Here is a 63431-nt window from a genome sequence, read left to right as displayed (position 1 = left end):
TTGTCGAAGTAAAAAATCTCACTAGTCTCTATTAACATGGCAAAGAAATTATCAAAACAAAAATCAGAACAATTGCTAATCCAGAAAGATATTATTTTTTCTTTGATGACTTAGGGAGAGAGAGAAGAGAGAGAAATGTGTGCTAAAGAAAAGAGAGAATAGTGAGAAATTGAGTTTTCATAATAAATGACTTGTTGACTTATGGAAAGAGAGAATGGAGAGAGAAATGGACTAGGAAAAAAGAAGACGTATGAAGAATGAAAAGACAAAATGGAGGGAAAAGAAAAAAAATTGGAGGGATGAAGAATGATGTATTCGATGGATTAATACATGGAGGGAAGAAAGAAAAAAACAAATGTTAATAATTATTTGTATTGAATTTTATAATTATCAAAATCTGAGGGTAAAAGGTTAGATTTTGATTGCTATATTTAACACATAAAAATAGGTTCAAATTCAGTTAAAATCTTTCACTTAAAATCAGTTGTAAGAATCTTTAATAACATAAGATTTTAATTGACTTATTCAACTCTTTAATTGAATAACAATGGATTTCAAAGTCTATTAATGAAGAGATTGTAAATACATGAACCAATAACATTGGATTTTGAAGGAGAAATTAAAATCAATTATTGAATAACAATGGATTATAGATGGATTTAAACTCTATTAAAAACCATGATTGAATAACACCCCCTAAGAGATATAGTTAATATTTTTAAAATCATGATTTATGAATTAAATTATAAAGAATTTTTATCCCAATTACACTAGATTATAACGTAATCATAAAATCATTAAAATGCAAACTTTTTGAATAATAATAGATTTTGATTAGATTATTAAAATCATCAAATCAATAAAAATAGATTTTTAAAATTTGTAAATAAATAACAGTAGAATCTATTAAGAATGTAAAAATCTATAAACCAATAACCATATAATCTTAAACTCTACAAATATTCATAGATCAACCTCCCAATAACAGTGTAGATTTTTTTTTTTTTTTGAGGTGTGTAGATTTATAGGTTAAGTATGTAATTCAGCCATATTTTCCCAAAACGATATAGACTTGGCTAAAACTATATAGACAATTACTGTTGTTGAGGTGGCTGTCACGTTCAGAAAAAAAATTGAAAATAATACTAAGAAAATATCGTTTTATATAAACTATAAAGACCAAAATTTGAAAATAATTGAAGAATGATCATGAAAAGGGTTATTTAGAGCTTAAAATTAATAAACATAAAGCTAAAATCAAACGAATATAGATTTATATAAATCTTTTTTTTTTGTAATGCAAACATTTATTATGCAACAAACAACAAGTAATTTGGCTGAAAAATGAAGAAATAATAATTAATACTCTTTGTTTCACAAAAATGTCATTATAAAATATTTCACTTTTTTATAATTTATTAATACACGAAACAAAATTTTGTTTTGTCTAATTAATATATTTAAATAATATGATTAAAACTAGATTTTCAGTGAAAGTTCTGTGTTGAAAATACAGTATAAAGTGATATTCTTTTGTGAAATAAAATCCAAAAATTAAAATAACATTTTGTAAAACAGAGAAAATATATACTAATTTTCTTTGTATCGAATGAAAAATCTTGTTGCAAGACATAATCTAAATAAACCAATAAAAAAACGTTCATGATGCTGATCTGTCGATCCTACTCTACATTACTGATTGAAAAAATATCTTCTGCTATCAATAAAGCACGTGTCTATTTGTATGTTGACATTTGTTTGTATTCCAAATTCTGTTGTTGTTGTTTTTTTTTTTTTTTTTAATATCAAAACCTTGAAAATTTTGGTTTTGAGACGATATAATCTTGTCTTTATAATTCAATCTTATATATAAAAGACAATCAACTCTCTCCAGCTGAGTGACACATCAGCATTAGAGAAAGTGACATCTATCAATTTAAAATATTAATAAATAAATAATTAATTAATTTTAAAGCAAATACATTAAAAAAATATATAAATAAACATTAATATATATATATATATATTACAATAAATTCAAATTAATTTTCAATATACAAAATTTATAAATATTATATAATACATAACTTTTTAAATGCACCATTCTATTTTCTTTTTTAAATGATTTAAACTTCATTTTCAAATTAAAAATATAATTGAAAATTTAATGCAAGTAAAACAATAATAAAATTTAATAAATTTAAAATTTAAAATAATCTTTTATAAAACTCCAACTAATAAAATTATAAAACACAAAGAATATTAAATAAATGATTAAAAAGTTATTAAAAATTATAGTAAAAAAAAGGGTGTCAACATAAAAATATTATACATGTTGTGAAAACTTCTTAGAAACTTTATTAATCACTGGAATGTATATATAGAGTACATAGGGAATCTAGGTTAAGTACAATGCCCTGATGGGCCTAATGAGCCGGTATAAGAGTCCATATATGATATGTGTTACAACACTCCCCCTTGGACGAGTGAACCGGGCCAGCTACTCAATCGGGATCTCGATAATGCGCTGGGGAATGTTGCCTCATTAAAACCTTACCAGGAAAAACCCAGTGGGACAAAACCATGGTGAAAGAAAAAGAGTACAACACGCATTACTCCCCCTGATTGTAGCATCACTGCAGATCTCTAAGTCTATACATTCCTATCTGTTTGACGAGCTTCCGGTGTGTTGAAGTAGGCAATGATTTGGTGAAGAGGTCAGCTGAATTCTCACTGGATCGGACCTGCTGAACGCTGAGAGTGCCGTCCTTCTGCCAGTCTGAGGTTGAGAAGAACTTCGGTAGAATGTGCTTCGTCCGATCTCCTTTGATATATCCTTCCTTGAGCTGAGCTATGCATGCCGCGTTGTCTTCATACATCACCGTGGGCTGTGTGTCTTCGTCCATACCACAATCTCTGCGGATGTGCTGAGTCATGGAGCGCAGCCAGACGCATTCCCTACTAGCCTCATGAATGGCTAGGATTTCAGCATGGTTTGATGAAGTGGCAGTGAGTGTCTGCTTCATTGATCTCCAAGAGATGGCTGTTCCTCCATGCGTAAAAACGTAGCCAGTTTGAGACTTGGCAGTGTGCGGATCTGATAGATATCCTGCATCGGCGAAGCCGACTAACCCATCTTTATTTTGGTTAGTATAGAAGAGTCCTAAGTCTTGAGTACCTCGAAGGTATCTTAGGAGATATTTTATACCGTTCCAGTGCCTCTGAGTTGGGGATGAACTATATCGAGCGAGGAGGTTCACGGCGAAACATATGTCTGGTCTAGTGTGACTAGCCAGGTACATTAACGCTCCTACAGCACTGAGGTATGGCTTTTCAGGACCAAGGATTTCTTCATCATCCTTTTGGGACCAAGAGGGTCATCACTTAAGCTTCTAACTACCATTGGGCTGGTCAATGGGTGAGCTTGGTCCATATTAAATCGCTTGAGTACCTTTTCGATATAAGCTGATTGATGCACAAGGATTCCTCCTTTGATGTACTCAAGTTGTAATCCCAAACAGTACTTTGTTTTGCCTAGGTCTTTCATTTCGAATTCTGCTTTTAAGCAGTCGACTGTTTGGGAGATCTCACCAGATGTTCCGAGGATGTTTAGATCATCCACGTATACTGCTATGATTACAAATCCTTTGTTTGAGTACTTCTTGATGAAGATGCATGGACTGATGGGGTCATTTTTGTAGCCTTCTTTGATGAGGTAATCGCTGAGGCGGTTGTACCACATACGCCCACTTTGTTTCAGTCCATACAAGGATTTGTTCAGCCTGATGCAGTATTGATCTCGAGATGCATTTTTGTCTTTTAGTTCAATGCCATCTGGGAGTCTCATATATATTTCGTTGTCCAGGGGCCCATAGAGATATGCGGTTACAACATCCATTAACCGCAGATCAAGATTTTCTCTTATGGCCAGACTTATGAGGAATCGGAATGTTGTTGCATCCACCACTGGAGAATAAGTCTCCTCATAATCGATTCCGGGTCTCTGTGAGAATCCTTGTGCTACAAGCCGTGCTTTGTATCGAACGACTTCACCGAGTTCGTTCCTTTTGCGCACAAAGACCCATTTGTGGCCCACTGGCTTGATGTGTGATGGGGTCCGGATGATCGGACCGAACACGTTTCTGAGTTTGAGACTCTTTAACTCCACGTTTATGGCTTCTTTCCATTTTAGCCAATCTGTTCGATGTGTACACTGTGTTATTGACGTGGGTTCTAGATCCTCTTGCGTGAGCGCAACATCAAGTGCTACTTTGTATGCAAAGAGTGCATTTAAGTCGACTTCTTTTCGATTCCATTGTATTCCGGACATATTGTAATTGATGGAGATCTCATTGTTATCTTCTGAACCTGGAGATTCGGCGTCCCGAACTTCCATTGAGGGTTCATTAGATTGAGTCTCAGCCGCGGCTATGTCTGATATTGCAGGAATCCCGGTTTCGGTTATTGCACCTTTCTTTGATTTCCGAGGATTCTTATCTTTGGAACCGAGAGGTCTGCCCCGTTTGAGACGTGGTGCAGACTCTGTAGCAACTTGGGTCTGTCCCGTTGGGACAGCTATTCGTACTGGTGCATTACAAGCTGGGATGTACGATTTGGTTACTTTGGTCGGGTCAGCAAAGGAATCTGGCAATTGATTAGCTAGCTTTTGGTAATGAATAATCTTTTGGATCTCTGAATCACATTCTAGAGTCCGAGGATCTTGCCAATTTAATGATGTTTGATTCCATGAAAGATCTTTGACCAGCTTGTTTGTCTCACCACCTAAAGAGGGATATACCGATTCATCGAATTGGCAATCCGCATATCTGGCCTTGAAGAGATCTCCAGTGGTTGGCTCGAGATATCTTATGATGGTGGGAGAGTCAAAACCAACATATATTCCCATCCTTCTTTGAGGTCCCATTTTGGTTCGATGTGGTGGAGCAATGGGTACATATACTGAACACCCAAATGTTTTGAGATGGGAGATGTCTGGCTCATGACCCAAGAGTAGTTGGGATGGGGAATATTTGTGTTCACTAGATGGCCAGATGCGTATGAGTTCAGCAGCATGTAATACTGCATGTCCCCATGCTGAGGCCGGGAGCTTTGATCTCATGAGTAATGGTCGGGCTATCCATTGAATGCGTTTAATGAATGATTCAGCCAATCCATTTTGAGTATGGACATGTGCTACAGGATGTTCCACGGTTACCCCCATGGCCATACAGTAGTCATTAAACGCTTGTGAGGTAAATTCACCAGCATTGTCAAGGCGGATAGTCTTTAGTGGGAAGTCAGGGAAATGGGCCCGCAATTTGATGATTTGGGCCAAGAACCTAGCGAAGGCTTGGTTCCGAGAGGACAAGAGACAAACATATGACCAACGGGTCGATGCGTCTATAAGGACCATGAAGTACCGGAATGGTCCGGAAGATGGATGTATAGGTCCACAGATATCGCCCTGGATTCTTTCTAGGAAATGAAGTGTTTGTTTAAAGATTTTAACTGGTGAAGGCCGAGTGATCAATTTGCCTTGAGAACAAGCTGTGCACATGAGGTGTTGAGGATAAGCTCGGTTTTCTTTGAGGGTATGCCCTTGAGAGTTTTGAATTAGTTTACGCATCATATTTGCACCGGGATGACCGAGCCGGTCGTGCCAAATAGTATAATCAGTAAACCGGGCTTTGAGAGTGGTATTAGCTTCAATCATACTGACTTTAGCATGGTAAAGTCCAGTAGAGAGCGCGGGTATGGTTTCGAGGATTTGTTTATGGCCGTCTACGGTTTTAGTGACTAGGAGGGATTCTTTGTTCCCTTGACCTTGGGTTTCTATGTGGAAACCATTCTGTCTTATATCTTTGAAGCTCAGAAGATTTCTCTTCGAACTAGGAGAATATAGAGCATCTGGTATTTCAAGTTGTGTGCTATTTGATAGCAACACATAGGCATGGCCATATCCTTCGATAAGGTTTGAGGAACCCGCGATGGTGCTAATATTTGCGGTTTGATAGGTTAGGTTTATGAAGTAACTTTTGTTTCTTAAGATAGTGTGGCTGGATCCACTATCTACGACTATGGTTTCCATTTGCTGGTGTGCTTTTCCACCTTTGGATTTCTGACAGGCTAATGAAACTGGGAGCTAATAGACCTCAGTTAGCCGCTACAAATTCCAAGGATTGATCACCAAAACTGGAGAAGCTGCTGGTTGAAGAAGGAAAAACTCGGATCTGGTTTTTTTTTTTTTTTTTTTTTCGGTTGATCGTCGTGTACTGTAAGTGTGCGTGAGGGCGCGTCCGACGTTGGATCGACAAACGGTTTTCACCAGTAGATTCGTCTCGTCGAGGGCTTCGATTTGATATGTAGATCGTCTTCTGGTTCCTCACGGTTTGGAAGATATGCGTCTTTTAAGTTTCGACTTGCTTTTAGGGTTTTGGTGGTGGCCGGATTTATTAAGGTTTTTCGTTCAGAGAGTCTTATCGTGCTGATAAGAGTCCATATATGATATGTGTTACAACAATACATACTTTTTTAAATTAAAAAAAATTAGAATCAATAATATATATAACCAAAAAATTCAAAATATAAAATTAAGAAAGTTAACAAATATTATATTAATAAGATTTACAAGAATAAAAAATATGAGAATCGAATAACAAATAAATATTTATCTCTGATATTCAACGTATATTTTTAAGTGAACGATTACGTTTTTTATACAAAAATTAAAATAGTAGTTTTTTAATTATTTTTTATTAATCATATATATTATTATTTGAATATTTCATTATTTTTTAGTAATATTTTTAACATCAATTATTTGCAAGTGATTGAAATATTTGACATCAATTATTATAACTGTTACAAATACTAACATTAATTATATCAATTGATGCAAAATTTGACATCATTTTTTATAACTGGCATAAATTAACATCAATTACTTTTAAAACTAATGTAAATTATTTGCATCACCACTTTCAGAGTCATTTTTTTAAATGATGCAAATGTGTTTAGCATCATTTATAAGTAATACAAATAAATAAAATAAATGATGTATAACAAGCTTTTTTTTTGTTGTGTGGGATAGACACAACCAGGTCGATCACTGAGATCTCCACATGCGTACAATACTCTGAGCCATTGATGCAGTTAATGGCCTCATTACCAAGTGATGAGAAAGTTGTGCTTGTTGGTCATAGCTTTGGTGGCTTGAGCTTAGCCATAGTCATGGATAAGTTTCCTGAAACGATCTCGGTCTCCGTCTTTTTGAGTGCTTTCATGCCCGATACAAAACACTCACCATCCTTTGTCTTGGACAAGGTATCTCGTTTTTTTGCTTTTTTTTTTTTATAAATTTTTGATGATGTATGTATCAAGAAAAAGGCTCCTGATCATGAACGTGTCTTTCTTTAGCGACCAATAGTTAATTTATTTTTTAAAAATCCAAAATACCCGAAATCCAAAAGAAAATTAGTCAAAAATACTTTATTTATTTAAAATAGGTTTTGTTGAGCTGAACTGTTAAAGTTTAAACTGTTAAAACATGTAGTGTCCAATATTAGTCCGAGGATATATCTAAAAACGAACCTAAAACAATAAGGAAGATTGCTTATAATATATCTAATTATTATTTTTTTGTCAGCAACATTCATTATAGTTCGTTTGAATTTGGGTGATAGCATAACAACGACACTAATACAGTAATACTAACCACTAATTAAGCTATATAAATCCTCGTATATCTAGAACATATTTGGAAAGTTATGTTTGAAACCTTTTGGATTATATACAGTGGCAGAAAAAAAATTAGTTGGGGTATAATTTAATAATAATAAAAAAATTTAGTTGGGGGTAATTTTATATTTTTACCACTAAATTTCAAATATATTAATTAAATTTATCTAAATTATTTAAAAAAAATTAAAAAACAGTAGGGGACAAGTGATCCCATCAGACATTAACCACATCCACCCTTAATTATATATACAGTATATCTTAATTTCTCTATAGAACGACCTAGTTCTATAGAGACATGTTATTTATAGAATGACCTAGTTTTATGACGTATAATATTTAGATTTATATGCTAATTCAAAGCCAATATATTTTTCTAACCGATCATAGTTCTCTAAAAGATTTTGGATTGGATAGTGGCAACCCAAAAAATTTGTTACTGCATATCTAAAAAATTCACGAAGATATTGAGAAAATGATATAAGAATTTCCTTTTTGGAGTCTTTCGGTTAATTTTAACATCGTTTTCTTATTTTGGAATCTATCTACTATCATAATTTTTGTGGTCTGTATATAACCATGCATAGTTCATGTATTGCCAATCTAACTTCTACGTGGGGTCCAAAGAAATTGTTTTTTTCCTTTTTATCGTCTCAACACAAACGTCCAATAATATTTCTATGTCTAAGCAAAATCAAATCTTAGTCGTATTGTCAGAGTTTTCCCACCGTAGGATTTGATAAATTTTCTATGTTTAATTGTATAAAATACGAAAGATAAAACTGAATTTTAATGTTTTTTTTTTAATTACGTAAAAGTTTGGAAGCAACATGGCACCAGAGGCATGGATGGGCACCGAATTCGAACCATACGGCTCAGACAGTTCTGGGCTTAGTATGTTCTTTAGCCATGAGTTCATGAAGCTAGGTCTCTATCAGCTTTCTGCAGTTGAGGTAATTTCATTTATCATTATACATTTTAAAACTTATCGTATACTTATATTTTAATTTTTCTACGTTAAAAATCCGAAACAATATTGCTTTTAAGGTCATTGTAGTGATTATCTTTAAACATATCTTTCTTGACTTTTCGTAGTTTTGTAATTATTGAGCCAGAAGAATTCAAAAATATATTGTCTTCAATTCAAAATGATATACACACAGTGGTGGATCTAGAAAAAAGTTTAGTTAGAGACATAAATTATTAGTAGGAGGCACTTTTTTTTACCACTATATTAAATTTATTTTTAATTAAATTTGCCTAAATATTAAAAAAAAAGAATGGGAGCACTGGACCTCACTCCTACTTCACTTGCTCCACCCCTGTATACACACATATATATATATATATGAGTTTTAATTTTTTTATTAAAATTGTTGATATAGATTTTATCATAGATTATAAGATTTTTTTCCATATTTTAAAACAGTTTACATTAACTGATATAAAAGTATATTTAATAGAAAACGTAATGGATTATACCAAACATAAAAAACACATGTAAACCGGATCCGGAGTTTCCTCTTTATTTTTTAATTCTTATTTATTTATTGATTTAGGATCTGGAACTGGGATTGCTTTTAAAGAGACCTGGATCCTTATTTATGAACGACTTATCAAAGATGAAGAACTTCTCAGATGAAGGGTATGGATGTGTTCCTCGAGCTTACATAGTGTGCAAAGAGGATAGAGCCATTCCAGAAGAATTTCAAAAATGGATGATCAATAATTATCCGGCGAATTTATTGAAAGAGATGGAACAGACTGATCATATGCCAATGTTATGCAAGCCTCAGCAACTCTGTGATCACTTCATCGAAATCGCCTACAAATTCGATTAAACAATCTTGATAAAAATGTACTGGATTGGATACAAATAAGAGTTTGTTGCAAATGGATTATAATGTATCTTGTTAATTTTTCAGTTACTTTTTATGTTATAAACACTACAAAAAATAGGATCGAGAAGAAAAAAGCTTTTTTATGATTCTTAATCACGAAATTACATCAGATAAACTAATATTTTTAATCAGAGTATCATTAGAAGATTCTAATCTTCAAAATCTTTGTATCCATGGCCACTTCTAATAGTTAAGAGACCTAAATCATTTTTTATGGAAAACTGTTTCGAGTTCACCGGGAGTTACCTCAAGGTTAATTCATAGAGGATTCAATAGGGATAGTACCTGAATGAGGTGTGGTGCTGAGGAGGAAAGGATTAGCCACGTATCTTTTTTAAATGTCTACCCTCACTTCAAACATGAGCTTTAGTACCGATCTTGTTCATACAAGATAGTTTTCCAACATTTCAATATATAAAAATCTATGGACCACCTTTTTTGGAGAATCCTAAATAGGAAAATTTTTAATAGTTACATAGGTGATCCCTAAATGTTGTGGGTTATTTGGAAAGTTAGGAATCAAATGGCATTCCAAAAGGCTCAGTATGAACCCTCAAATGTTATAAATTATGCAATCAGTGAATACATGACATGAAATGATTCACAAGAAACTCTTGTACGATAAAAGTAAACGATAAGTACTCTCAAATGTCAGATTGATTATTCGTGGAAAGATTCACAAGGTTAGATTTGTTTACACGCAAATGATACGATAATGCTTGAGGAGTTAATTTTCAAAAACCGATGGTAACATGATATGGGCCAATGAAAAATACTTTCACCCAAAAAATAGTTTGTCAAGCCGTCAAGATAGATTGTGTGAAGTAGTGTCAATCATCCAATTTTCGCGGAAGATTAGTTTGCTTTGAGATAGTTTCTTTAAGGTTTTGATTGGTAACTTTGCGGAATGGCGGAATTGCGGAAAAAATATTGTGGAATAGATTAAGCGACTTATAAGTCGCTTTTCTGCGGAATGATTTTTTCTTTGTATTTTTGTTAAGCAAAAACGCAGTCTGCGTTTTTGTGTGTATTTTTTCATTACGCAGATTTTTGTTGATTGGCAAAAAATCTGCGGAATTGTGTTTAAAAACGCAATTCCGCCATTCCGCAGGTTACCAATCAGAGCCTAAAATTTAAAAAATTCTCTATGTAATTCTTGTTTTTCAGACTGACATAATATTTAGTTTGTTCTTCCTTAATATTTTGGATGTTCTTTTGTAAATACGTTTTCATTTAATCGGACCACTAATCAAGCAGTTAAAATTCAATAACATTGAGAACGAAAAATTTAAAGACTAACGAGGTTGAAAAAAACAAATTAATAATGTCACTGAAGAAAAAAAAAAAGAACAAGACAAAGACTCCTAAGGAAGAAGGGAGTTGCAGGCACGGAAGATATTGTGCCTATGCTAGTTGAATTAACAGAAGGAAATTTGTGGTATTTGAATTATTGATTTGAATTAACTAATTGACGACTGTGGCTATTATGCTAGGGACGGATCTGTTTTTTTTCTTTCTGAAAATCATTATATATTTCGAAAGATATTTCTCTGTCACATATGTAAATAACTAATCATAATAAATTTAATTACATTATCAATTTTTTTGATGACTAGACTGGGTTTTTTTATTTTTATTTTTTATAGATGTAAGATTGTTTACTTAAAATTTTCAAAATATGTTGCACAAAAACTTTATATTCCATCAAAACTTTAATCTCGGTTAGGTCATCTCTATTGTTTCACAATATCACAAAACTCAGTAACAAAAAATCTGTAGTCCTAGTTAAACGTAAGAATTTTTTTTATAATTTTTTTCCGCGCATATAGAAATATACTTGTATTATGTCACTGTCAGACTACAACTCGTGAGCAAGTGCTAGCATTATCAGTTTTATTTTGGGTTTAGCATTATCAACTCGTGAGCAAGTATACTTTTTTTTTTTTGGGTTTTACGAAAAGGACATTTTATATTACAATTTAAAACGTGTCTTATGCACATAAGGTATTATTCTTTTTTTTTGTTAAACATCACATAAGGTACTGTTCTTTTTCTTCGAAATGTACTGTTTCTAGCAAAACAAAGTCCAGAAATTACAATTTGAAAGTACTGCTGGACAGAGGAAAGCGACATTTTCGAATTAATTTGTTTTTTAATACAAATTTTCTCTATTTATACGATGTGTGTTCGGTGTGAAGAGTAGGAAAATATAAAAAATCAAAAAGTTAGAGAAAAAAAAATGAGTGAAGAGAATAAGAAGCAGCACTTTGTTCTAGTACATGGTGCATGCCATGGTGCGTGGTGCTGGTACAAGGTTAAACCGCTGCTGGAGGCTTCAGGCCACCTGGTAACCGCCTTAGACCTAGCTGCTTCGGGTATAGACACAACCAGGTCGATCACTGAGATCTCCTCATGCGAACAATACTCTGAGCCATTGATGCAGCTAATGGCCTCATTACCAGTTGATGAAAAGGTTGTGCTCGTTGGTCACAGCTTTGGAGGATTGAATTTAGCCATGGCCATGGATAAGTTCCCTGACAAAATCTCTGTCTCAGTCTTCGTGACTGCTTTCATGCCCGATACCAAACACTCGCCTTCGTTCGTCATGGATAAGGTATCTCATTTTTAAGGAGCAATATATTTTTTTTGGATTTTCGTGAATTGAAGCTTATACTAAAATAATTATAGTATAGCATGCTCTAGACCAAGAAATCGATATCTATATATGAAAGTAATTAATTCTCCAGAGGACTGACTTTTAGAACTAATGGGCTCTTCTACTTTTTTAGATTTATATAACAAGATAGGCCATTAGCTTCTTCTTTATGTTAGATTTATCTTGTCTTCATCTCAGAAATAAAACTATAAGATAGACAACTATAAAATGGGAAGATCGTTCAGCGGATCAATCTAGGCATCTAGCTCTTATATTATTTTTAGAAATATGGGTTTTCAACGTAGATCGGATTTTGTTATATATTGTATGTTAGATTTATCTTTATTTTGATGCGAGACATTCTAACACTTAAAAGTTACAAATTTATTACTTTTGTTCTTTGGAACAATTACTTTATGTCAAGGGCAAATTCAGAAGATTTTTTGATGGGTACACTAATATTAAATAGAATATTTTAAAAATATAATGTCATATCAATTAGGAGTTTTAACCAAAAGAGTTTGATTAACATAAATGGGCTTAAAAGTTTAGGTTACTTTTATTTTCTTAAATGAGCGAAGTTGTTTTCATCTTGTTAAATAGATTTATCTATTTTTTCTTTTGGTTTTTAACTAATTTTATAATGGGTGCAAGTTCTTCTAAATTATTATAGGTGCACACAAAAAATTAATTAAAATAATACATGAGTTTAAAAAGAAAATGATGGGTGCATGTGCACGGTGCACCCCCCTTAATCCATCTAGCTTCTCCCCTGTTTACCGCTGTGAAAGCTATAAATTCTTTTTCTTTCTAAAATAAAGACACATTACACAAGCCAAAAATCAACATGCTAAATTCTCTTTATTTTTATTATTATTTTCTTAACATGATAAATTCTACGGCCATTATTTAATACCTATAACTCTAAAATTCATAGTCTTAAATTCTTAATCAGTCATCTAAGATGGCTCATAAAAATCTTGAGTTTATAGACGGGGAAAAAAACTTCTTTTAAACAAACGATATACATAGATTTCCACTTATAGACTCTTTATTATTTGTGGTTTAAACTCCAATTTTTGGATTCTCAATAATTTTGTGGTGTATATGCTATAACCATAGATCATGCTTTGACAACATCTAACGTCTATGTTGGTAGAATGAGTTCAGTTTTACCTGCGGGTCCTGCCTCAACGGGAGACGAGCTAAGCGACCGCTTAGGACCACCAACTTTTTAAGTTTTTAATGGCCACATATTGTATTTTCGATTAAATAGTTTATAGGTTTCAAAATGTAAATATTATGTTTAATTTTAAGAAATTGTTTTCCATTATAAAAAAAATTGTTTGCATCACTTAATATCTATCCAAGAACTGCAAAATAAAGTTTTTATCATGAAAACTTTAGTTTACAAAAGATCACTTTTTTTTTGTTTTTGACTCGGACCACCATATTTGTTAGACGGGGCTGTTTACATGTTTTATTAAAAGTCAAAGTAGCGTACTTCCGTAGTTGTATTTAACTCGAAAATTTAACTCTTAACCACGTAGGAGTTTGGAGGGGACAAGCCACTAGAAATATGGTTAGGCACCGAGTTCGAACCATACGGCTCAGACAGATCAGGTGTGTCAATGTTCTTCAGCAATGAGTTCATGAAGCAAGCTCTCTACCAACTTTCTCCTATTGAGGTAATTTCATTTATCATCATCATCCATCATCATGATGAATTGAGAATAGTTAATTACTCATGGATATGGTAATCTTGATTAAGGATCTTGAGCTTGGATTGCTTCTAAAGAGGCCCGGATCATTGTTCATCAACGAATTATCAAGGGTAAAAAACTTTTCAGACAAAGGGTATGGATCTGTTCCTCGTGCTTACATTGTGTGCAAAAGGGACAAAATCATTAAAGAAGAACATCAACGATGGATGATCGATAATTTTCCGGCTGATTTAGTGAAAGAGATGGACGAGACAGATCATATGCCAATGTTCTGCAAGCCTCAACTACTGAGTGATCATCTCTTGGAAATCGCAGACAAATTCGCTTAAATTTATCTTTTAATGAAAAATGTATTTGAATACAAATAAGTGTTTTTTTTTTTTTGCAAATGGTTCTTTCTTAACTTTCAAACTTTTGCTTTTCTATGGTTGAAATAAGAAAAATAACAGTCAAAGTAGTGTTGGTTTCGCATTCTCTTGATCTTATAGAACGACTAAAAACTAACAGTCAATGTACAAAGAGTATATGTTGATCATCTATATAAGTGTTGAATCAAGATGCTAAAAGTAAAGAAGGCAATGGAGAAGAACCAGAAGCGGTTTGTGCTTGTCCATGGGCTCTGCCACGGAGCTTGGACTTGGTACAAAGTGAAAACGCAGCTCGAGGCTGCAGGGCACTGTGTGATCGCAGTGGATCTAGCTGCGTCGGATATAAACATGACCAGATTGGAAGAGATTCAGACTTTGAAGGATTACTCCAAACCGTTGCTTGAGTTTCTGAGCTCGCTTTGCTCAGACGACGAAAAGGTGATCCTTGTTGCCTATAGCATGGGAGGAATACCCGCTGCTCTTGCTGCCGAAATATTCCCATGGAAAATCTCTGCTATTGTCTTCTTGGCAGTTTTCATGCCTGACAATCTAATCTCTTTGTCTTCTTGACAATCCAACCTCTGCTTCAATCTTCTGTTGATTGTTGTTGTGGCGTTTTAGGATCTTGTATTGGCGAAAATGTTGGTGAGGTTAAACCCCTTATTTACAAACAGTCTAGCAGGGATGATAAGCTTCAGTAAGGAAGGATAGAGATCCATCACGCGTATATATATAATCTGCAGAGAGGATCTTGTGACACCTGAAGATGACCAGCGTTGGATGATCAGGAACTTTGCAACAAAAGTAATTGAGATTAAAGATGCAGATCATATGGCAATGTTATCCAAGCCTCCAGAACTTTGTGTTCTTCTCTTAAAAATTGCGGATAAATATGCCTAGCTAAACCTGAGCTCGTCACCACAAGGTCCACAATAATAAGTCATAGTATTTATATAAGAATTGGTTATATAAATAATATCTTCTGAGAGAATTGTATTGCATTTATAGCGGTTTAGTGTTTGTCCATGGCATCATTTATGCCAACATGTTCCTACCAAAGTAATACACAGAGATTACATCATTAAAACTAATTGGAGAGTATTTTCTATATGCAACAAACCTGAACATTGAATAAAAGAGAAAACAGAATGATTCATTACACATACTAACATTGATTTTATCATGTAAAGAGTCTAAGTTACAGTCTAAAATTGATCTCTTTCTCAGAAATTTAAAGTCATTCTTACACGTGTCTTTTACCTTACTTGAGAAAGATATAAAGGGAAAGCACACAAACATAGTCGTAATGGAATCTCTTTCTCCAGAATTGACAGTCTTTTAGCCGTGTGGATCTCTACTTCCTCTTTCTCTCTCACACTATTAAGCAGAAAAGTCTCTTGAGTGTTAAAAAAATCAAAAGAAGAAGATGACAATATTAGCATCTAGAGCTTTGTCAGTTTATAAACAAGAAGAACTAATTTAAAGTGAATGCAAAAGAAGGATTTTTGATTTAAATGGAAACTAACCAGCTATATAAGTTTTTGTACCAAGATGCAGAAAGTAAAGAAGGTAATGGAGAAAAAGAACCAGAAGCAGTTCGTGCTCATACATGGGCTCTGCCACGGCGCATGGACTTGGTACAAAGTGAAAACGCAGCTAGAGGCTGAGGGTCACCGTGTGACAGCAGTGGATTTGGTTGCATCAGGTATAAACATGACCAAACTGGAAGAGATTCAGACATTGATTGAATACACCAAACCGTTGCTTGATGTTCTGAGCTCGCACGGCTCGGATGACGAAAAGGTGATTCTTGTGGCTCATAGCATGGGAGGAATACCCGCTGCTCTTGCTTCTGACATCTTCCCTCGTAAGATCGCTGCTATTGTCTTCGTGACATCTTTCATGCCCGACACAAAAAACCCACCTGCTTACGTTTACGAAAAGGTACATAATAACAACAGTTGCACAGTATGATCCCTTCTGAATCAAAGATGTAAATTGCTAAAACTTAGAATTATAAGAACTGCTTTTCTTATTGATTTGGAAACTCTCTCAAAACCAAACTTCTTATCTAAGTCTTATGGAACAACTCTCCAAAGCACTTCTTTATATAGAACTTAGCTACTCCTAATTCTATAAGATATAGGATTTATAAACCTTATCTAGACATTAAATAATATTTAAAACTTATTAAATAAATCCATCATTATCTTTTAAGCAACTCCTTAAGAGATAACTTGATCCTCAAGTTTGAATTATCCAACATTCTTCCCCTTAATTCCAACTTGAATTTCGGGTAGAATGATGTCTTCAACTCCAAGCAAGCTTCTCATCTCTTTGAACTTCAGCCTTGCCAAAGCCTTAGTGAGTATGTCCGCCTTCTGTTCTGTGCCTGGAACATGCTCCACCTCAATCTGACCATTCTCTACACATTCTCGGATGAAATAATATCTAGAGAGGATGTGTTTGCTTCTCCCATGAAAGACAGGGTTCTTGGTTAATGCTATGGCCGATTAGTTGTCTATTCTAAGCACAACCTTTTCATTGTTTATACTTAGAATCTATTTCAACAATTCTTGAATCCATATTGCTTGTTTTGCTGCCTCTGTGCCTGCCATGAACTCTGCTTCACATGAAGATAAGGCGACGGTGGAAAGCTTCTGAGAGGTCCAAGTGACCGGTGATGAGCCTAGGTAGAATACATGTCCGCATGTTGATATATCATGGTTTTTATGGTTTTTAACCATGGTATAAGTCCTATTTATAGAGTTTTTTAGTGTCTTTCGAGTCTTTTGGAGTCTTTTCAGGTCATAGGTACGTTTGGAGCTTAACTGGAGACTTTGGAGCACTTTGGAGCTTAATCAGGATCAAATTCGTCAAGAATGGATTTTGTGCTTTAGTGACGCTCGACACCATGGAGAGTGACGCTCGACACTTGTCAGAGAAATAAGGAAAAGGCAATTTTTGTTTCCTATTTGAAGAAGGAGTTGGGCCCAAACGTTTTCAAGGAAGCCCAAGACGTGTCTTAGAGATATATTTAGGATTTTTATTCCCTTTTTACGATAACCTTAGATTTTTGAGAGAGAGATACTCTGAGTTTTCGGCTTTTGCGATTTCTGAGCTTTGGGAGACAAGTCTGAACTCTATTTGTTTAGCGAGAAGATTTCGAACCCCTTTATCTATTTTGATTTAATCTATTGCTTTCTATTCATCATGTTTGTTGTTTCAATAATCATGTCTGAGTAGATCACCTGTTAGGTTTAGGGTTTAATTAGGGTTTTCTCTGAATGTTTGATTAACTTGCTAGTCAGGGTTCATATCTATTTGTTCTTCACCTTAGGTTGTTCTTAAAGCTAATTCTGGACTGGCCACCTAGAACTTAGATCTTAGGTTGCTTAATTGACACGGAAGTGTAATTGAATAACTGGAAAGAACCTAGGTTGAGCAAAGTATCTATTCGCTAAGGAATTTGGTTTAGATGCTTTGTGAACATATCGAACTTGTGCATTAAGGCTGGTTTAAATCTGTAGGATTTGCAAAGGGATTTGGGATTCTAGGATTTTAACTTAGATAATTCTCACAACGGAAGTTGGTTAATTATAATTCTGTGTTTCGAGTTCAAGAACTGTGCTTAAACCTGAACCCTGATCAGTTAAGTTGATCTGCATTCATCGATCTCCTGAAAATCACCCTAAGCCTAATCTCCATCCATCTGAATCTTACAAACCGTTTTCATTGCTGCTTTATTTATTTCTGTCGCATTGTTATTTGTTTCACATATTTTGGCTTAGCGTAACTCCATCTACATAAGGTTTATTGAGTGATCTCTTGTCTCTGTGGTTCGACCCCTAGATACTACAACTGCACATCTGTGCTCTTGCAGAGTAGCTTAGGGATTAAACTTTGAGCAGATCACATGTGCTCCTTCCATCATCAACATCGATATTGTGACTGCTGTCACTATATCCTATGATTTTGCTTGATCCATCTCTTCTGAAATGCAAGCCAAGACTTGTGGTTCCTCTTACATACCTTAGAATGCGCTTAATGGCTTGTCCATGACTCTCTCTTGGACTCTGCATATAGCGACTTAACACACCTACTGAAAAGGCCAAACCAGGTCTTGTATGAAGAAGATACCTTAGGCAACCTATTGTCCTCCTATATCGAGTAGCATCAATCTCTGTTTCATCTTCTGCTTTCGTGATCGTCAGGTTTGCTTCCATCGGTATATGAGATAGGTTGCAAGTTTCCATTTGTGTATCGATCAGTATTCCTTGAGCATATCCTTCCTGTTTTATCTTGATTCCATCTGCTCCTTGAATTACCTCAATACCGAGATAATATGTCAACTTTCCAAGATCTGACATCTCAAATCTGTTTGACATATCATTTTTAAACTGTTTTATGATCCTTTGTGAAGTCCCTGTCACAAATAAATCATCCACATAGATTACCACAATCAAAATGTCTTCCTTGTTCTTCTTAAGGTACACCGATGGCTCCTTTAGGCATTTTTTATAGTTCATTGCCTTAAGAATCTGATCTAGCTTGATGTTCCAAGCTCTAGGGGCTTGTCGAAGACCATATAAGGCTTTGTGAAGCTTGAAAACGTGATCCTCTTCTCCTCTCTTTACAAAACCCTCAGGTTGACTTACATAGACTGTTTCAAGTAGATCTCCATTTAAGAAAACTGTTTTGACGTCCAAGTGATTTATCTCCCATCCTTTTGTTGCGGCTAGGGCAATCAGAAGTCGTATAGTTTCGATTCTTGCTACAGGAGCAAAGACTTCTTCGAAGTCTATACCTTGTTTTTAAACATACCCTTTTGCCACAAGTCTGGCCTTATACTTGTTAACTGAACCATCTACATTCCTTTTAATCTTGTAGATCCACTTTAGTCCAATAAGCTTGATTCCCTTTGGTCTTCTAACGAGCTCCCATGTCTTATTTTTTTCGATTGAATCCAGTTCAGCCTTCATAGCATCAATCCAGTCTTGTAGATGTTTTGCCTCAAGAAAGTTTTCTGGTTCTACATCTACTGTGAGAAGTAGTCGTTCACCTTCTTGTTCTGCAAACATCACAAAGTCTTCTAAATACCCTGGTTTTCTTACGATTCTACCAGATCTTGTAGTTACTTGCTGAGGCTGTTCTTCTTGATTCATCCCTTGCTCTGTGTTTGCTTCTTCTACCACGTCGTTATCAATAGGATCCTGAAATTGTTCTAGGGAAGCTACAATATGAATGAACTTGTTTCTTGGAAGTCCTTTTAAGAACTTCTTCACCAACACAGATACATCGATGGTTTGTCCTAGTGAAGCTGATTTTGATGCTAGCCCCGAAATTTTTCCCAAGGAGTCATCGACTGAATCTGTGTCACTCATCTTCAACCTGTCGAATTCAGCCATAAGTGTCTGTTGTCTTGCTTCTCTTAGACGATCAGCTCCAAGGTGCCGCGACTTGATGCCATCCCAGACAGCTTTTGACATCGATGGTTCTTTGAGTTGTAAGATTAAGCTTTCGGGTATAGATTGGAACAATAATGCTATAGCAACATTATTCTTCTTTGCATCGGTTGATCCAGGATCGATTGTATCCCAAACTTCGTATACTCTAAGCATGACCTTCATTCGCATCGACCAAACCATATAGTTTGTCGACGTTAACATCGGACATTGGATCACTGAGGTTCCAATGTCTTTGGCTCGTGTTTGTGGTTGACCAACCTTGTCTCCCATTGTCACGTTCTCTTATTCTTTGTGATCGATATTTCTTAGCTTCAACTTAAGCTCTGATACCAATTCAAAGATGTAAATTGCTAAAACTTAGAATTATAAGAACTGCTTTTCTTATTGATTTGGAAACTCTCTCAAAACCAAAGTTCTTATCTAAGTCTTATGGAACAACTCTCCAAATGACTTCTTTATATAGAACTTAGCTACTCCTAATTCTATAAGATATAGGATTTATAAAACCTTATCTAGACATTAAATAATATCTAAACTTATAAATAAATCCATCATTATCTCTTAAGCAACTCCTTAAGAGATAACTTGATCCTCAAGTTTGAATTATCCAACACTGAAGTGTAAAATCTGTAGCAGTCCACAAGCAGTACCTCACAAGTGGAATGGTTGGACACAGTGTTTGGAATCTATGGGAGACCAGATCGTCCTCTAGAATTTGCTCTTGTGGGACCAAAGTTCATGGCCAAGAATGTGTATCAACTCTCTCCCCTTGAAGTATGACTCCATCCATGCTTACTAAAGTTGAAACCCAATTGGGATTGTGGTAATAACCTCAGTTCAATATTTTGTTGATTGTTCTTGTGGCGTGTTAGGATCTTGTGTTGGCGAAAATGTTGGTGAGGGTAAACCCGATAGTTACGAACAATCTGGCAGGGACAAGAAGCTTTAGCGAGGAAAGGTACGGATCCGTTACTCGTATATATATAGTATGCGGAGAGGATCTAACGGTACCTGAGGATTACCAGCGTTGGATGATTAGTAACTTTCCACCTAAAGAAGTAATGGAGATCAAAGATGCAGATCATATGGCAATGTTCTCCAAGCCGCAAGAACTATGTGCTCTTCTCTTGGAGATTGCGGATAAGTATGCTTAAAGTGAACCTGATATCTTCCACTACAATACTAAGCTAAATGTGAGAGATTTGGATGGACTATATTACATATGTATAATCAAATCATATGAATAAGAATATAGGAAGAGGATAACAACATTTCATTGTAGAATTATTAAAGATGCAGATCATATGCTCATAAACCTGCGTATAAGTAAGCAAAGATGTTAATGATCTGCTATATATGTATAGAAGCAGCTGTAAACACATATGAGATGAATAAGGAGAGAAACACAGCAAAAAAAAAAAAAAAAAAAACGTTGATTTCTGTAGTCATATTGAAGTCTATATTTAAACCAATTTCAGAGCATTTTCTATTTGTAACAAGTCTGAACATTGGATAAAGAAGAGACACAAAGCCTCTCTCTTTTCCATAACTTCCTCTACCATCACCAGAGGAGAGAACATACGATCCCAAGCCTCTTGTTGTTAATTTTTTTTGACAGTCCTTATTTCTTAATCAAGACATAGCAAAACGAAGCACAAAGATCCTAAAACTGTAAACCAATTACTGAAGAACAAGTAACACCAGAGCCAGAGTATTGAGGATTATTTAGAATAGTAAGGATGAATTTTTTACAATATTAGAAGGTGGTAAATTAATTGGTCCTTAAGATAATAAGGATGTAATTCTTACCATCACACTTAACAAAGAAACTGATATATCAAAAGATTTGGTGGTACTAAGCACCCGAGCAGCACCAGTCACCAATACCTTAAATATCAATGCACTCTGATTCTGGTGTTACTGTTTTTCAATGACCAGTTCACAATTTTAGAGTCTTTGTTCTTTTTTTTAACTCTTTTTATAGTAATAATTAAGAACACCCGAGGTTACCAGCGTTGGATGGTCAGAAATTTTGCTGTAAAAGAAGTAATGGAAATCAAAGATGTAAGATAATATGGCAATGTTTTACAACTACAAGTTATTGTACAAGAATTGAATTGTGTGGTATCTGGCTATGGCACTACTTTTCCCAAACCAGCTCTTATCAAAGTATCACACAGACATGCATAAGATAACATCATTGAAACAAATTAGGCGGAGAATTTTCTATGTGCAAAAAACCTCTTCTCGCGGTATGTCACATTTGACGAAGACACGTTCCTTTTTGCCACCAAACGGGTCCCGTTGTCTTCCTCTCCAACTGTCAGTCTGTCACGCCTGTACCACCTGCGATACCAAGACTTGTCCCTCTTCCAGTGCCTACACCACCACCAACGATGGCACCTCAGTTGAGCACGTCAACCTCTACTCATCCCATGGTCACACGTAGCAAAAGCCGCATTGGCAAACCACAACAGCGTCTTTGTCTACACACCAGCATCGTTTCTCCTTAATTTTCCGACCTTTCATGTTTAAGCGGCTAGAGATTCTAATTGGAATGATGCAATGAAAAAGGAATATAATGCTCTTATCAAAATTAGAACATGGTCTCTTGTACCACGACCAAAGTCTACTAATGTGGTTCGTTTCTTTGTGGTTATTGATGCACAAATTTGATGCAAGCGGAAAAATGGCTAGATACTGATGAGTGGAGATTTTGACTCATTCTAACTTGTGTTTACTGATTGTTTTAGGAGTTTTTGGAGTCTTTTCAGGAAGTTTCAGGTGACTTAGAGGCCTTATCAAAGGATTGGAGTGTTTAGGAGGCATTGGAGCAAAAGGAGATGAATTTGAGCAATAAGAAGCTATTTCACACGTTTTTGGAGAAATCATCCCCGGAGCACCTGCTCCCGGTTTGGATTCTTCGTAGAGCACCTGCTCCAGACGGGAGAAAAATAAGGAAATCGACTTTTACCTAATTTTGGGAGGAGAAAGAGAATAAAAAGCCCACAGCCGCCTGTGTTTTAGAATCACGTTTTTCTACAGACTTTCTACGCTTTCTTTTTACAATTTTCCTGAACCATAGAGTTTTTACTTGTAAGCTTTTGGGAGAAGAAATCTGCTACACTTTGAGAAGAATTCTGAACCCTATTATCTCTTCTGCGATTTTAATTCATGAATTCCTTTCCATCTGTTTTTGTGTTTCTTTTCTCCATGTCTGAGTAGATCTCTTAGCTAGATTAAAGCGTTCAAAGGATTTCATGAGTTAGAAGATTAGATGCAAATAGGGCTTGATATCTATTGTCTTCACCATTGTTAGGCTTAATGCTTAGGTTGAATTGATCACTCAATCTGCGATTTTAGGTTAATCTATTCATCAAAAGTGTAATAGGTTGCTAGAATAAACATTGGTGAGCGATTTGTCCTTAGCCAACGACAGTTGAAGTTAAGGCAAATCGTGAACAGATCAAACCTGCTAGCTAATGCTTGTCTGCAATTTTCTAGGTTCAAACGACAGTTTAGGATTTAGGTTGTTAGACAAAGTTATCGAGATCACGACAGTGGATCGATAAGCTTTTCTGTTTGAGTTCGAGACTTGCGTTACACTTGTGCCCTGAATAGTCATCTGATTCTTATCTCTGAAATTCCTGCGAATTGCTTTGGTCTAGTGCTTGTTTTAATTTGAATTTAAATCGTTGTTTGCCATTCTGTTACTTTTTAGTTTTCAAAACAAACCATCTTTCGTCTTAGCTTTAATTCAATCCTCACAAATTCATAGAGTAACACTGGTCCTCTGGATTTCGAATCCTTTATATTACAACTACATCACTGTTCTATTGCAGTAGAAACTAGGAGTATATCTAGTGAGAATCAAATTTTGGCGCCGTTGCGACGGGGACCAATTCGTTACCTTTGATTTTTGGTTTGAAATTCAGACTAAGGCTTTACTAATTTTTTCTCTCTTGTTCTCTTGTTTGCGTGTGTTTCAGGTGTATGTCAAATATATCCACAAGGAGCAACTGCACCGATCTTGTTTCTTTGTCGAACACCGATCTAGCAAGAGTCGAGCGAGAAAACAGACGTCAAAGGCCTATTCAAGCCAACATGGGCGATCAAGGCAACAATGGCAACATGGCTGTCGAGGTTCAACAGCTTCGACAACAATTGGAGCAGCTGAAAAAAGGCGCAGCAAGACAGGGAGCAGCCACAGCCTGCTATTGGAGACAAGGACAGTCCGCACGCTTACTATCACAACAGGGCTGCGATTGCTCCTCCAACCATTCAGAGGCAAGACTTTGAGATCAAACCTCAGCTGATCTCATTGGTGAAGCAGCACCTCTTTCATGGGCTTCCTGCTGAGATTCCGATGGACCACATCGAGAATTTTGAGGAGATTTGCAGCACGACTGGATCAAACGGGATACCAGCCGATTTCTTGAAGTGCAAGCTTTTTCCATTCTCACTTGCGGACAAAGCTTTGCGCTGGCTGAAGTCATTACCACCTGGGTCATTGACTACATGGGAAGAGTGCAGATCAGCATTTTTGGACCATTTCTACACTAAGGCCAAAACTGCAGCTCTGAAGAACAAGATCTCGTCGTTTAAACAGCAACCTGGCGAAGCTTTCTGCGAAGCTTGGGAGAGGTACAAGGAGTACCGAAGAGAGTGCCCTCACCATGGGTTCTCTGATGAGCAGATTCTGTCAACCTTTTATGATGGTGTCAACTGGGATTACAGGAATGCTTTGAATGCAACTAGCAATGGCGATTTCATGACTAAGTCCAAAGAAGCTGCTTATGAGTTGATTGAGAACTTAGCTGCAAGCTCCAGCAACAAATCCCAAGAGTATGACAGGTCTAGCAAAGCAGTTCATAGTGTGGAATTGAGCAAAATCGATGAGCTTACAGCAAAGGTGAATCTGCTGTTGAGAGAGAACCAGAGATCTGTGCATTTTGCTGATGAGGTTGGTGATGCACCTCTTGCTCAAGAGTTTGTAGATGCAGAGAATAATGATCAGATGGAGGTAAATTTCGTGAATGGACAAGGGTATGTGCAGAATCGCAGTTTCAACAACTTCAGAAGCCACCCGAATTTATCCTACAGAAGCAACAATGTTGAGAACCCTCAGGATCAGGTCTATCCGCAGCAAGGAGTGCAGAATCAGTCAGGATTTCAGAAGAACTTCTCCAGCAATTTCCAAGGAAAGCAGTTCGTCACCAATCAGAATCGATTTCAAGGTGGAAATCAGCAGAAGTTGCCTTTCACAAGTCTACAGCCTTCTTCGAGTTCCTCAAATAACTCGCAGGATGAGCTGAAAAACTTGATGCAACAGCTGCTGGTTAATCAGCAAAAGTCTTCCATGGAGATTAATGCCAAAGTGGACACCATGTACAATGATTTGAATGGCAAGTATGAGGCTGTGTGGACTCATGTGAAGAAGCTGGATGTTCAGGTAGCTCAGACTGCAGAAGCTGTGAAGAGATCACCTGGAATTCTCCCTGGAAAAGGTGAAAATCCCAGGAATGAGTTTGTGAATGCTATTGAGCTTAAAAGTGGGAAGACTCTACATGCTGCACCAACAAGCTCTGTCTCAGAAAAGAGGAAGAAAAAGGACGTGGAGCACCTGCTCCAAGAAGAGGAATCAGCTCATGACGTAAAAAAGACGAAGGAGCACTCTTCCTCCATCGGAGCACCTGCTCCAAAATCTGGAGCACCTGCTCCAGACGTAGATTTGACGAGGGAGCACCCTGAGCCAACGAGGGAGCACCTGCTCCAGCCACCTGCCCCAGCAAACATTCCTGCAAGAGTTTACACGCCTAAGGTACCTTACCCAGTTCCACCAAAGAAGTCTCGCAAGGACTTAGAGGATGCAAAGTGCAGGGAGATGCTGAAGGATTTGACTGTAAAACTCCCTCTAGCTGATGCTGTTCAGATGATACCAGCCCTTAAAAGATACATGAAGGGTTTAGTGTCTGGGAAAGCTGTTGAGGAAGAGAGTGTCATGATGGTTTCGAAGGAGTGCAGTGCTGTGCTTCAGAACAAAGTGATGAAGAAGAGAAGTGATCCAGGAAGGTTTGTTCTCTCAGTTAGGATTGGGAATGTACTTTTTGCAAGGTCTCTCTGCGATCTAGGTTCAAGTGTGAATCTGATGCCTTACTCTGTAGCCAAGCGATTGGGTTACACCAGATTCAAACCGACGAAAATCTCGCTGGTATTCGCTGATAGATCAACCAAATTCCCTGTTGGTATACTTGAGGATCTGCATGTTCAGATAGGTGATACACTCATTCCAGCAGATTTTGTGGTTCTGGAGCTTGATGAAGAACCCAAGGATCCTTTGATATTGGGTCGATCCTTCTTATGCACAGCTGGTGCAATCATAGATGTGAAAGAAGGAGTGATAGATCTCCAGCTGGGAGATATGGTGGTGCGATTTGAGATGAATAAACTCTTCAAGAAACCAATGCTGGACGGACAGACATTTGTCATAGATGATGGTTCAGGCATTGCTGAAGAGGTTGCTGAAGAGGTTTTGGCCATCGATCCTCTCGAAGTTGCACTCACCAAAGCTGAAGGAGAACATGGGTATTTGAGTGAAGAAGCTGATGGGTTTGCAAAAATGCTGAATGCAAGCACGAGAATGCAAAGGCAGGTGGCGTACATGAGCTTAGAAGGCAAGGAGAGCTCACCTGCAGAAAAAGCCGACGGAGCACCTGCTCTGAATCCTGGAGCACCTGCTCCCGACGGTTTGATTGATGGACCTTGGAGCGAATCGAGAGCTCCGAAGCTTGAGCTCAAACCCCTTCCTGTGGGGCTCAGGTACGCGTTTCTAGGACCCAATTCGACATTCCCTGTGATAGTGAACTCTGAATTGAACAATGTAGAGATTGCCTTGCTTCTTTGTGAAATTAGAAAGTATAGGAAAGCTATAGGATATTCACTAGATGACATTCCAGGGATTTCTCCTGATCTTTGCATGCATAGAATACATCTAGAAGATGAATCAATGACTTCTGTAGAACATCAGAGGAGGTTAAACCCGAATCTACAAGATGTTGTAAAGAAAGAGATAATGAAACTTCTAGAAGCTGGTGTGATCTATGCAATTTCAGATAGTAATTGGGTTAGTCCGGTTCATTTAGTTCCTAAGAAAGGTGGCATCACTGTGATAAAAAATGATAGGAATGAATTGATACCAACTAGAACTGTTACTGGGCATCGAATGTGCATAGATTACAGGAAATTGAATGCTGCAACTCGCAAAGATCATTTTCCTTTACCATTTATCGATCAGATGCTTGAACGCTTGGCTAACCATCCTTATTACTGTTTCTTAGATGGTTATTTAGGTTTCTTTCAGATCCCAATCCACCCGGATGACCAGGAGAAGACGACATTCACATGTCCTTATGGCACTTTTGCATATCGCAGAATGCCATTTGGCTTGTGTAATGCTCCAGCAACATTCCAACGCTGCATGATGTCGATTTTCACTGACCTGATTGAAGACATAATGGAAGTTTTCATGGACGATTTTTCTGTCTATGGAAGCTCCTTTTCTGTCTGTTTGTCTAATCTATGCAGGGTCTTGCAGCGGTGTGAGGAGAAGCATCTGGTGCTTAACTGGGAGAAATGCCATTTCATGGTAAGAGATGGGATCGTGCTGGGACACAAAATCTCAGAGAAAGGGATCGAGGTGGACAGGGCAAAGATCGAGGTGATGATGAGTCTGCAGCCACCAACATCGGTCAAGGGGGTTCGCAGTTTTCTGGGCCACGCAGGTTTTTACAGACGCTTCATCAAAGATTTCTCGAAGATTGCCAGGCCCCTGACGCAGCTGCTGTGCAAGGATGTGAAATTCGAGTTTGATGATGCATGTTTGGAGGCATTTCACAGGATAAAAGGAGCTTTGGTCAGCGCTCCTATTGTCCAGCCACCAGATTGGGAACTACCTTTTGAGGTCATGACCGATGCTAGCGATTATGCAGTGGGAGCAGTGCTGGGACAGAGGAAAGAAAAGAGGCTCCACGTCATCTATTATGCTAGCCGAACACTCGACGAGGCTCAGTGCAGATATGCCACAACTGAAAAGGAGCTTCTTGCAGTGGTTTATGCTTTTGAGAAGTTCAGGTCTTACCTTGTTGGTTCGAAAGTTGTTGTTCACACAGACCATGCAGCTCTGAAATACCTGTTGACGAAGAAGGATGCCAAGCCAAGGCTCCTTCGATGGATCCTTTTGCTGCAGGAGTTTGATTTAGAGATTAAAGACAAAAAAGGGATTGATAATGGTGTTGCAGACCACTTGTCGAGGCTGAAGATAGATGATGACATTCCACTAAATGACAGCCTTCCTGATGAACAAGTTTACGCCATAGATGTTTCTGGGTTCGACGAGCACCTGCTCCCCACCGGAGCACCTGCTCTGACGAGTTTTTGCAACCAAGTTGACATAGGTCGGCATTCTGGTTTCCCATGGTTTGGAGAGATTGCAAATTACCTTGCTGCAGAGCAAGAACCTGCAGGTTTTGTGGGAAAAAAAAGAAGAAGTTTCTGAAGGATGTGAGGCACTACTTTTGGGATGAGCCTTATTTATACAGGCATTGCTCTGATGGAATCTTCAGAAGATGTGTAGCTGACGAGGAGATACCAGGAGTGTTGTTTCATTGCCATGGATCCTCTTATGCAGGTCACTTCGCCACTTTCAAGACTGTGTCGAAAATTCTCCAAGCTGGGTATTGGTGGCCAACGATGTTCCGAGATGCAGCGAGTTTTATCTCTAGGTGTGACACATGTCAGAGACAAGGGAACATCAGCAGGAGGAATGAGATGCCTCAGAATTTCATCTTGGAAGTCGAGATTTTCGATGTGTGGGGTATAGACTTCATGGGACCTTTTCCACCATCTTATGGGAATGAGTATATTCTGGTGGCAGTTGACTATGTATCAAAGTGGGTGGAAGCTCTGGCTAGTCCCACAAATGACGCAAAGGTGGTTTTAAAGATGTTCAAATCTGTCATTTTTCCCAGGTTTGGTGTGCCGCGAGTGGTGATCAGCGATGGAGGCTCTCACTTCATCAACAAAGTCTTTGAAAACTTGTTGAAGAAAAATGGCGTAAGGCATAAGGTGGCGACCCCATACCATCCTCAGACGAGTGGGCAAGTTGAGATTTCCAACAGGGAAATCAAGAACATCCTGCAGAAGACTGTGAGCACCACAAGGAAGGATTGGGCAGTGAAGCTTGATGATGCTCTTTGGGCATACAAAACAGCTTACAAAACACCTTTGGGGACTACACCATTCCACTTGGTGTATGGAAAAGCATGTCATCTTCCAGTGGAACTTGAGTACAAAGCTGCTTGGGCAGTGAAGCTGCTGAATTTCGATGCAAAGAGTGCTCAGGAGAGGAGAGTAATGCAGTTGCATGAGCTGGAGGAAATTAGGCACCTGGCATATGAAAACTCGAAGATCTACAAAGAGAGGACAAAAACTTTCCATGACAAAAGGATCCTCAACAGAAGCTTTGCACCAAACGATCAGGTATTGCTCTTTAACTCTAGATTGAAATTGTTTCCAGGGAAGCTGAGATCGAGATGGTCTGGACCTTTCACCATCAAGGAGGTTCGACCATATGGAGCTGTAGTGTTGCTGGACACTAAAGGAGGCGAGTTTGTTGTCAATGGACAGAGGTTGAAACCATACCTTGCTGGTCCAAATATCGCAGAAGGTGAATCAGTCACCTTAAGCGATCCCCCTCAAGCCTAAATGGCTTTCCAAGTCAAGCTAATGACTTAAAACAAGCGTTTGGTGGGAGGCAACCCACCGGTAAGAGTCTCTAACTTTGTGTCTCTTATTCTTAGCTACTAACTTTGTTTTTAGATTCTTTGTTTCATCTAAAAAAAAAAAAAAAAAAAAAAAAAAACAGAAAAAAAGAAAGCAGGTAGAGGTTTTCAGCGATGGAGGTGAAAAGAAGAAGAAGGAGAGAGCAACCCACAAGAGCACCTGCTCCATCTGATAGATTGGTTGCTCAAAGCGTAAAAACTGACGAAAGAGCACCCCCTCCCCAGTCGGAACACCTGCTCCACAGGGTGCTCACCACGTAAAAAGTGACGAAGGAGCAACCCAAGGGAAACCGGAGCACCTGCTCCGGCACCTGCTCCAGACGAACAAAAGACGAGGGCGCACCCAGCTCTGTTCCGGAGCACCTGCTCCGCCAGGGTGCTCCACATGTGCGAACCAGGTAAGTTTTTTGGACACTTCTCTAGCTTATTTTTACACCGGGGACGGTGTATAATAAGTTCGGGGGAGGATCTTGTCATCTTTTGCATTTTCTTGTGTTTTTCTTGAGTCAGTTTTTAGTTTGTTTCTTTGAGTCATTTCTTTTTATCGAGTCAGTTTGTTATATGAGTCAAAGTCAAAGCTTGTGGGAATTAGGACCAATTCTATGATGATTTCAGACCATTTGTGAATCTTGACCATCTTCTTTTAGTGATTATTACTGCAGAATCATCTAGATCGACTAATGGAAAATCCAAAGACAAGCAGTAGACTAGAGGAGCCCAAAATTCTTGACTAGTCCATTGAACCTGAGCTAATTTCTCAGCTCTTCATTTTTCCTCATCTATCAGGTTAGTGCTCATAGGGCTTGACTCCTCATTCTTACCTGACAAATAAAGACCTGTGTGATAGATTTGGTATTCTTCTCTTATGTTCTAAGCATTGTTTCAGGCTGTTTCTAAAAAAAAAAAAACAAAAAAATGAACAAAAGGCAGAAAAGATTGAAATGATTTTCTTTTAGAAGTAAAGGGTTAGGAAAATTTCCAAGGATCCCATTATTTTACTTCTAAAGTGGAATGATCACACAAGGGATGGAAGTGAGGGGTAGGAAAATTTCCTGTGACCCCATTATTCGCCTACACCTTTGATATATGATGAGGGGACAAACCGGGGATTCGGTGGCAATCACCATCAATACTCGCGTCTTTGAACCTTGTTATATGTGCCAAAAAAAAAAAAAAAAAAACCGAAACAGCTTGAAAAGTGAATAAGTTCGGGGGAGAGGAAAGGTACTTTCGTGTAGTATGGTCAATTTGTTAAGGTATAAGTATGGGAACGAGTCTAGAAGGTCCTTAGCACTAGTTTTATCGATGAGACTCAGCAGTGATGGGACATCAAAGAGAGGGCGACCGCCTGCTTTGTCTCTCCGCCACCTTGTTTCTCGTGAGAATCCCTTGGTTCTTACATCATCTGGTATCAGAGCCGAAAGTTCTGCTTTCGGTTTTCTGTCTCCTATCCCTTTACTTATCTTTTGTTTCTGCACTTCTAGGTTGTTAGATCGGCTAGTTACATATTAAGAAAAGCAAAAAAAATTAGCTAGGGTAGTAGTTCATTGCTTTTGTTTCTTTTCGTCTAAGAAATTAAAAAAAAATTATCCAATTCATTTTGTTCATCTCACTTCGTATTGTTGCATTTATTTGTTTACATTAAAATTAGAAAATTAAAAAAAAATGAGGTTTAAATTTTAGTTATCTCTTGCGTTTAAGTCTCATTATACCCTTGGTACTTTGACGAGTTGTTGCTTTTGTGAGGTTTCAAGAGACCATGGGAGATAACACTGAGAACGCCGCACCTGCTCATGCCAATGGACAACAACACAACAAACTCATGGCCATGCTAGCCACCATGAGAGAAGAACTGAGAGATACTCGTGAACGTGTCGCAAGACTCGAGCCACCAGCTCACCGAGCACCGAATCATGTGCTGCCCCAAGCTCGTAGGAACGTGCACAACCCGGCCGAGGAGATTCCACCTGATTCTGATTCAGACAGCATGCCTGAACTGGAAGAGGATCTCCCACCAGACCCTATGCGTAGACGGCACCCGAGAAGACAAGATCCTATGCTACGCAACAGGCCTCGAGAACGAGAGCCGAGAGAAGTTAACTATGACATAAAACTAACGCCTAATCCCGAAGTTTATTTGGACTGGGAACGGCGTTTAGAATATATCTTTGATTGCTATGGCTATAGTGAGAACATGAAGGTGGCCTTAACCGCGGCTCAACTCACCGATAATGCTTTAGCATGGTGGAACCGCACCGTAGCTGAGAGGAGACGCCAAGTTTTTGGACCGATACAAACTTGGCACAACATGAAGTACCTCTTACGACTCAGGTATGTTCCTGAACATTATAACCGTGACTTACAGAAGCGTTTTCGTAAGTTAACTCAGGGAACAAGGAGTGTGGAAGAGTACTTTGAGGAATTTGAGAAACTGATGAACTCCCTAGAGCTTGAAGAGACAGAAGAGGCCTTAATGGCTCAGTTTGTTGACGGTCTACAAGAGAGGATAGCCCGTAAAGTGGAGAGAGTCAAGTATAGATCTCCACGAATTATTACATCTTTCAGTTCAGGTGGAACAGCAAATCAAGTGCAAAGCCTCGCTAACAAACCGCAACCGAGGGAGCCAGCCGTGGCAAGCCTGCTCGAGTAGAACCCATGACAAGGGCAAGGCCGTGGAAGCTGATTCACGTATCAAAACAAAACCCACCGAGGCGCCAAAGGCCAACCGACCGGAACCAGGTAAGTACCAAAACACTAGTCAAGCTAGAACACGCGACATAACATGTTTCAAGTGTCAGGGTCGAGGGCACTACGCCCGAGACTGCCCAAATCAAAGGGTAATGATCATCACTCCGAGTTGAGGATATGAATCTCAAGACGAGCCCAACGAAGAGCCTGAGGACAACGAAGAGGATGTGGAATACCCTGATACTAGTGAATATCTCTTAGTGACTAGGAGAGTCTTAAGCGTGCAAGTTCAACCTGAGGATCGGATCCAATGAGAAAACTTATTTCACACGCGATGCACCATTCACAACAAGGTATGTAATCTTGTAGACCGTCCACCACCATCGGTCATGTACGAAGCTTTCATGGGTTAGCCAGTTTTTACCGGCGATTTGTGAAAGATTTTAGCACCGTGGCCGCACCACTCACGGCTGTCATCAAGAAAAAAGTTCCATTTAAGTGGGGAGCAGCTCAAGATGAAGCGTTCCAAGCCTAGGAAAAGCTTATTAAAGCACCCGTTCTTGCTTTACCAAACTTTGATGAGATGTTCGAAGTGGAATGCGATGCCTCTGGACTAGGGATCGGAGCTGTGCTGCACCAGAAGAAGAGACCGGTGGCGTATTTCAGTGAGAAACTCCATTGGGCCACCCTCAATTACCCCACCTACGATAAGGAGTTGTACGCGCTGGTTAGAGCATTGGAGACGTGGCAACATTATTTGCTGTCCAAGGAGTCATCATACACACTGACCACGAGACCTTGAAGCACTTGCGTGGCCAAACTTCACTTAAAAGGAGGCATGCCAAATGGCTTGAGTTTATAGAGACTTTCCCCTATGTAATCAAGTACAAAAAGGGCAAAAAAACGTGGTAGCTGACGCTTTATCAAGGCGCCATACGCTTATAGCGACCATGGAGGCCAAAGTTTTGGGCTTCGAGCACATCAAAGCACTATACAAAGATGATCCTGAGCTTGGTGAAACATATAACGATTGCTGCCAAGCCCCCACAGGTTCTTTCTATATACACGATGGTTTTCTTTTTAAAGACAAACGCTTGTGTATTCTGTAGGGATCAATGTGGGAACTAGTGCTTAGTGAAGCCCACGGTGGAGGATTAATGGGACACTTTGGGGTGGATAAAACTCTGGCTGTCATGATGGACCATTTCTATTGGCCACACATGAAAAGAGACGTGGAATGGTTCTGCGCAAGATGTATCCAGTGCCACAAAGCTAAATCCAGGTCACACCCTCACGGTCTATATATGCCTCTACCTATACCTAACGCCCCTTGGGTAGATATTTCGATGGATTTTGTCTTAGGATTGCCCAAGATCAGGCACAAGGACTCCATCTTTGTTGTTGTTGACTAGTTCTCTAAGATGGCCCACTTTATACCGTGTGAAAAGACAAACGACGCCACGCAAATAGCCAATTTGTTCTTCAAGGTAGTCGTGCGTCTACATGGGATCGCAAGAACCATCATTTCAGACCGAGACACCAAGTTTCTCAGCCATTTTTGGCGTACCTTGTAGAAAAGGTTAGGCACCAAGCTCCTCTTCTCCACAACTTGCCATCCACATACCGATGGTCAAACAGAAGTGGTAAACCGAACCTTATCTACATTACTTAGGACTGCACTGGGTAAAAATATGAGCACATGGCTCGATTGCATCCCTTTTGTAGAATTTGCTTATAACCGAGCAAGACACTCGGCTACAAAGCTATCTCCATTTGAGATAGTTTATGGTACTAACCCTCTTTCTCTAGTGGATCTTAGACCTATAGCACAGGTAGACAAAACCAATCTAGATGGATTGAGACGAGGAGAGCTATTCAAAAAGCTATATGAGACGGCGAAGACCAACATAGAAAAAAGACCGAGGTCTACAAGAAGGCCGCAGACAAAGGCCGAAAGGACGTCTCATTTGAGCCTGGAGATTGGGTCTGGTTACACATGAGGACAGAAAGATTCCCTGGTCGGCGTGCATCCAAACTCTCACTGCCAGGCGATGACCCATTGAAAATCTTCAGCAAGATCAACGATAATGCTTACCGTTTGGATCTTCCAGGTGAGTATAATATTTCACACACTTTTGATAACACCGGATTTTGACCATTTTTATGGATCGTTTAATATCTTATGCAGGTGTTTTAACTCTGTTTTCAATGGTTTTTAAGTGATTTCTATGTTTTAGAGTTTTAAAAGACTTTTCAGGAAACTTGGACTAAAGATGTGCAATTTGGAACAAAAAAGCAATTTTGGATAAATGCAGACCGTCAAAAGTATGGCACTCTATGGAGACCGTCTGATCATCCCCAAAATTTGAGACAACATAGAGGAGACAACCAGCTTTCTAATGCAGTTGGTTTGCAGACAATTCAACAGTTAGATCTTCAGATATTCCTGATGCACTAAAGACAGAAAATGCAGTCTCGAAGGAGAGCATAGGCCGCGACCGCGGCCAGACCATGATTCTCCGCGGTCAGGAACACCGCGATCGCGGCCAGACAACGTTGACGTCTGAAAGTGACCTAATTCAAGCCCAAGTTCAGCCCACTACTTATTCCTTAAACCCTAGACGTTTCCAACAAATTAGAAGACTATATATACTCCTTTTAGGTCATTCTAATGACCAAGTCGTGGAGAGAGAGCAGAGAATAGAGCCGCACACCTCGGAGTTGCCGTCCTCGGGAGAAGAAGGAGTCGCCGAAGGAGCCACCATCGATCTCCATCTTCATCCTCGTTCTTCGTTCTTTACCTTTATCTTATTTAATTTCCAGCAAACTACAATACTTCTGTGATGTTCTTATACACTATGATTGAGTAATTCCCTTGTTGGGTTTTAAGGGATTTCTCAAAGGGATTCATGGATTGATTTCTGGTTTGTTAGATTAGGGTTTATCTTTAGAGTTCTTCGTCTAAATCTGCGTTTCGTTTATGTGGCTTGGATCGATCATCTAGCTATTGTGATTAGGTTGATTTACTCACCGAAAGTATTGTCGAATCGATTAACCTTATTTAGATGAACAAATTCTCTTAGACGGCGTGAGTCGATTTAAAGCGTTTTGTGAAATTATCAAACTAATTTGTCTTGACACTTAGAGAACTGAATGGGAGTTTAGTCAATCTGAGTGAATTGATTTGTGATTAATACTACGTGAGTAGGTTAGTCTGGGTTTGATTTATGGAACACATCTATAGAAAACTCTATGTTTAATTCTCTTGTTAGCTAGTCTATGATTCCCGACGAATTCCCTAACGCCAACACCTTCTCGTATTGATTTGATCTTATTGTTTACTTGTTTTGAAGTTTATTATTTGCTATTTTCGTCACTGTTCACAACCCCCAAACAAACAGCCATATTTTCATCTTAGCTCAGTTCTCATCTCAAGTAAACTCGTATTGCAGTTATTTGGTCTTCAGTGGATTGATTTAGTGTGTCGTGAGAGTGTCAAGTTTTACCCTAAATGAAATCAATAGCCGCAAGTGCACAGCTGATCGATTGTAGTATTGAGGGATCGAATCCATAGGGAAGGAGGATCTTTCCTGCAAAAGCCTTCGAAAGAAATATAAAGTAAGGAAGTTTAGAACCAGGCGAGTTTTGTGAGGGTTTTGGTGGTGTGTTTAAAACGTAAAAACAAATCTTAAAGAGAGAATACGGGAATTAAAATGACCTAATAACTAAACTTAACGAAAACGGGTAAAAACAACAAAAACGGCTATACCTAATTGCTAAGTGAAAATCGATTGAAAGAGTAAATAAACTAGACTAAAGCTTGAATAAAAATCGGTGTGAATCTATAGAAAAAGAAGCGCTGGGGTTCAGGGAAGTTTTCTCAGGGGTATGAACGATTCAAAACATTGCTAGAGAGTAAATTTAATAAGATCTTAGCTTAAACTTTTCGAAGTGGAGTCACCGACGTATGAATACGCATTTGTCGTGATCATAGACAACTATCTCTCTTAACTCTGACCAGTAGGTTTCCACTCTGGCCCTGGAAAAGAAGAGGTGCATTATGTTTAAGACTCGTCAGCATTCACAAATCGCCCATAGGTAGGTTTCCACTCCTATGTTTGTTTTGCTCTCCCAAACTAGATCTGACACCGGATGAACACTTTCGTGTCACCAAGCATCTGGATCAGATTGTAGTTCATGACGCTACTCTCAGTAAAAACGAATTCAGAAGAAAAAGTTCTAAAATTCGGTTCAATAGCTCATGGAATCCTCACCGAACATATATATCCCCATCAAAAATCCCTTAGACCCAACAATAAAACTACTCAGACATGATCAACGAAATCAAAAACATAGTATTAGAAGGTAGAATAGAAACCGAAATTGAAAAGAAAGAACAAGGGTTCAAGAGACAGATCTCTCTCTCCCTAAAACCTAAAAACAAAGCTTAAAGTAAAATTTCTGTAAAGTATTTCGTCTCTCTTTTTCTCTCTTTAAAAATGACCTAAATAACATGTATTTATAGTCTCCAATACTCTCTGGTGTCTAGGGTTCCAGAATTGAGGCTGGGAAAATGATAAGGGCTTCAGAAATGGGCCTTCAAAGTCGGAGTTAGCTGGCCGCGTCGGGATGTGCGTGACCGCGGGGAATGGGTGGCTGGCCGCGGTCGCGGTGGTTGTGACCGCGGGGAATGGCCTGTTGGCCGCGGGTGGAAACGCGTGCCGGCTGGTTTACGGGACATCTTGCTCTTCGCATATCTTTTGATTGAACCGTTGGATTGCCAAGCTGTAAAGTGTGCTGGAAAGCTGGTACTTCCATCTTTAAGATCTCCAAATTTGAGCTGGATCAGACGGTGAGAAGGCCTTCAATCAGGGGTGAACTTCTGACGGTTTGACTCTGAGCTGAAGTCTGGTTTTCTATCCATTTTGTTAAGCTTTTCCCAAAGTTACCTGAAAAGAGTTTTGGAACTAAAAATACTAGAAAAACGTAATAAAAGTACTTAAAAGCAATTAAAAACATAGAAAAAGTATTTCAATACGATCCATAAAAGTGGTCAAAATACGGTGTTATCAACTCCCCCAGACTTAAACCTTTGTTTGTCCTCAAACAAAGCAAAAGCCTAAACTGGTTAAGTGAAAATAAAAATAGGAAATGCACAAATCTCAGAGACATCAACTCCTAAACTAGGACCAAAGATCGTGCATCAATCCACAACTTAGTCTAGAAAATTCTCACCAATACACAAGAGATACTAGTCCAATTTTTCCGTCATGCAAAAGTTAAACAATCTAAATCTTGATTCCAGTCAACTAGCTCTCTACATTCATTAAGTTTAATAGTGAGTTCTCATTAAAGACATCATCCAGGGTAGACGGCGTTTGGCATTAAAGGGCTGTTTAAGTGGTGGAGTTAAAGTGTTTCAGGTTACCTGATGAATCTGGAGGATGCAAGATAATATGCAAAACCGCAAGAGAGATAAGGACCTGTTAATGACCGAAATTTTCAGTCACTTCTTCTTGCCAAATGTTATTGCATAATCCTTCCTCCTTTGTTGTAAACAGCTATTCCCCCAGACATAGATTCTTTTTGGGAATCAGAAAATGATCTCCAAAACTCCATAAAATCGAACTCCAGTTGCCTTGGGACTTAAAATTCGACATCTCTAGACTCTCTAAGGCTTTTATTTCCTTTCTTTTCTTATTTTCGGTTTTTTTTTTTGGAAAAGAAATGCCTTTTAAAGAGAGAGAGACTAGAGGACGGGATTGTACCAAAAGTTGAGATTTTTCTACGGCAAACTGAGCTTCCTCTTGTGTTGAATCCTTCCGGAAAATTTTCCGGCAAATTGCAGGTCTCTGTCCTTGGTGACTGAAAACTGCGTCGTTCCTCTTTCTCTCCAACGTTTTTGCACTTATCTGCATATAAGACAATAGAAAACAAGAGTGCATGTGGTTTGAAAGAGGATTGATTAAGGTGGGGAACTAGCTAAAGATGAACTAGCCATTCAGGATCAACAGAGAGTGGTAAAAAGGATAAAGGAGTCCTGAATGTATGATTTGTTTTCCTGGTCTAATGTTTTCATGAGAGAATTAAGTCCAAGTCAAGTCCAAATAAAACAGAGCTAGTGTATTCCTTCATCTAAATCGAAATCATTCAAATTCCTCTGGGGTATTTCGTTTCAAATGTGCTTAACTACTGCCTAGTCTAGTCCTAAATCATGAATGAGCATGTTACTAGGAACAGTCTAAAAGCACACACTCAACTATCATTGATTCATGTTCACCATTCCCTTTAAAACGTATTTTGTTTTGAAAACCGATTTTGAAAAACTTTAAGGAAAATGCAAAAAGTGTAGATAATGCAAGACTCATGAAAGAAAAGTGGTTAGAAAGGGATGAAATCCTCCCCCAGACTTAAATCACACTGTCCTCAGTGTGAAACAAGTCGAGATTGGATGAGTAAAAATGCATAGATAATCGAATTGGTAAGGCCAAAGAGAACTTACCTGGATCGGGATGCTGGTGGAGATGAACCGGATTCATTCGAAGAGGTTTGGGAAGGTGATTGGTGGTGATGAAGGTGGTGGAGGGTGATGAATGAGGTGAACTGGGGATTGGTGAGGTGAAATGAGGTGAAGTAGGTGGTTTGGGGTCGGGTTTGATCTCAACGACCATTTGCCGCGGTCAGGAGCCACGCGACCGCGGCAAACCGGTGCTCGGCCGCGGTCAGGAAGACGCGGCCGCGGTCGAAGATGTGTTTCCCGTGGTCAGAACATCTGCGACCGCGGGGGCTTATATCGCGGCCTGTTCCTGCTTCTCCTTGGTTCCTGCTGGGCCGAGCAGTTAGGGACCATCCTTTGTTTTTGGTTTTTTCGGGTTTTTGATTTTTTTTTTTTTTTGGATTTTTTTTTGTTTTATAAGAAACTCCTGAAACTAAGAAAAAGAAAAAGATCAATAGAAAAAGAAAGAAAAATCCTAAAGAAAACAATACCTAAATGGGTTGCCTCCCATTAAGCGCTTCTGTTTTAAGTCGTTTAGCTCGACTTTTGGTGTTGGACGTGGCTTAGTCCAATGAAGAAGACCTTGTCTTGAGACAAGTCTTTTTCGACATCTCCTTGCTTTGCCTAGCAGGTTCTTCGTCACTCCAAAGCTCTTATTCAAATTCTTCTGTTGCAGAACGTTTTTCTGCTTTGCTGTTGTATGGGACAGCTTCTGTGAAGACATCTTTGTCGATATTAGCAAATGAAATCCTCCGGTTTGGCCAGTCCATTATAGCTCCGTAAGTTGCTAGAAAAGACCATCCGAGAATCACTAGATATGTTGCGTCTCTCGTTTCGACAATGTAGAAGTCGACATGCACGATGCAATCTCCTATTCTCAAAGGAATTTCATAAGCTATTCCTTGAGGTGTTCCATTGGAATCATCAGCTAGACTAATCTTTGCTCTAGTCCTGCGCAGGTGTTTAATAGCAAGTCTCAAAACAATTGCCTTGGACATCATGTTAAGACAAGCTCCAGAATCACAAAGCACGTTTTTAAACATTTCTCCTCTAATAGAACAAGAGATTAGGAACTGGCCTGTAGTCTTGACCTTATGGAGAATTCGAACTTGCCTTCCTCTGTAGGTGTTGGCTGGTGTTTCAAACGCAGAATAGGATTCACAAAAGAAAGCTGCAGCGTCGTATTCAATGATTGAATCGATGTATGGCATCTTTATCTTGCTGCATATCGGGTCTTCTTGGATTGAAGAGTCAGCTGAATCTTCAACACATTCCCTTGCCATCATACAAGGTAATGATTCCTGCCAATCTGTTTCTTCATCTGAAACTTGGTTTTCTTCTTCCTGTGTTGCTTTTTTAGGTGCTGGAGGTTGAAGTTGGGACAGAAGATGTATTATTTTTCTCTCAAATCCCGGAGGTGAATCTGAACGACCAACTCCCGCGGTCAGAGGCGTCGTGACCGCGGGAAAATGAGCCTTGGCCGCGGTCGAAACTCTCGGACCCGCGGCTCCGGATATAATTTGCTCATAGTCCGTTTCTTCCTTCTTTTACTTGACACAAACTTCTCCAGCTTCTTTATTTGGTAGACCAGCGTCATATGAACTCATACCAGGGCGTTGTTGTGCATCTTCATCAGGATCTTTGGGAGATTTCTTAGAAAATCTCACAATTTGCGCAATGTTGGGCATCTGTTCCATCCTTGCATCAATCTCCCGTGCTTTGAGCTCGAGTCTTTCAGCTTGTGCTCGATCTCCTGCAATTCTTCGTCTGTCTTCTCTCTATACCAGGAGGCGGATTCTCTGACTTCTTTGTTCTCCTGCTTCAATTCTACAATATCGCTTGAGTTTTGTATGATGTCATACCCTTGTCTTGTCTGCTCTGTTGCGACTTGGTGGATCATCCCAGCTAGTGTTTGTGTGTCCTTGTGGGTTTGTTCTTCCAGAACTCGAACATGATTGGACAGATCATCGAATTTTCTGTTGAACTCTTTAGAGATTGAATCAATTCTCTTGAGCAGGGTGTTTTCGGTGAGAATCTGCTGATCAAGGAACTGGTTTTTCATTCTTTCGAGGTGTCCCAAACGTCTGCTGATCCTCAAGTTGTCCTCTTGCTGACTAGGGTTCTACAGTGGAGGATTATAGGTGTGTGGCTCGAAGTAGGTCAGAGGAGGACCATAAGGATCTTCCCGGCGTCGAACAGGCTCTCTGCGCCGGTGGTATGGATGATTTGGCTGGCTGTATCGATCCATGTAGCAAAGATCTCGGGCTTGGTGTTCTTCTATGCGTCTGGTGGCTTGAGGAGTGTTGTAGAAACTTCCCTCATAGTATGGATTTTGATTTATAGGATCCATATCTTCTGAAATGGAAACAAAATAACCGAAAAATGGAAATATGCAGAAAAAAGGGTTTTAAAGTCGATTTACCAACCTTTCTTAGGGTTTTGCGGAAAAGAAAACGCGTGCCTTCCCCGGCAACGGCGCCAAAAACTTGATGTGGTGTGTCGTGAGGATATATATCCCCATCGAAAATCCCTTAGACCCAACAATAAAACTACTCAGACATGATAAACGAAATCAAAAACATAGTATTAGAAGGTAGAATAGAAACCGAAATTGAAAAGAAAGAACAAGGGTTCAAGAGACAGATCTCTCTCTACCTAAAACCTAAAAACAAAGCGGCCAAGGAGAAAGACAAAAGGAAGTCAAGGCCCTTTGCAAAAAATCAAGATCATTGTCCCACCAGATTCAACAGAATCTAGCGAGGAACAGATCCAAGAGCTAATTGAGAACACCAAAAAAGTCTTAAGCAATGTTAAAGTCTGCAAGAAGGGCAAAGGAAAGAAGCTGGTACTGCAAGGAGAAGAATTCAAATCTCCGACACTCGGGAATGTTGAAGGCACATCAAGAGAAGTGTTATGTCATCCTACCTGATACCTTTTAGCCTAAGTCGAGCTAAACAACTTAAAACAAAAGCGCTTAATGGGAGGCAACCCATTTAGATACACTTTCTTTCAATTTTCTTTTCCACTTTTGCAATTTATGTTTTCTTTTTCCTATTTTCAGTTTCAGGTAATTTTATAAAACTAAAATACAATAGAAATCAGAAAAATAGAAAAACCAAAAAAAAGGATAGGTTTTAGCTGCTCTACCTGGCAGAAACCTGGGAGAAAGACGCAGGCCGTAGAAGAATCAGCCGCGGTTGCAGCCAAGCGAGCATCGACCGCGAGACAGAAGTTCCACCTGCGGCCGGAAGAGGGTTCACCGCGGTAGCGTGTCTCCTGACCGCGACCGTTGGTCTTTGAGACGAGACCTCCGATTCGCGTTGCTTTTCAGAGATTCCTGGTAAATTCCCAACAACTCCCAGAACATTCCCGGGACAGCTCATTCCGATTCCCCGTAAGTTTTTAAATTTTCTTAGTTCCCGGTTCCATAACTACCAAGTAAGGTAAGTTCCCGTAAACGTTTGAATTCTCGAAAATTTCCCGTTTTGCCACAAAAACGCATTTTAAAGAAAGGGAATGCACTTTTGGGATCAAAGCTCCTTTTTTTTTCTTCTAAGACACTTGGAGATTTAGGATATAGAACATCTTTTTCAATTCTTAAGCGTTTTAAGAAATTCTTGGACCAAACCTCACTCTTTTTCAAAGCTGATTTCAAATCTATCATCAAATCTCTCTTTCCAACAAGGTGTGAAGCTCAAAGTCGCCATTTTTGATCGATTTCAGAATTTAGGGTTTTCTTAAAAGGCTAAATTCTAGGTTTATTATTGGTGGAGATAGCTTAAGAATAATAGATTAGCCTTCTAGGTTGTCTAGAAATTGATTTTAACACTTGATTCAAGAGGAAATGATAGTTCTGAAATTTGGAATCTACATGCTTTGTAAATATCAATTTTGGACTAGTAAAGTTTGAATTTGATCAAATCTTGTGTGATTAATGATTCATATTAGGTAACCTATAGATTTTACATGGAAATTGCTCAATTAAACCAACTTTTAGAAAATTTCCATGTAAAGAACATCACAAATCCGAATCTGGTCATGAACAACTCGATTTTTCGAATTGATATCAATTATGCTTGCTTGTTGTTTTAACTAACCTCTTGATACTCTGATTTGAATCTCTGATCCTTAATGTGTTAAACGCGGTATCCATATTCAGTCTTTTTCCGAGAATTACATTGTCTTGTAGGGACATGGATCGACCTGAATCTCGAAGAAGCCGTCGCACTGGTGACAGCTCCGAGACAGTACCCGATGATAGTACTCTTGGAGAGTACATGCTGAGCTGAGCTAGACCGAGAACAAGAGGTCGAGTGGTGAAGCTGCTCCAACACTCACGAGAAGCCCATGCGATTCCCGAGCCACCAAAATTAGATACATTGGGAAAGAGATTAACCCGATGATAGTATTCTTGGAGAGTACATGCTGAGCTGAGCTAGACCGAGAACAAGAGGTCGAGTGGTGAAGCTGCTCCAACACTCACGAGAAGCCCATGCGATTCCCGATTATGCAAGGCGGTTCAAGATTTAAAGTGGACTAGTATCAATTTTGGACTAGTAAAGTTTGAATTTTATCAAATCTTGTGTGATTAATGATTCGTATTAGGTAACCTATAGATTTTACATGGAAATTGCTCAATTAAACCAACTTTTAGAAAATTTCCATGTAAAGAACATCACAAATCCGGATCTGGTCATGAACTACTCGGTTTTTCGAATTGATATCAATTATCCTTGCTTGTTGTTTTAACTAACCTCTTGATACTCTGATTTGAATCTCTGATCGTTAATGTGTTAAACTCGGTATCCATATTCAGTCTTTTTCCGAGAATTACATTGTCTTGTAGGGACATGGATCGAATTGAATCTCGAAGAAGCCGTCGCACTGTTGACAGCTCCGAGACAGTACCCGATGATAGTACTCTTGGAGAGTACATGCTGAGCCGAGCTAGACCGAGAACAAGAGGTCGAGTGATGAATCTGCTCCAACACTCACGAGAAGCCCATGCGATTCCCGAGCAACCAAAAATTAGATACATTGGGAAGGAGATTAACCCAAGAGTCGATTATGCAAGGCGGTTCAAGAAGCTGAACATCAAACCGACACCTTGCATCGATTATCATATACTCGAGATACTTGGGATTAGAGAAGATGTTATCTGGTACATCGATGCACTTGGACTGAGACCATACATGGAGCTGAATCTTCCAACTTATGCTAAGCTAGTTCGCGAGTTCTTAGCAACCGTCACCCTTCACCACACAAAGAGGAGGAGCCCTAGAGCATTTGACGATATTCTATCATTCTTTATTCGCAGACAGTCCTACTCACTCACCATTCCTGCACTTTGTGAAGCTCTTAAGCTTCAATACATTGATGGCGTTCATCTCGACGAAGAGCCTGATTTCGATTTATGGAGAGAGATGGGTCATGGCGTCTATGATAGTGGTAGATCCAAGTCAACCCTTCTTACCATCCTGCGGTGAGAGTTGTGCACAAACTCTTGGCACACATGATTTTCTTTAGAGCCAACACGGGATGTGTTATGAAGACCGAGCTTATTACACTTCAGACACCATTTATGGATAACCCTCGACTTGTCTGCTTTGCCTGGATCATCGCACAGAACATGGTGAAGGTGAAGCATGATTTACATATATGTGAGGATGCATCTACTGCTTTTGGGAGCGCTATTACAGCCATACTACTGGCTGTCGGATTTGATTTCTCATCTGATGTCCCATTTCCGGACGTCTGGTATGACCTACTCTATCTCTCTCGCGACCACACTATCTCTCGTGCCATTTTTTATCCAAACATGTTTGGTTACAAGTATTGCACTGGCACCGAGAAACACTGAGTCTGTTTACCTTCACCATCAGTCCTGAGACTATGCGACGGAGCACGACCGCATTGGACTCCAGGATCTGATGAGTTTCTACTTTCTGTATCTCGCATGTCACTCACTATCGGGCAATACATAGTGGCTAAGGCCAAGTGTGACGCAGCTTCAGCACGTTCTCACTATCAGCCATCATCTACATCATCACGCGCACAGTCTGACCTGGAGCGCAGAGTTGAGAGACAAGGGCGACGTTTTTAGCGCGTCGTCACCTTCCTGCAGGAGCAGCACCAATTCGATACAGACACATCAGAGGAGGATTGATCGATCAGCACTTCACTTCATCATCAGCCCCACGGTTCTATCATCATTTTCTTTTCTTTTATTTTTAGATTATATTGCTTTTATTTACCATCTCCTCACCAATTTTTTCATACTAGGGACAGTGTGATTTAAGTTTGGGGGGAGGATGTCTATCCATACTAATCATTTTCTTACTTTGTTTTCAAGTATTTTTTAAATTTTTAGTATGTAACCTATACGACTTTTAGTATTTTTCAGGAATGTTTGACACAAAACTATGATGATTTAGACCTGCATGCTTCTACACTACGCATGATAGCTCATTTTTGGTTAGCACTAGACTAGGCGGTAGCTAAAGTACTTGCACTACGAACTCCCACCAGAGGACTTCTATTCATGGAGATTCTTCCTAACAGGTTATACTAGCTCGTTTTATTTGACCTTAATATTGATATTTAATTTTCTCATCATGGATTATAGGCATGCATTAAGATATACATCTAGGACATTTTTTTCCTCATTTTTACCACTCTTTGTTGTCCGAGGTAGTCAGTTCATCTTTAGTTGGTACCATACCCTAAACCCGAACCTTTATTCTCGAACCTCATGCATTTATTCTTTAGTTTGTATTAGCAGATATGTGCAAAAATATCAGAGAAAATAGGAACGACGCAATTTTCAGTCACTCAAGAGAAAGACTGAATGGAATTAGCAAGGAAGAGTATCAGAAACCTTATCAAGCTTCATATTGCCTCAGAGAACTCATTCTTATTGGTTATTTTGTCTCCTCTATGACTTTATATATAAAGGCGTTTCCCCGTTCAAAAAAAAATGAAAGGAAAAGAAACAAAAGTCTGATGAGTCTTAGATTTTCAAAATTATTTGGAGTGAAGGCAACCATTATTCATCTATGGAGCTATGATTTTGTAAGTTAAACAGAAATCTAAGTCTGGGGGAGTTAGGAGAGAACCTGAGGAAGAAGATCAGAGATTTATGGAAAGAAGAAAGTGACTGAAAACTGTGGATATCAACAAATTCACTATCTCTTGCGGTTTTGCATTATATCTTGCACCCTCCAGATCTTCAGGTAACCCAGAAATACTTTAAACCTCACCCCTAGAAGAAAACCTTTTGATACCTAGCTTAGATCACCTTGCCTATACTTCCTTTGATGAGAACCATCAAAATTTTTAATGAATGTTACGAGCTAGTTGACTGGAAGTTAAATCTAAGTGCATAGATTTCCGCACGACAGATTAATGGACTAGTTATGCCCATATTTTTAGTGAAAATTTTCGAGGCTATCTCTGATTGATGCATAATTATTGATATTAGTCTAGAAGTTTGGTCTCTGAGATTTTGTTAGTTCCTGCGTTTTTAAACCTCTCGCCGAGATTTCGTCTTTGTTTTGTTTGAGGACAAACAAAAGTCTAAGTCTAGGAGAGTTGATAACACCGGAGTTTGACCATTTTTTATGGATCACTTTAATATCTTTTGCAGGTGTTTTTACTCCATTTTCAAAGGTTTTCAAAGGATTGTTTTTGGATTTTAAAAGACTTTTCAGGTAAGAAAAAAGTGCAAATTAGAACAAAAAGACTCTTTTGGATAAATTCAGACCGTCAGAACTCTCATGGAGAGACGAAGACCTTCTCACCGTCTGATCAACCCCAAAATTGGACACTTAACAGAAGACTCAACCAGCTTTCAAATGCAATTGGTTTGGAAACATTCACATAGCTGATTTTGATGCACCCACTCAGAATATTAAAAATCGATCTGCAAGTTAAGTACCATTCCCGAACTGGAATGAGTTTGAAGTCAAGCCTCAAATAATCTCTTTGGTGAAACAAAGTTCCTTCCGAACATCCAATGGATCACATTGAGCTCTTTAAAGAAACCTGCAGAATGATGAGAACAAACCAAGTTCCAGCATATTATCTTAAGTGTAAGTTGTTCCATTTTTCATTAGCAGATAAAGCTCACCGTTGGTTGAAATCTTCGCCTGCATGATCGATCACTAATTGGGAAGAATGTAACACCGCTTTTCTAAACCACTTCTATTCTAAGTCAAGGTCGAACTTACTGAGAACTAAGATCTCAAGTTTCCAGCAAGGAATGGCCAAACCTTTTTATGAAGCCTGGGAGCGTTTTAAAGATTATGAACGTGACTTCCTCCACCATGGATTTCCCGGATCAAGCCTGCTTAGCACATTCTACAGAGGAGGCAACCAAAGTACAAACTTTCACTAGATACAGCCAGGAATGGAGATTTCGGACAAAAGACAATAGCACAAGGAAGAGCCCTCATCGAAAATTTGGCTCAAGCCAACAGCAACGACTGTCCAAAATATGATCGTTCTACGAAACCGACTGGAACAGACAATAAGGAGATAACCGAGCTGAAGAACATGATGAGCCAACTTCTAAAAAGCCACAATCGTCCAATTCATGCCTGTGAGACCAATAATGGCCCAGAAGATGAAGGACTTTGTGATATCGATCACACTAATCCAAACTTTCAGGAAGAAGAATTGAACTATGTAGGAACACAAGCACCATATCTGAACTGCTTCAACAATAGTTTCAACAACAACTTCCGGAATGCCAACTACAACAATCTCTCTTACCAAAATCCAAATGTAGAGAACCCTCAACCGCCGCAGCAAAGACACTTCCAAAACAAGTTCCAAGGTGGAAATTTTGGAGGAAATGGAGCCTTCCAGCCGCGGCAACCATATAACTAGCATGGTACGAGATTCAATAATCAATATGGAAAACAGTAGGGAGTTACAACAAACCAGCTAGCTTCGCAAATTGGAAGACTTGAACAGTCTATCCAACAGCTTGTTTTGACAAACAAGAGAGCAGCTAAAGACATGAACGTGAAGGTCGATTGCATGTATAATGACCTGAACGGGAAGTTTGAAGCTTTATCTTCTCACGTCAAAAAGCTAGACGTCCAAGTTGCCCAACCAGCCGATTCTATGAAAAGACAAAATGGAGCTCTTCCCGGAAGAGTTGAAGATAACCCCAAGAGATTTTGCAACACCATCACCACACTGCCCGAAGAAGGAGCTGCAGCTGATGAAGAGGACAAATAAACCTCAGCTTTTATACCTCTATACAAGAATGTCGATGCAAAACAACCACCCTTTAAGGTACCCCAATGTTCCCCGTTTCAGAGGCTTACCAAAGCCAATGATCCAGGATGTTTCTCTTTCCAATGTTTTATTTCAGGAATCAAGTTCACAGACTGTTTGTGCGATTCCAGAGCCAATGTTAACATCATGTCTAAGAGATTCGCCGAGAAACTAGGGATAAAAGCACTAAAGAAATCGACAGTTAAGGTAATTTTTATAGATTCTTCTCAAAAAAATACCAAAGGGGCAATTCAAGATCTGCAGATTCTAGTTGAGAACAAGATTGTTCTAGCAGATTTCCAAGTTCTGGAGATGGATCAAGACAAAGAAAGACCACTCATATTTGGCCAAACATTTCTAGCATGAGTAGGAGCAGTAATCAATCATGCAGATCGGCATGCTGTGTTCCTGAACGTGGACCGCAAGAAGTTTTATCCTACTGTCTTGGACAAAGTCCGAAACAAAGGAAAGCGGCCAAGGAGAAAGACAAAATGATGTCAAGGCCCTTTGCTAAAAATCAAGATCATTGTCCCACCAGATTCAACAGAATTTAGCGAGGAACAGATCCAAGAGCTAATTGAGAACACCAAAAAAGTCTTAAGCAATGTTAAAGTCTGCAAGAAGGGCAAAGGAAAGAAGCTGGTACTGCAAGGAGAATTCAAATCTCCGACACTCAGGAATGTTGAAGGCACATCAAGAGAAGTGTTATGTCATCCTACCTGATACCTTTTAGCCTAAGTCGAGCTAAACAACTTAAAACAAAAGCGCTTAATGGGAGGCAACCCATTTAGATACACTTTCTTTCAATTTTCTTTTCCACTTTTGCAATTTATGTTTTCTTTTTCCTATTTTCAGTTTCAGGTACTTTTATAAAACAAAAATACAATAAAAATCATAAAAATAGAAAAACCCAAAAAAAGGATAGGTTTTTAGCTGCTCTACCCGGCAGAAACCTGGGAGAAAGACGCAGGCCGCAGAAGAATCAGCCGCGGTTGCAGCCAAGCGAGCATCGACCGCGAGACCAAAGTTCCACCTGCGGCCGGAAGAGGGTTCACCGTGGTAGCGTGTCTCCTGACCGCGACTGTTGGTCTTTGAGACGAGTGATATATCATGGTTTTTATGGCTTTTAACCATGGTATATGTTTTATTTATTGAGTCTTTTTAGTGTTTTTCGAGTCTTTTGGAGTCTTTACAGATCATAGGTACGTTTGGAGCTTAATTGGTGATTTTGGAGTACTTTGGAGCTAAACAAGGATCAAATTCGTGAAGGATCAATTATGTGCTTTAGTGTCACTCGACACCATGGAGAGTGACGCTCGACACTTGTTGCATAAATAAGGAAAACGTGATTTTGTTTCCTGTTTGAAGAAGGAGTTGGGCCCAAAAGTCTCCAATAATTACAAAGAAGCCCAAAACGTGTTTTTAAGTTATAAATAGGGGTTTTAGCCACCTTATATTGTTACCTTAGATTTTCTGAGAGAGGACTTTTGTTTTTGAGAGCTTTTGGGGAGACAAGTCTGAAACTCTGTTCCGGAGAGAGAAGATTTCGAACCCCTGTTTATTAATCTATTTACTGCTTACTGCAATATATTCATTCATGTTTATTGCTTCAATCTTCATGACTGAGTAGTTTGCTTGTTAGGTTTAGGGTTCTCATAAAGGATTTCATTGGATGTTTGATTAATTGATTTAGTTAGGGTTCATAATCTATTTAGTTCTTCACCATAGGTTGTTCTTAAAGCTAATTTTGGACTGGCGACCTAGAACTTAGATCTTAGGTTAATTGATTGACACAGAAGTGTAATTGAATAATTGGAAAGAACCTAGGGTGAGCAAAGTAGCTATTCGCAAAGGAATTTGGTTTAGATACTCTGTGAACATATCGAACTTGTGCATTAAAGCTGGTTTAAATCTGTAGGATTTGCAAAGGAATTTGGAATTCTAAGATTTTAACTTAGATAATTCTCACAACGGAAGTTGGTTAATTATAATTTTGTGATTCGAGTTCAAGAACCGTGCTTAAACCTGAACCCTGATTAATCGATTGATCTGCATTCATTGATTTCCTGAGAAACGCCCTAGACCTAATCTCCACACATCTGAACTTTACAAACGTTTTTACTGCATTCGTTTATCTTTATTTGCATCGCTATTTGCTTCTCATTAATCTGCTTAGCGTAATTCAATTCCTAATAGGTTTATTGAGCGAATCTCTCGTCTCTGTGGTTCGACCCCTACATACTACAATTGCACATATGTGCTCTTGCAGAGTAGCTCTAGGGAATAAACTTTGAGCAGATCAAGTTTTGGCGCCGTTGCCGGGGACTTGATTTTCGCCACTAAACTTTAGTTCTTGAGTTTCGACTAAGTTTTTCTTAGTGTCGCGCGGCATCCGTCGTTTTTCTTAATTTTATTTTTTTTTTGTTACTTACATTGTTCTTTCTCTTTGTCTCAGAAACCAGCAGAGATGGAGAACGCATTGGCATTGGTTCGTGATGATGCTGGAGTCTGGAGAGACCAAGATGGTCATGTGTGTAATGAGAGAGGCCAGCGACTTGATGGAGAGGGTAACATCATCAGGACGCTGGGTGACTACAACAAGCCTGAGCAATTCTATGCAAATCGGTCTGCGATTCGCGCTCCTGCGTTTCAGAGGAACGATTTTGAGCTCAAGCCTGTGTATTACACTCTTGTGGGTCAGCATCCTTTCCATGGTCTTTCTCATGAGCACCCGATGGATCATAGCGATAGGTTTGAGGACTTGGTCACCAGCAGCAAATACAATGTAGTATCCAATGACTACCTCTTCTGCAAGCTGTTTCCTTATTCTCTTGCTGGAGAAGCAGCTAATTGGCTGAAGCAGTTGGAGCCAGGATCACTGACTACCTGGGAAGAGACCAGGAACGCCTTCCTGCACAACTTCTATGACGATGCCAGGTCTGAAGAGTTGAGACTCAAAATCTCAACGTTTTCTCAGGGACCAACTGAAGCATTCAAGGCTGCTTGGGTGAGATTCAAGTCATATTAGAGAGATTGTCCACATCATGGTTTCAGTGATGTTCAGCTGCTAGGTACTTTCTTCAGAGGTGTTGATTGGAGATATCAGATGGCTCTTGATGCTGCAAGCAATGGGAATTTCAACACCAGATATCCTGAAGATGCTGTTGTGCTTATTGAGAACTTGGCATCTAGCAATAGTACCAAGAATGCAGACTATCAGCGAAAGAAGCAGGGTGGAAACATGGATGGATCGCAGATTGCTGAGGTGAAGGCTAAGCTTGACTCTGTGCATAGCCTTCTAGTGGGTAAGAAGTCCGTCTGATACGCTGCAGAGGTTAAGAATTTCGAACCAGATGAAGCACTTGAGGAAGAGGATGTTAACTTTATTGATGGAGCTGGATTTCAGGGTCAGAGATTTGGTTATGGGCAAGGGAACACGAATTACAATGGAAATAATCAGAGGAATACCTTCACAGGTAATCAGAACTCTTCTGGTTACAGCTCCAAACCTCAGTACCAGACATCCTACTCCAACAACAGTTTTTCAAGGAACTATGGTTCTCCTCCTCCTCAAACTCCAGATAATGAGGTGAAGTCTATGTTGGAACAAATCTTGGAAGGTCAGCAGAAGATGACAGTGGACTTTAATGGGAAGATTGATGCTCTGTATCTGGATCTGAATGGAAAAATTGAAGTTCTGAACATTCATGTCAAGAAGCTTGATACTCAGGTTGCTCAGACTACAGAGTCTGTAAAAAGGCAAGAAGGATTCCTTCCTGGAAAGACTGATACCAATTCTAGGCATTACTGCAGTGCCATCTCGTTAAGGAGTGGTAAAAAGTTGACTCATGTGCTTAAAAAGGGTGTTTATGAGGATGAATTCGTGGAGTTTGACGAATCTGAACAAAATTTCGAAGTTGCAGAGCCGGTGTCGAGCGACACCACAACTAGTGTCGCGCGACACCAATCGCAGAGTGAAGCTGAAATTGTTCAGAATCCAAAGCCAGCAGAGGAAAGGGTCTACAAACCTAAGATTCCATACCCAAGGAGTCCTAAGAAGTCTAAGCAGGAGCTAGACGATGGTAGATGCAAGGTTTTGATGGAGAAGCTTGTGATTGAGATTCCTTTGATTGATGCTGTGAAGATTGCTCCTACTTTCAGACACTATGTGAAGAGGATGGTGACTAATAATCTGAGTCATGAGGAAGGAGTGATGATGATTTCTGAACAGGTCAGTGCTGTGATTCAGAATAAGATTCCAGAGAAGCTCTCGGATCCAGGAAGCTTTGTTTTGGACTGTTCTATCTTCTCAGAGAGGTTCAAGAGATTGCTGTGTGATCTTGGTTCAAGTGTCAACCTCATGCCATACTCTGTAGCTGTTAACCTTGGAATGACTGATTTCAAGCCAACTAAGATCTCTTTGATCCTAGCAGATCAATCTAAAAGAATCCCAAAAGGTGTCTTGGAGGATGTTCCGATTAAAGTTGGTGATTGCATAATTCCTACAGATTTCGTGGTTCTGGAATATGGAGAGGAACCCAAAGATCCTCCTATCCTGTGAAGATCGTTTTTAGCTACAGCTGGAGCGGTAATTGATGTCAAGCATGGTAACCTTGATCTCCATTTGGGAGATACCATCATGACTTTCAAGATGGAGAGGCTGAAGGATTCAACCATAGATGGTCAGACATTCCAAGTCAGTGCAATACCTGAAGTGATAGTTGGAGATCAGAACGTGTTTGATGCTGAGAAGGTGAGAGATCAACCTGAGTTGAAGAAAACGTCTACAGAACCAGTGACTGCTGTTGATCAGGGAGTTCAAAACATCTCACTCTATACATCTCCACCAAAGCAAAGGTCAAGGCCACACAAACACAGATCCCACCCTGTTGCTATTCCCGTATTCCTTGCACGACCTCATGCGCACAACGCTTACACACACCCATGGATGAGACGACTTTCACAGAGGCATTCTTTGCCACTGTCTGAACCACCAGATGCATAGTCTATCCATAGTCAAGCTAATGACTTAAAACAAGCGCTTGGTGGAAGGCAATCCACTGGTAAGTCTGTACATAAGTCTTTTTGTTTCTTTTGATTTTTGTTTTTCGTTTTTGTGTTTTAGGTGTAACAGATACGAAGTGGTTGGTGTCGAGCAACACCACCATCAGTGTCAGTCGAAGCCAGTCAAAAAAAAAAAAAAAAAATTTAGGAAATCACGAAATCGGAGTCAAACCAGAAATTCGGATGAATCTGCTGCAATTCGGTACGAAGAGAACAAGTGTCGCACGACACCATCATCAGTGTCGCGCGACACCATCATTGCAGCCAGGTAAGTTCTCTGTTTTTCCTGCGTTTCTCTGTTTCCTTCTTTTGTTTCACCAACTTTGGACTAGATAACACTGGGGACAGTGTTGTTTAAGTCTGGGGGAGGTAGTTGCTGACATTGTGTTTTTTTTCTTTGAGTCAGTCGTGTCAAAACGTTTTTGAGTCAAAACCTGTTGGAGATTATGATGTTTTTCATGGAACTATTGTGCTGACCTTTTATCTAAGTGACCACTGCTGCAGATTCAGTCAAAATCCGACTAATGAAAAATCCAAAGGCTGACCAGTTGACTAGAGGCGTCTATGTTTCCAACATAATTCACTAACCTGAGCTAAGTTCTGAACTTCATTTTTAATTCGTTGATGTGACTAATGCCTTAGAGCTTGATTCCTCGTTCGTACTTGATCAATGAAAGCCTGTGTGAAATTTAATGTTGGTGTTTCTCTCCCTGTAACGAGCTAAGAAGAAGAAAGAAAAAAAAAAAGGCGAAAAGATTGAGATGATTTTCGCTTAGGAGTGAAGGGCTAGAAAAATTTCCAAGGATCTCATTATTTCACTTCTAAGTAGGAATGATCACACAAAGGAAGGAAGCGAGGGGTAGGAAAGTTTCCTATGACCCCATTATTCGCTGAAAACCTTTGATACAAGGTAAGGGGACAACTCGGGGACTCGATGGCAAACACCATCAGTACTCGCAGCTTTACTCTTATCGAGTATATGCCATGAAAAAGAGAAAAGAAAAAGATGATGAGTGTGCGAAAAGAATAAGTCTGGGGGAGAGAAAAATACCAAAGTTTGTATGGCTGATTTGTTTGAGTATAGTACGGGAAAGAGTCTAGAAGGTTCTTGGCATCTGAATCATCAGTTAGATCCAGCGATGAGGGTTTATGGACAATGTTGTGAAATTTTGGACTTAATCTGGGAAGCTAGGAATGTCTGCGGAGAAGTACATGGTGGTTCGATTTGGAGTGATGAAGCAGTAGTTGAGTTGCAGGGTGATTGGTCAAAAGTGATGTTCCAATGAAAGGTTGAGTCTCTGTGTTTTCAAACCTCTTTCTCTTTTTTGGTATTCTGTTTGCTTGAGGGCAAGCAAATGCTAAGTCTGGGGGACTTGATATATCATGGTTTTTTATGGTTTTTAACCATGGTATAGGTCTTATTTATAGAGTCTTTTTAGTGTTTTTCGAGTCTTTTGGAGTCTTTACAGGTCATAGGTACGTTTGGAGCTTAATTGGTGATTTTGGAGCACTTTGGAGCTAAACAAGGATCAAATTCGTGAAGGATGAATTATGTGCTTTAGTGTCGCTCGACACCATGGAGAGTGACGCTCGACACTTGTTGCATAAATAAGGAAAACGTGATTTTGTTTCCTGTTTGAAGAAGGAGTTGGGCCCAAAAGTCTTCAATAATTACAAAGAAGCCCAAAACGTGTTTTTAAGTTATAAATAGGGTTTTTAGCCACCTTATATCGTTACCTTAGATTTTCTGAGAGAGGACTTTTGTTTTTGAGAGCTTTTGGGGAGACAAGTCTGAAACTCTGTTCCGGAGAGAGAAGATTTTGAACCCCTGTTTATTAATCTATTTACTGCTTACTGCAATCTATTCATTCATGTTTATTGCTTCAATCTTCATGACTCAGTAGTTTGCTTGTTTGGTTTAGGGTTCTCATAAAGGATTTCATTGGATGTTTGATTAATTGATTTAGTTAGGGTTCATAATCTATTTAGTTCTTCACCATAGGTTGTTCTTAAAGCTAATTCTGGACTGGCCACCTAGACTTAGATCTTAGGTTAATTGATTGACACGGAAGTGTAATTGAATAACTGGAAAGAACCTAGGGTGAGCAAAGTAGCTATTCGCAAAGGAATTTGGTTTAGATACTCTGTGAACATATCAAACTTGTGCATTAAAGCTGGTTTAAATCTGTAGGATTTGCAAAGGAATTTGGAATTCTAGGATTTTAACTTAGATAATTCTCACAACGGAAGTTGGTTAATTATAATTTTGTGATTCGAGTTCAAGAACCGTGCTTAAACCTGAACCCTGATTAATCGATTGATCTGCATTCATTGATTTCCTGAGAAACGCCCTAGACCTAATCTCCACACATCTGAACTTTACAAACGTTTTTACTGCATTCGTTTATCTTTATTTGCATCGCTATTTGCTTCTCATTAATCTGCTTAGCGTAATTCAATTCCTAATAGGTTTATTGAGCGAATCTCTCGTCTCTGTGGTTTGACCCCTACATACTACAATTGCACATCTGTGCTCTTGCAGAGTAGCTCTAAGGAATAAACTTTGAGCATATCAAGTTTTGGCGCCATTGCCGGGGAACGAACCCGGGTCACCCGCGTGACAGGCGGGAATACTTACCACTATACTACATCGACCGCGAGACCAAAGTTCCACCTGCGGCCGGAAGAGGGTTCACCGTGGTAGCGTGTCTCCTGACCGCGACCGTTGATCTTTGAGACGAGACCTCCGATTCGCGTTGCTTTTCAGAGATTCCCGGTAAATTCCCAACAACTCCCAGAACATTCCTGGGACAGCTCATTCCAATTCCCCGTAAGTTTTTAAATTTTCTTAGTTCCCGGTTCCATAACTACCAAGTAAGGTAAGTTCCCCTAAACGTTTGAATTCTCGAAAATTTCCCGTTTTTGCCACATAAACGCTTTTTAAAGAAAGGGAATGCGCTTTTGGGATCAAAGCTCATTTTTTTCTTCTAAGACACTTGGAGATTTAGGATATAGAACATCTTTTTCAATTCTTAAGCTTTTTAAGAAATTCTTGGACCAAACCTCACTCTTTTTCAAAGCTGATTTCAAATCTATCATCAAATCTCTCTTTCCAACAAGGTGTGAAGCTCAAACTCGCCATTTTTGATCGATTTCAGAATTTAGGGTTTTCTTAAAAGGCTAAATTCTAGGTTTATTATTAGTGGAGATAGCTTAAGAATAATAGATTAGCCTTCTAGGTTGTCTGGAAATTGATTTTAACACTTGATTCAAGAGGAAATGAAAGTTCTGAATTTCGGAATCTACATGCTTTGTAAATATCAATTTTGGACTAGTAAAGTTTGAATTTGATCAAATCTTGTGTGATTAACGATTCGTATTAGGTAACCTATAGATTTTACATGGAAATTGCTCAATTAAACCAACTTTTAGAAAATTTCCATGTAAAGAACATCACAAATCCGAATCTGGTCATGAACTACTCGATTTTTCGAATTGATATCAGTTATTCTTGCTTGTTGTTTTAACTAACCTCTTCATACTCTGATTTGAATCTCTGCTCGTTAATGTGTTAAACTCGGTATCCATATTCAGTCCTTTTCCGAGAATTACATTGTCTTGTAGGGACATGGATCGAACTGAATCTCGAAGAAGCCGTCGCACTGGTGACACCTCCGAGACAGTACCCGATGATAGTACTCTTGGAGAGTACATGCTGAGTCGAGCTAGACCGAGAACAAGAGGTCGAGTGGTGAAGCTGCTCCAACACTCACGAGAAGCCCATGCGATTCCCGAGCCACCAAAAATTAGATACATTGGGAAAGAGATTAACCCAAGAGTCGATTATGCAAGGCGGTTCAAGAAGCTGAACATCAAACCGACACCTTGCATCGATTATCATATACTCGAGATACTTGGGATTAGAGAAGATGTTATCTGGTACATCGATGCACTTGGACTGAGACCATACATGGAGCTGAATCTTCCAACTTATGCTAAGCTAGTTCGCGAGTTCTTAGCAACCGTCACCCTTCACCACACAAAGAGGAGGAGCCCTAGAGCATTTGACGATATTCTATCATTCTTTATTCACAGACAGTCTTACTCACTCACCATTTCTGCACTTTGTGAAGCTCTTAAGCTTCAATACATTGATGGCGTTCATCTCGACGAAGAGCCTGATTTCGATTTATAGAGAGAGATGGGTCATGGCGTCTATGATAGTGGTAGATCCAAGTCAACCCTTCTTACCATCCTGCGGTGAGAGTTGTGCACAAACTCTTGGCACACATGATTTTCTTTAGAGCCAACACGGGATGTGTTCTGAAGACCGAGCTTATTACACTTCAGACACCATTTATGGATAACCCTCGACTTGTCTGCTTTGCCTGGATCATCGCACAGAACATGGTGAAGGTGAAGCATGATTTACATATATGTGAGGATGCATCTACTGCTTTTGGGAGCGCTATTACAGCCATACTACTGGCTGTCGGATTTGATTTCTCATCTGATGTCCCACTTCCCGACGTCTGGTATGACCTACTCTATCTCTCTCGCGACCACACTATCTCTCGTGCCATTTTTTATCCAAACATGTTTGGTTACAAGTATTGCACTGGCACCGAGAAACACTGAGTCTGTTTACCTTCAGCATCAGTCCTGAGACTATGCAACGGAGCACGACCGCATTGGACTCCAGGATCTGATGAGTTTCTACTTTCTGTATCTCACCTGCCACTCACTATCGGGCAATACATAGTGGCTAAGGCCAAGCGTGACGCAGCTTCAGCACGTTCTCACTATCAGCCATCATCTACATCATCACGCGCACAGTCTGACCTGGAGCGCAGAGTTGAGAGACAAGGGCGACGTTTTTAGCGCGTCGTCACCTTCCTGCAGGAGCAGCACCAATTCGATACAGACACATCAGAGGAGGATTGATCGATCAGCACTTCACTTCATCATCAGCCCCACGGTTCTATCATCATTTTCTTTTCTTTTATTTTTAGATTATATTGCTTTTATTTACCATCTCCTCACCAATTTTTTCATACTAGGGACAGTGTGATTTAAGTTTGGGGGAGGATGTCTATCCATACTAATCATTTTCTTACTTTGTTTTCAAGTATTTTTTAAATTTTTAGTATGTAACCTATACGACTTTTAGTATTTTTCAGGAATGTTTGACACAAAACTATGATGATTTAGACCTGCATGCTTCTACACTACGCATGATAGCTCATTTTTGGTTAGCAATAGACTAGGCGGTAGCTAAAGTACTTGCACTACGAACTCCCACCAGAGGACTTCTATTCATGGAGATTCTTCCTAACAGGTTATACTAGCTCGTTTTATTTGACCTTAATATTGATATTTAAATTTCTCATCATGGATTATAGGCATGCATTAAGATATACATCTAGGACATTTTTATCCTCATTTTTACCACTCTTTGTTGTCCTAGGTAGCTAGTTCATCTTTAGTTGGTACCATACCCTAAACCCGAACCTTTATTCTCGAACCTCATGCATTCTCTCTTTAGTTTGTATTAGCAGATATGTGCAAAAATATCAGAGAAAAGAGGAACGACGCAATTTTCAGTCACTCAAGAGAAAGACTGAATGGAATTAGCAAGGAAGAGTATCAGAAACCTTATCAAGCTTCATATCGCCTCAGAGAACTCATTCTTATTGGTTATTTTTTCTCCTCTATGACTTTATATCTAAAGGTGTTTCCCCTTTCACAAAAAAAATGAAAGGAAAAGAAACAAAAGTCTGATGAGTCTTAGATTTTCAAAATTATTTGGAGTGAAGGCAACCATTATTCATCTATGGAGCTATGATTTTGTAAGTTAAACAGAAATCTAAGTCTGGGGGAGTTAGGAGAGAACCTGAGGAAGAAGATCAGAGATTTATGGAAAGAAGAAAGTGACTGAAAACTGTGGATATCAACAAGTTCACTATCTCTTGCGGTTTTGCATTATATTTTGCACCCTCCAGATCTTCAGGTAACCCAGAAATACTTTAAACCTCACCCCTAGAAGAAAACCTTTTGATACCTAGCTTAGATCGCCTTGCCTATACTTCCTTTGATGAGAACCATCAAATTTTTTATTGAATGTTACGAGCTAGTTGACTGGAAGTTAAATCTAAGTGCATAGATTTCCGCATGATGGATTAACGGACTAATTATGCCCATATTTTTAGTGAGAATTTTCGAGGCTATCTCTGATTGATGCATAATTATTGATATTAGTCTAGAAGTTTGGTCTCTGAGATTTTGTTAGTTCCTGCGTTTTTAAACCTCTCGCCGAGATTTCGTCTTTGTTTTGTTTGAGGACAAACAAAAGTCTAAGTCTAGGAGAGTTGATAACACCGGAGTTTGACCATTTTTATGGATCACTTTAATATCTTTTGCAGGTGTTTTTACTCCATTTTCAAAGGTTTTCAAATGATTGTTTTTGGATTTTAAAAGACTTTTCAGGTAAGAAAAAGGTGCAAATTAGAACAAAAAGACTCTTTTGGATAAATTCAGACCGTCAGAATTCTCATGGAGAGACGGAGACCTTTTCACCGTCTGATCAACCCCAAAATTGGACACTTAACAGAAGACTCAACCAGCTTTCAAATGCAATTGGTTTGGAAACATTCCCAACGGTTGGATCTCAAGATATTCCATTTGCCCTGGAGACATTTTAAGACGGCCGGAAAGCCACACGACCGCGGCCAACAGCCCATTCACCGCAGCCAGAGCCAGGCAACCACGGCCAAGCCCTCATTCCCCATGGTCACGCTTCACGCGACCGCGACCAGACATCTCCGACTTAAGAAGCCCATTTCTGAAGCCCAAGTCATTTTCTAGCCTCAATTTCGGAACCCTAGAGACCTTGGAGTATTGAAGACTATAAATACTGGTCATTTATGTCGTTTTTAGATATCACCTTTCATACTTTTACAGAAACCCGTTTTCCAGCCATTTTATGCAGATTTTTAGAGAATACACTTCAACTCTGAGTTCATCAATAGAGAAGCTTTCTTTCATCTCTTTCCTTTACTGTTTTTTATTGCTTTCATAAAAACCAATGATGATGTCGTCCTCAGCCATGGCTGAGTAGATCCCGAGTTGGGCATAGGGTTCCCGAAAGGGGCTCTTGGGATTTAAAATGTGTTCTCTGTTTATTCTTATTCTTAATGCATGTATACTTGATTGATCACCTCGTATCTGATTTAGATAGTTATTATTGTGAAAGTTTTCATTCAGTGTCACACCTAGAATGAAATAGACGATTTTTTCGTAGGAGTGGAAACCTACCTACGGCGAAGTCGTGAGTACTGACAAGTTCTGTGCAGCTCCTGCGTCTTCTCCCTTCCAGGGCCAGAGTGGAAACCTACTGGTCAGGGTTGCGAGAGACAGTTGGTTATGTTTACGACGGTGATGTAGTCATACCGCCGTACTCTAGCTCTAGAACCCTAATATTTCGATATCCGTCAATCCCAATCTAAAATCCCTAGTGTTGAAACCGATTATGATCCCTATAGAGTTCCCGAAAGTCCAGCGTTTTTAATCATTGTTCACAAACCAATTGATATTTACTTGCTTTCTTAGATCTGCATTTTTACTTGCTTTAGTTCGATTTTCTGCTTGTTTCATTTTGCTTTCATCCAATTTTCTATTTGGTTTTTAGTATAGATTCATTTGCTTTCTTTAGTTTTAGTTTAATTCATGACAAACACCAATCCCTTAAAATCGATATAGTCTAGACATAAACTTAGAAACAGTAGAAAAATATTAGGCATACAAAAACCTTGTGGATCTGATCCCTAAGTAGTACAGCTGATTAGCTATGCACTTGCGGTTTTCATTTGTTTTTATTAAGGGTAAAACTTGTTTCCTCAACTTATAGCACATCGCTCGATAAGACCAAGATGGTGAATAAAGAAGAATAACAAGAAGAAAAAAGATGAGGAATAAGAAAATCAAAAGAGGTATAAGATGAAAAGAAGAAGTCAAAGTCGAAGATGATGAGAAACAAGAAGTAAAAGATCTGGAAGAGAAGAAGATGTGGAAAATAAACAGGAAAAATAAAAAGTAAGAGAAAACATAAATATAGAAGAAGAAAATGAAGAACATGGTGTGAAAGAATAAAAGGTGATAAAGGTGGAAGAAATGAAGAGTAAAAAAGAAACGATAAAGAAAAAAACAAAAACATAAAAAAAAAAGAAGTAAAAAATTCATTTAGTTGGTTTTTGAATTTTATACACTTATATTTAGTATTGTTTTTCGGGTGATTAATTATAGATGCTTTTATTTATTTATGTTTATTTTATTTGATATTATATGTCTCAAATGGTTGTTGTAATTCTGTTCGAAAAAATTTTGTGTCAAGTTTTTGAAACATTTTCGTCTGTGACTTACGCGGACTAAACACCTTGTTTATATCAGAATTTATTCATCTAAAAAAGATTAAAACACTAAGTAAAGAAAAAATTATGTTAGCGAAAAAAAACGGCACCTATGCGGGGATGCTCACCTAGTCTTCAAAAAATTATAAGTGGGACTTTTTAAAATCTTTTTGTTTCGTATTCCAACTAATACTGTCCTACGTGAATAAAAGTTCCTCACCTGTTCCCCTCTTCAACGATGTTTGTCCATCTCTAATAAAAATGAACAGAGAATCAATAAAAACGATCGTCCAGAGTCTAAAACAATATATAACGACTTTCTATAACAAGAATATAAAAAGACCTTAGCTACTTGACCAATAATAGTTACAAATATGATAGGCAAAAGAGATAAAAAAAAAAAAATAGAAACATATATCAAATATCAACCAACCAGCAATTATAAAAAGAGAAAACAAAAACCAGATGGGATCTGAAGGCTACTTGAAAGTGCATTTTATATAAAATTTTAGACACGGTTTCCCTTCACTAATGAAAATAATTTAAAAATATAAAAAGATTGTATAGAGATTCGAAATCGATGATGATATATGGAGTATATATATTAAAAGACAAGGCCTAGCTTTATTCTCAAGTTTCAACTTATAAACTTCAGAAACAAGATCGGGAAGAGACGGACCGTCTCCTATGTAATGAAAAGAATAGAAATAATGAATGACTTTTTGATATAGCAGTGCAAGAATATAAAAAGACTTTATCTACTTGACCAATAATAGTTACAAATATGATAGGCAAAAAAAAAGACAAAAAAAAATAGAAACATATATCAAATATCAACCAACCAGCAATTATAAAAAGAGAAAACAAAAACCAGATGGGATCTGAAGGCATTTTTATATAAATTTTTATTTATTTGTTAAATTTTTAATTTTTAATAAAATGAGAAAACAAAAACGAAAGTGCACTTTTATATAAATTTTTAGACAGGGTCTCCCTTCCTTAATGAAAATAATTTATAAATATAAAAAGATTGTATATATATATATATATATATAAATATTAAAAAACAAGGCCTAGCTGTATTCTCCAGTTTAAACTTATAAAAACTTCTGAAACAAGATCCGGAAGACACGGACAGTCTCCTCTGTAATGAAAAGAATAGAAATAATGAATGACTTTTGATATAACAAAGAAGAATATAAAGAGATCAGCAAAAGCTTAGCTGCATTCTTAAGTTTTATAAAATTAAATGAGTGGCTATATATGTATATGCAAGGGGGAGGAGGAGACACAAACCCAAATCCCATTGTAGCAACAATGAGTTCCGTGGGTGTATTTCGTAAGGTAGAAAAGGACGGAAAACCTTTTTTCGTATACACATTGACACAAACAAACAACCCAACCTCCTCGAGTGAAGCAGCCATAGATTCTGGCGGCAACACCCTTCCTCTTCAACCTCTTTTTTTTTGTCCTCGTGCACGTATCAAATTTCTAAAGCCCAGACTAAAGATTGATGATGATGATGATGATGGTGATGGTGATGGTGATGGTGATGGTTATCTTCCATTAAATTCTTCTCCTCACTTCCCCAACAAAAGAATCGTTTATCAGCAAGACGAATCTCTTCTTGATTGCAACCGTCAACAAATCTGTAAGCTCCCTGTAGTCCCTATCCTTTGGTGCAACAATGAAGAACCTGATTGTGAACAATTTGAGTGTGGTGCATGCCAATCTTCAAGATTCAGCACAAGCTATTATGCATATCTCAAATGTGAAAAAGTTTTCCACAAAGAATGTGTA

General features: G+C 38.8%; 4 protein-coding genes, 2 non-coding genes and 2 pseudogenes across 7 annotated transcripts in view; 5 read left to right on the top strand and 3 right to left on the bottom strand.

Annotated features, from left to right (window-relative positions):
* The first annotated feature begins 7007 nt into the window (after positions 1–7007).
* Positions 7008–9578, top strand: LOC18021895 (methylesterase 1). Its single transcript, XM_006404787.2, has 4 exons — positions 7008–7011; positions 7067–7323; positions 8556–8690; positions 9297–9578. Exons 1-4 carry the CDS (start codon positions 7008–7010, stop codon positions 9576–9578), a joined length of 678 nt encoding a protein of 225 aa, XP_006404850.2.
* A 2239-nt stretch (positions 9579–11817) lies between these two features.
* Positions 11818–14489, top strand: LOC18021894 (methylesterase 2). Its single transcript, XM_006404786.2, has 3 exons — positions 11818–12252; positions 13845–13982; positions 14066–14489. The coding sequence occupies exons 1-3, from the start codon at positions 11878–11880 to the stop codon at positions 14345–14347; spliced, it is 795 nt and encodes a 264-aa protein (XP_006404849.2). The 5' UTR covers positions 11818–11877; the 3' UTR covers positions 14348–14489.
* On the top strand, positions 14473–15742 carry LOC18021893 (annotated as a pseudogene).
* A 34-nt stretch (positions 15743–15776) lies between these two features.
* On the top strand, positions 15777–21125 carry LOC18021891 (methylesterase 4). 2 transcript variants are annotated; one of them, XM_006404783.2, is made up of 3 exons: positions 15777–16330; positions 20488–20628; positions 20727–21125. In XM_006404783.2, the coding sequence occupies exons 1-3, from the start codon at positions 15938–15940 to the stop codon at positions 21006–21008; spliced, it is 816 nt and encodes a 271-aa protein (XP_006404846.2). In that variant the 5' UTR covers positions 15777–15937; the 3' UTR covers positions 21009–21125. The 2 variants fall into 2 exon arrangements, with proteins under 2 accessions (XP_006404846.2, XP_024013895.1); XM_024158127.1 differs by having other exon boundaries at positions 15785–16330; positions 20491–20628.
* Positions 21126–24430: 3305 nt separating this feature from the next.
* On the bottom strand, positions 24431–24537 carry LOC112088311. Its single transcript, XR_002900473.1, has one exon. It is a non-coding gene; the product is annotated as a small nucleolar RNA R71 (small nucleolar RNA).
* Positions 24538–47101: 22564 nt separating this feature from the next.
* On the bottom strand, positions 47102–47208 carry LOC112088325. The gene has a single exon (XR_002900486.1). It is a non-coding gene; the product is annotated as a small nucleolar RNA R71 (small nucleolar RNA).
* Positions 47209–51112: 3904 nt separating this feature from the next.
* Positions 51113–51213, bottom strand: LOC112088262 (annotated as a pseudogene).
* Positions 51214–62945: 11732 nt separating this feature from the next.
* The window catches only part of LOC18021890, a 2022-nt gene continuing 1536 nt past the window's right edge, over positions 62946–63431 (top strand). Inside the window, exon 1 of the mRNA XM_006404782.2 lies at positions 62946–63431. This exon is cut by the window's right edge and continues 1536 nt beyond it. Within this exon, the coding sequence (XP_006404845.1) occupies positions 62949–63431 (483 nt within the window). The 5' untranslated portion in view covers positions 62946–62948.

The sequence above is a fragment of the Eutrema salsugineum genome, unplaced genomic scaffold (assembly GCF_000478725.1).
Source record: "Eutrema salsugineum unplaced genomic scaffold, Eutsalg1_0 scaffold_15, whole genome shotgun sequence".
In the NCBI taxonomy this organism is placed as follows: Eukaryota; Viridiplantae; Streptophyta; class Magnoliopsida; order Brassicales; family Brassicaceae; genus Eutrema; species Eutrema salsugineum.
The sequence above is the reverse complement of the archived record's forward strand: the minus strand, read 5'-3'. Positions and strand labels throughout refer to the sequence as shown.

What these genes read in the sequence shown, in the direction of transcription:
- LOC18021895 (XM_006404787.2), top strand. An exon ending in CATCCTTTGTCTTGGACAAG is followed by an intron (nt 7,324 to 8,555) that starts GTATCTCGTTTT and finishes ATTACGTAAAAG; the next exon opens with TTTGGAAGCAACATGGCACC. An exon ending in ATCAGCTTTCTGCAGTTGAG is followed by an intron (nt 8,691 to 9,296) that starts GTAATTTCATTT and finishes TTATTGATTTAG; the next exon opens with GATCTGGAACTGGGATTGCT.
- LOC18021894 (XM_006404786.2), top strand. Translation starts at nt 11,878, where the DNA reads ATGAGTGAAGAGAATAAGAAGCAGCACTTTGTTCTAGTACATGGTGCA. An exon ending in CTTCGTTCGTCATGGATAAG is followed by an intron (nt 12,253 to 13,844) that starts GTATCTCATTTT and finishes TTAACCACGTAG; the next exon opens with GAGTTTGGAGGGGACAAGCC. An exon ending in ACCAACTTTCTCCTATTGAG is followed by an intron (nt 13,983 to 14,065) that starts GTAATTTCATTT and finishes ATCTTGATTAAG; the next exon opens with GATCTTGAGCTTGGATTGCT.
- LOC18021891 (XM_006404783.2), top strand. Translation starts at nt 15,938, where the DNA reads ATGCAGAAAGTAAAGAAGGTAATGGAGAAAAAGAACCAGAAGCAGTTC. An exon ending in CTGCTTACGTTTACGAAAAG is followed by an intron (nt 16,331 to 20,487) that starts GTACATAATAAC and finishes TAAAATCTGTAG; the next exon opens with CAGTCCACAAGCAGTACCTC. An exon ending in ATCAACTCTCTCCCCTTGAA is followed by an intron (nt 20,629 to 20,726) that starts GTATGACTCCAT and finishes GTGGCGTGTTAG; the next exon opens with GATCTTGTGTTGGCGAAAAT.